We start from the raw sequence: 72,089 nt of genomic DNA on the forward strand, positions 1-72,089 counted from the left end.
TCAATTGCTCATTCCATTCCATTCCATTCCACATGCCATTCCACTTTCCAATCCATTCCATTCCACTTTCCATTCCACATTCAATTCCATTCCATTCCACAATCCATTCGACATTCCATTCCATTCAACGTTACATTCCACATTCCCTTCCACGTTCCATTCCATTCCATTCAACATTCCATTCCATTCCGTTCCACACTCCATTCCATTCCATTCCATATTCCTTTATATTCCATTCGACATTCCATTCCATTCCATTCCACTTCCCATTTCATTCCGTTCCACATTCCATTCCCTTCCGTTAAACATTCCATTCCATTCCACATTCCATTCCATTCCATTCCATTCCATTTCACATTCAATTCCATTACATTACCTTCCACTCCTCATTCCATTCCATTCCATTCCATTCGACATTCCATTCCATTCCATTCCATTCCATTCCACAATCCATTACATTGCATTCCACATTCGATTCCATTACATTCCACATTCCATTCCATTCCACCCCACACTGCATTCCATTTCATTGCATATTCCACTCCATTCCATTCCGCATTCCATTCAATTCCATTCCATTCCATTCCACTTTCCATTCCACATTCCATTCCATATTCCATTCCACATTCCATTTCTCATTCCATTCCACTGCGTTACACATTCCATTCAAAATTCCATTCCAAAATTTCCACGTTCCATCTCGCATTCCATTACATAGGATTCCAAATTGCATTCCACTTCATTCCACATTGCATTACTTTCAATTCCATTCCATATTCCATTCCGTTCCATTCCATTTCATTGCACTTTCCATGGCATTCCATTCCATATTCCAGTGCATTCCATATCACATTTCATTCCATTTCATTCTGCATACTATTCCCTTCCATTCCACTTTCCATTACATTCCATTCCACATTCCATTGTGTTTCATTTCACAATCCATTCCCTTCTATTCCACATTCCTTTGCATTCCATTCCATTCCACATTCCATCCAATTCCATTCCAAATTGCATTACCTTCCATTCCACATTCAATTCAAATCCATTGCATTACAAATTCCAATCCATTCCATTATACATTCCATTCCATTCCATTCTACATTCCATTCCATTCCATTCTTAATTAAATTCTAAACTGCATTCCATTGCATTTCATTCAATATTACATTCCATTCCATTCCGCATTTCATTCCACATTCCTTTCCATTCCATTCCACATTCCATTCCATTCCATTCCTCATTCCGTTCCATTCCATTTCACATTGCTTTCTATTCCATTTCCTTCCGCATTCCATTCCATTCCATTCCAAATTTCATTCCATTGCATTCCACTTTCCATTCCATTCCATTTCACATTGCACTCCATTCCATTCCTTTCCACATTCCATTCTTTTCCATTTCACATTGCTCTCAATTCCATTCCATTACACATTCCATTCCATTCCATTCCAAATTCCATTCCATTCCAATCCTTTCCATTTCACATTCCAATACACATTCCATTCCATTCCATTGCATTCCACATTCCATTCCCTTCCATTGCATTCCACATTCCTTTCCATTCCTTTCCACATTACATTCTCTTCCACATTCCGTTCCCTTCCTTTGCATTCCACATTCCTTTCCATTCCATTCCACATTCCATTCTCTTCCACATTCCACATTCCATTCCATTATACTTTCTCAATTCCATTCCATTCCATTTCACGTTCCATTCCACATTCCATTCCACATTCCATTCCTTCTCATTCCATTCCATTTCACGTTCCATTCCACATTCCATTCCATTCCACATCCCATACCATTCCATTTCACATTCCAGTCCACATTCCATTCCATTCCACATTCCATTATTTTCCATTCCACATTCCATTCCACATTCCATTCCATTCCATTCCACATTCCATTCCACTTTCCATTCCATCCCACTTTGCATTCCATTCTGTTCCATTCCATTCCACATTCCATTCCAATTTCCATTCCACTCCATTGCACTTTCCTCTCCATTCCACTTTCCTTTCCATTCCATTCCACATTCCATTGCAATAAATTCTTCATTCCATTCCTTTCCATTCCGCGTTTCATTCCATTCCATTCCACTTTCCATACCATTCCACGACCAACTCAATTCCATTCCATGTTTCATTCCACAATCTATTCCACAATCCATTCCATTCCACTCCATTCCATTCTGTTCTACATTCCATTCCAAATTCCATTTCATTCCATTCCACATTCCCTTCCACATTCCATTCCGCATTGAATTCCACGCTGTATTCCATTCCAGTTTGCATTCCATTCCATTCCAAATTCCATTCCACGTTCCATTCCACTCCTTTCCACCTTCCATTCCATTCCACTTTCCATTCCATTCCCCTCCACTTTCCATTCCATTCTATTCCACGTTCCATTCTATTCCATTCCACGTTCCATTCCATTTCACCTTCCATTCCATTCCACCTTCCATTCCATTCAACATTCCAATCCTTTCATTCCACGATGCATTCCACTTTCCAGTCCATGTTCTATTCCTCGACTCATTACAGTCCATTCCATGTTCCATTCCTCATTCCATTCCACATTCCATTACACATCCCATTCCATTCCATTCCACTTTCCATTCCATTCCAATCCACATTCCATTCCATTCCATTCCACATTCCATTCCATTACATTCCACATTCCATTCCATTGCATTCCACTCCACATTCCATTCCACATTCCATTCCATTGCATTCGGCGTTCCATTCCACATTCAATTGCATTCCATTCCATTCACTTCCACGTTACATTCCACATCAAATTCCATTCCATTACACTTTGCATTCCATTCCTTTCCACATTACATTCCACATTCCATTGCACATTTCATTCCACATTCCATTCCATTACATTCCACATTCCATTGCACGTTCCGTTCCAGATTCCATTCCACATTCCATTTCATTACATTGCATTCCATTGCACATTCCATTCCACATTTCAATCCACATTCCATTCCATTCCATTCCATAGCATTCCACAGTCCATTCCATTCCATTCCATTCCACATTCCATTCCACATTCCATTCTGTTCCATTCCAATTTCCATTCATTTACATTCCATTCCATGACACTTTCCGTTCCAGATTCCATCAATTTTGCATTCCACATTCCAATCCATTCTATTCCATTTCATTCTATTCCATATTCCTTTCCATTCCACATTCCATTCCATTCCATTCCATATTCCATTCCATTCCATTCCATTCTATTCTATTCCACTATCCTTTACACTTTCCATTCCACAGTCCATTCCACATTCCATTCCATTCCACATTCCTTTCCACATCCCATTCCATTCCATTCCACATTCGATTCCACGTTCCTTTGCATTCTATTCCACATTCCTTTCCACATTCCGTTCCATTCCATTTCACATTCCTTCCATTCCATTTCACATTCCATTCCACATTCCATTACAGATTCCATTCCACATTCCACTCCACATTCTATTCCACGATCCATTGCATTCCATTCCACATTCCATTCCATTCCATTCCACATTCCATTCCATTCCATTCCACATTCCATTCCATTCCATTCGAAGTTCCTGTCTATTCCATTCCACTTTCCTTTCCATTTTGTTCCACTTTCCATTCCATATTCCATTCCACATCCCATTCGGCATTCCATTCTCTTACATTCCACACTCCATTCCATTCCTTTCCACATTCCATTCCTCCCCATTCCACGTTCCATGAAATTGCATTCTACTTTCCATTCCACTTTCCATTCCACATTATATTCCTCATTCCATTCCCTTCCTTTCCACTCTCCATTCCATTCTATAACTCATTCCATTCCACATTCCATTCCAAGTTCCTTTGCACGTTCCATTCCACTTTCCCTTCTACTTTCCATTCCACGTTCCATTCCATTCCATTCCACATTCCATTCCATTCAATTCCACATTCCATACCATTCCATTCCATTCCACATTCCGTTCCATTCCATTCCACATTTCATTCCACAATCTATTCCATTCCTTTCCACAATCCATTCCTTTCCATCCCACATTCCATTCCATTCCATTCCACATTCCATTCCATTCCATTCCACGTTACATTCCTCGTTCCTTGCATTCCATTCTACGTTCCATTCCATTCCATTCCACGTTTCATTTCATTCCATTCCACATTTCATTACACTTTCCATTTCACATTCCATTCCACATTCCATTCCACATTCCATTTCACATTGAATTCCACATTCCATTTCACATTCCACATTCAATTCCATTCCATTTAACGTTCCATTCCATTCCACATTCCATTCCATTCCATTATACATTCCATTCAATTCAATTCCACATTCCATTCCACATTCCATTCCATTCCATATTCCATTCCAATCCATTCCTCATTTAATTCTATTCCATTCCATTCAATTCCACTTTCCATTCCGCATTCCATTCCCTTCCATTCCACATTCCATTCCATTCCTTTACACATTCCATTCAGTGATCCATTTTATTCAATTAAACATTGAATTCCATTCAGTTCCACATTCCATTCCATTCCATTCCACATTCCATTCCATTCCATTACACATTCCACTCCATTCCATTCAATTCGTAATTCCATTCCATTCAATTCCATATTTCATTCCTTTCCCTTCCACATTCCATTCCATTCCATTGCTTTCCAAATTCCATTCTATTCCATTCTACGTTCCATTCCATTCCATTCCACATTCCATTCTATTCCGTTCCACGTTTCACTCCATATTCCATTCCACATTCCATCCCTCATTCCAGTCTCTTCCATTCCACATTCCATTCCATTCCATTCAAGTTTCCATTCCATTCCTTTCCACCTACCTTTCCATTGCATTCCACTTTCCAATCCACATTCCATTCCACATTCCATTCCACATTCTTTTCCCTTCCATTCCACATTCCATTCCATTACATTACTCATTCCATTCCATGTTACATTCCATGTTCCATTGCGCGTTCCTTTACACGAACCATTCCACATTCCATTCCAAGTTCCATTCCATTCCATTCCACATTCTATTCCATTGCATTCCACATTCCGTACAATTCCATTCCGTTCCATTCCGCATTCCATACCATTCCATTCCACTCCTTTCCACATTCCAATCCATTCTATCCCACAATCCATTCCATTGCATTCCACATTCCATTCCGCATTCCATTCCATTCCACATTCCGTTCCATTGCATTCCATTTCAGTTCACATTCCATTCCATTCCATTCCATTCCACATTCCATTCCTTTCCATTCTGCCCTCAGTTCCATTCTATTCCACACTCCATTCCATTCCATCCCACGTTCCCTTCCATTCCATTCCTCATTCCATTCCATTCCATTCCATTCCAATTTCCATTCCATTCCTTTCCATGTTCCAGTCCTTTCCTTTCCACATTCCTTTCCACATTCCATTCCACATTCCATTCCGCATTCCATTCCCTTCCTTTCCATATTCCACTCCAATCCATTACTCATTCCATTACACCTTCCTTTCCACCTTCCACTGCACGTTCCATTACACTTTCCATTCCACGTTCCATTCTATTTTCCATTCCATTCCATTCCGAATAACATTCCATATTCCATTGCATTCCATTCCACTTTCCATACCATTCCTTTCCATTCTATGCCACATTCCATTGCATTACATTCCATTACTTTCCATATTCCATTCCACATTCTATTCCCTTCCACTCCAAAATACATTCCATTCCATTCCACATTCCGTTCCATTCTTTTCCACATTACATTCCACATTGCATCACATTCCATTCTATATTCTATCACATTCAATTCCATATTACATTCCACGTTACATTCCATTCCATTCCAGATTGTATTCCATGCCATTGCATTCCATTCGATTCCACATTCCATTCTGTTCCATTGAATTCCAGTTTCTATTCAATTCCATTCCACATTCCATTCCCCATTCCATCCCACATTCCATTCCACATTCCATTTCACATTTCTTTCCATTGCATTCCATTACAAGTTACATTTTGTTCAATTTTCCATTTCAAGTTTCATTCCACATTCCACACCACATTCCATTCCATTTCATTTTACATTACATTGCAAATTCCATTTCATTCCATTCCACAATCCATGCCATTCCGTTCCGCATTCCTTTCCACATAGCATTCCGTTCCATTACACATTTCATTCAACTTTCCATTCCATGTTCCATTCCACATTCCATTCCACATTCCATTCCACATTCACTCCTTTCCACATTCCATTCCACATTCCTTTCCACATTCCATCATATTCCATTCCACATTCTATTCCACATTCCATTCTATTCCATTCACTTACCTTTCCATTCCATCCTACATTCCATTCCACATTCCATTCAATTCCATTCCACATTCCTTTTCATTCCATTCAATTGCATTCCACATTCCATTCCATTCCATTCCACATTCTGTTCCATTGCGTTCCACATTCCATTCCAACAGCTTCTACATTGCGTTCCACATTGCATTGCATTCCATTGAATTCCAAATTCCATTCCATTCCATTCCACATTCCATTCCATTGCACATTCAATTCCACTGCATTTCATTTCACATTCCATTCCACATTTCATTCCATTCCATTCCACATTATATTCCGTTCCATTTAATTCAACATTTCTTTCCATTCAGTTCCACATTCCATTCCATTCCATTCCATTTCTCAATCCATTCCCTATTCCAATCCATTCCATTCCACATTCCATTCCATTCCATTCCATTGCATGCCACATTCCATTCCATTCCACTTTCCATTCTATTCCACGTTCCATTCCACGTTCCACACCACATTCCTTTCCATTCTATCCCATATCACATTCCATATTCCACTCCATTCCTTTCCACATTCCAGGCCATTCCATTCCACATTCCATTCCACATCCCGTTCCATTCCATTTCACATTCCATTCCATTCAATTCCACCTTCGATTCCGCATTTCATTCCATTTCACATTCCATTCCTTTCCATTCCACATACAATTCCACAATCCATTCCATATTCTATTCCAAATTTCTTTCCACTCCATTCCACAAACCATTCCCTTTCATTCCACATTTCATTCCACATTATATTCCATTCCATTCCATTCTACCTTCCGTTCCATTCCATTCCATTTCAGTGCAAATTCCATTCCATTCTATTCCATTCCACATTCCATTCCATTCCATTTGAGATTCCATTCCATTCCACATTCGGTTCCATTCAATTCCACTTTCCATTCCATTAAATTCCTCATTCCATTCCATTCCATTCTATTCCACTTTCCATTCAATTCCATTCAACATTCCATTCCAGATTCTATTCCACATTCCACTCCGCATTCCATTCCACATTCCACTCCACATTCCATTCCACTCCATTACTCAATCCTTTCCACTTCCCATTCCACGTTCCATTACATTTTCCAATACATGTTCCATTCCACGTTCCGTTCCATGTTCCATTCCATTCCATTCCACATTTCATTTCATGTTAAATTAAATTCCATTCCATTCCATATTCCTTTCTATTCCATTCCACTCCATTCCACATTCCATTCCATTGCATTCCACATTTTATTCCACATTCCATTCCATACCATTCAACATTCCAATCCATTCCATTCTACATTCCATTCCATTCCTTTGCACATTCCATTCCATTCCATTCCACGCTCCATTTCATTCCATTCCATATTCCATTACACATTCCATTTCACATTCCATTCCCCATTCCATGTCGCATTCCATTCCTCATTCCTTTCCACATTCCATTTCCATTCCTTTCCACATTCCATATCGCATTTCACTTTCCATACCATTCCATTTCATGTACAATTTCATTCCACATTCCATTGCATTCCATTCCACATTCCATTCCTTTCCATTCCACTTTCCATTCAATTCAGTTCCACATTCCAATCCACATTCAATTCCACATACCATTCCAATCCATTCCACATTCCATTCCATTCCAAATTCCATTACATATTCCATTACACATTCAATTCCATTCCATTCCATTCCACATTCCATACAATTCCATTCCGTTCCATTCCAATTTCCTTTCCATTCCATTCCGCATTCCATTACACTTTTAATTCCACATTCCATTCCACGTTCCCTTCCATTCTATTCCACGTTCCCTTTCACATTCCATTCCACGTTCCTTTCCACATTCCATTCCACGTTCCATTACAATCAATTCCACATTACATTCCACATTCTATGCCACATTTCATTCAAAGTTCCATTCCATTCCACTCCACATCCCATTCCATTCCATTTCAGATTCCTTTCCACATTTTATTCCATTCCATTCCACATTCCATTCCACATTACATTCCATTCCATTCCACATTCCATTCCATTCCATTCCACTCCCCATTCCATTCCATTGCATTCCATTCCATTGCATTCCACATTCCAATCCATTCCTTCCATTCCATATTCCATTCCATTCCCTTCCATTCCTCATTCCATTTCATTCCATTGCAGATTCCATTCCACATTGCATCCCATTCCTTTCCACATTCCATTCCACATTCCATTCCCTTCCATTCCACATGCCATACCATTCTATTCCATTCCATTCCATTCCATTCCAGGTTGCATACCATTCCATTCAACATTCCATTACACCTTCCATTCCATTCCATTCCATTACAATCCACACTTCATTACCCTTTCCTTTCCACGTACCAGCCCATTCAATTCCACATTCCAATCCACGTTTCATTCCTTTCCTTTTCACATTAAAATACACTATCCATCCCATACAATTGCACATTCCATTACTCATTCCAATAGACTCAGTTCCACCGTCCATTCCACATTCCTTTACATACCACTCCAGATTCCATTCAGCACTCCTTTCCACATTCCATTACATTCCATTCCACTTTAAATTTCACATTCCATTACACTCCATTCCACATTCCATACAATTCCATTCCATTCCCCATTCTATTCCATTCCATTGCATTGCATTCCACATTCCATCCCACTCCATTCAACATTCCATTCAACATTCCATTCCATTTATTTCTACATTCCATTTCATTCCATTCCATTCCATTCCGCATTGCATTCCAATCCTTTACTCATTCCTTTCTACATTCCATTCCACGTTCCATTGCACGTTCGATTACACATTCCATTCCAATTCCGTTCCACGTTCCATTCCATTCCTTTCCACATTCCTTTCCACATTCCATTCCATTCCACTCCACATTCCACATCATAGCTTTCCATTAAATTCCACATTCCATTCCATTCCATTCCACATTTCATTCCATTCCATTCCACGTTCCATTCTATTCCACGTTCCATTCCACATTCAACACCACATTTCATTCCATTCCATTCCACATTCCACTTTCCATCCCATTCCATTCCACATTTCATTCCAATCCACTCCACATTCCATTCCTATCAATTCCACATTCCATTCCATTCCATATTAAATTCCATTCTATTCCACATTCACTTCCATTCCATTCCACTCCACGTGCCGTTCAATTCCATTCCACGTTCCACTCCATTCCATTCCAGTTTCCAGTCCATTCCATTTTACATTCCTTTCCACTTTCCATTTCGCGTTTGATTCCCTTCCACTGCACATTCCATTCCATTCCATTACACATTCCATTCCACGTTCCATTCCATGTTCCATTCCATGATCCATTCCACATTCAATTCCATTCCATTCCATATTCCATTCCATTCCATCCATCATTCCATTCCATTCAATTCCACATTCCATTCCATTCCATTCCATGTTCCATTCCACATTCCATTCCGTTAAATTCCACTTTCCATTCCGTTCCATTCCACATTCACTTTCACTCCATTCCGCTTTCTATTCCCCATTCCATTTCACAATGCATTGCACATTCCATATCACATTCCATTCCACATTCTTTTTCACATTCCATTCCACATTCCATTTCACATTCCACATTCCATTCCATTCCATTTCACGTTCCATTCCATTCCACATTCACTTCCATTCCATTCCAAATACCATTCCTTTCCATTCCACATTCCATTCGATTCCATTCCATATTCTATTCCACATTCCATTCCACATTCCATTTCATTCCTTTCCATTCCATTCCACATTCCATTCCATTCCATTCCATTCCACATTCCATTCCATTCCATTCCATTCCACATTCCATTCCATTCCATTCCATTCCATTCCACTCCATTCCACATTCCATTCCATTCCTCTCCATTCCACATTCCATTCCATTCCATTCCATTCCATTCCACATTCCATTCCATTCCATTACCCTTTGCATTCCTCATTCCATTCCGTTTCATTCTACATTCCTTTCCACATTCTATTCCATTCCATTCCACATTCCCTTCTACCTTCCCTTCCACATTTCATTCCATTCCACATTCCATTACACATTCCATTCCATTCCACTGTCCATTCCACATTCCATTCCATTCCGTACACTTTGCATTCCATTTCATTCGATATTCCATTCCATTCCATTCTATTCAATTCCACATTCCATTCCACATTCCATTCCATTTCAATCCACATTCTGATCCATTCCTTTCCGTTCCAGTCCAGATTATATTCATCTGCATTCCATTGCACCTTCCATTCCATTCCATTCCACATTCCTTTGCATTCAATTCCACATACCATTCCACATTCCATTCCATATTCCATTCCACATTCCATTCCTATCCTTTCCACATTCCATTCCATTCCTTCCCATTCCACATAGAATTCCATTCCATTCCGTTCCAGTCCAAATTCAATTCCATTCTTTCCATTCCACTTTTCCTTCCATTCCATTCCATATTCGTTTCCATTCAATTCCACATTCCATTCCTTCCCATTCCACATTACTTTCCACATTCCATTCCACGTTCCATTCCACCTTCCGTTCCACATTCCATTCTTTCCATTCCACTTTCCATTCCATTCCTTTCCATTCCACATTCCGTTCCACATTCTATTCCACATTCTCTTCCACATTGCATTCCATGTTCCCTTCCACATTCTCTTCTACATTGCATTCCTTGTTCTCTTTCACATTCCATTCGACATTTCATTCCACTTTCCATTCCATTCCATTCAACATTCCATTCCACATTTCATTTCACATTCCATTACACATTCCATTCCATTCCATTCCATATTCCATTCCATTTCATATTCCATTCCGCGTTCCAATGCACGTTCCACTAAACTTTCCATTCCACTTTCCATTCCATTCCATACCACACTCCGTTCCACATTCCAACCCATTTCATTCCACTTTCGATGCCACATTGGATTCCAGACACCATTCCATTCCAATTCATTTTCCATTCCAATATTTCATTACAAATTCCATTCCACTTTTTATTCCGTTCCATTCCACATTCGACTCCACTCCTCACTCCACATTCCATTCCACATTCCATTCCGTTCCATTCCACATTCCATTCCACATTTCATTCCACATTTCTTTCCACTCCATTTCACTTCCATTCCATTCCATTCCACAATCCATTGCACGTTGTGTTCCACGTTCCATTCCACGATCCGCTCCACATTCCATTCCATTCCATTCCACGTACAATTACACATGCCACTCCTTTCCGTTCCAGTTTCCTTTCCACATTCCATTGGACATTCCATTCCACATTAATTCCGTTCCATTCCATATTCCATTCCACATTCCCTTTCATTCCATTCCACATTCCATTCCACATTCCATTTAACGTTCCATTCCACATTCTTTTCCACATTCCAAACCACATTTCATTCCACATCCCATTCCACATTTCATTCCACATTCCATTCCATTCCTTTCCATTCCTTTCCACATTCCATTGCAGATCCCACTCCACATTCCATTCCACATTCCATTCCACATTCCATTCCCTTCCATTCCGTTCCATTACATTCCTCTTTCCATTCCATTCCACATTCCGTTATATTCCATTCCACATTCAATTCCATTCCATTCCACATTCCATTACGTTCTGCATTCCATTCAACATTCAACAGCACATTACATTACATTCCATTCCACATTTCATTCCACTTTCCATTACATTCCATTACTTTCCATTCCACATGCCTTTCCATTCCATTCCATTAAACTCCTCATTCCATTCCATTCCAAATTCCATTCCATAACATTCCATTCCACGTTCCATTCCACATATCTTTCCACATTCCATTCCGCATTTCACTCCATTCCATTCCACATTCCATTCCATTCCTTTCCACTTTCCATTCCTTTCCATTGCATTCAACACTCCATTCTACATTCCATTCCATTACTTAACACTTTCCATTCCATTGCATTCCACATTCCATTCCTTTCCATGCCACATTCCATTCTATTCCACATTCCACATTCCATTCCATTCCACATTCCATTCCATTCCATTCCATTCCATTCCATTCCATTCCATTCCATTCCACATTCCGTTCATTTCCGTTGCATTCCACATTCCATTCCATTCCATTCCACATTCCATTCCATTCCATTTCACATTCCATTCCATTTCATTTCATATTCCGTTCCACATTCCTTTCTATTCCATTACACATTGCATTCCATTCAAATTCATATCCAATTCAATTCCATTCCACATTCCATTCCACTTTCCAATCCATTCTAGTTCACATTCCATTCCACTCCATAATCCATTCCACATTCCCCTCTATTCCACTCCATATTCCATTCCATTCCATTCCAGATTCCATCAAATTCTATTCCAAATTCCATTCCATTCTAGGCCATTACATTCCACATTCCATTCCATTCTATTCCATTCCTTTCCACTTTCTATTCCACTTTCCATTAAATTCTATTCCACATTCCATTCCACATTCCATTCCATTCCATTCCACATTCCATTCCATTGCATTCCACATTCCCTTCCATTTCATTCCAAGTTCCATTTCACTTTCCATTTCTCTCCATTCCACGTTCAATTTAATTCCATGTTCCATTGCATTTTTTCCACATTCCATTCCACATTCCATTACATTCAATTACACATTCCACTCCCGTCCACCCCATATTCCTTTCCATTCCATTACATATCCATATTCGATTCCATTCCATATTCCATTCCTTTTCATTCAATACTCCATTCCCTTCCACATTCAATTCCACATTCCACTCAGTCTCCACTTCACATTCCTTTCCATTTCATTCCTCCTTCCTTTCCATTGCACATTCAATTGAATTCCATTCCATTCCATTCCACATTCCATTCCACATTCCATTTCACATTCCATTCTGTTACATTCCATTACACATTCCGTTCCAAATTCCATTAGAAAACTTTCCACATTCCATTTTGCGTTCCAATCCATTTGATTACAAAATTCATTCCATTCAATTCCACATTCCATTCCAATCAATTTCACATTCTATTCCATTCCATTTCACGTTTGATTCCAGAATTCTTTCTGCATTCCATTTCATTCGATTCCATTCCACGTGCCATTCTACATTCCATTCCACATTCCATTCCATTCGATTCCATTACACTTTCCATTCCACGTTACATTCCATTGCATTCCATTCCACATTCCATTCCATTCCATTCCACGTTCCGTTTCACATTCCATTCCATTCCGCCTTCCATTACTTTCCATTCCATATTCCATTGCATTCCATTGCATTCCACATTCCATTCCATTCCATACCATTCCACATTCCATTCCATTCCACATTCCACATTCCATTCCATTCCACATTCCATTCCTTTGAATTCCACATTCAATTCCACATTCCATTCCATTCCATTCCATTCTATTCCAATTTCCATTCAATTCCATCCTTATTCACATTCCATTCCATTCCATTGCATTCCACATTCCATTCCAAGTTCCATTGCACTCCATTTAATGTTCCATTCCATTCCAAATTCCATTCAATTCCATTCCACATTCCATTCCAATAAATTTCCCATTGCACTGCTTTCCATTCTATTCCCCATATCATTCCATTCCATTTCCCATTGCACTCCATTCCATTCCATTTCACGTTTCATTCCACATTCCATTCCTACTTCTATTCCATTCCATTCCAAATTCAATTCCATTCCATTCCATTCCAGTCCTCATTCCATTCCACATTCCATTCCTTTGCATTCCACATTCTATTTCACTTTCCATTCCATTCAATTCCACATTCCATTGCTTTCCATTACATTCCAAATTCCATTCCAGTCCATTCCACTTTCCATTCCATTCCAAATTCCAAATTCCATTCCATTCCACGTTCTATTCCATTCCATTCCATTCCACATTCCATTCCTTTCCATTGCATTCCATATTCCATTCAATTCCATTCCACATTCCTTTCTATTCCACATTCCACGTTCCATTCCATTCCACATTCCATTCCAATCCATTCCACATTCCTTTTCACATTCCATTCCATTGCATTGCACGTTCCATTCCACATTCCATTCCATTCCTTTCCAGATTCCGTTCCATTCAATTTCACACTCAATTCCATTTCTTTTCACATTCCATTCCATTCCATTGCATTCCACATTCCATTCCGTTCTATTTGTCACAGCTTTCCATTCCATTCCATTCCATATTCCATACAATTCCATTCCACGTTCCATTCCATTCCATTCCATTCAATTCCACATTCCATTCCACATCCCATTCCATTCCATTCCTCGTTGCCATCCAGATTCCATTCCACTCCTTTCCACATTCCATTCCATTCCATTCCAACTTGCATTCCATTCCAATCCATTTCAAATTGCATTACACATTCCACTCCTTTCCATTCCACTTTCCATTCCATTCCGTTCATCATTCCATTCCATTTCGTTTGTCATTCCATTCCATATTCCAATCCTTTCCTTTGCATTCCACTTTTCATTCCATTCCATTCCTTATTCCATTTTATTCCATATCCCACATTCCATTCCATTTGACTTTCCATTCCATTTCATTCCACATTCCATTCCGCATTCAATTCCACATTCCATTCCATATTCCATTCCATTCCATTCCACATTCCATTCCTTTCCATTCCATTCCATATTTAATTCCATTCAATTCCACTTTCAATTGCATTCCATTTCGCATTGCATTCCATTCCATTCTATTCCAGATTGCATTCCATTCCATTCCAAATTCCATTCCATTCCTTTCCATTCCATTCCACGTTCCATTCCACATTCCTTTCCATTTCAATTTCCATTCCACATTCCATTCCATTCCATTCCACTTTGCATTCCATTCCATTCCACATTCCGTTCCAGTACAAATTCCATTCCTTTCCATGCCAATCCACTCTACATTCTTTTCCATTGCATTCCATTTCATATTCCGTTCCATTCCATTCAATTCCTTTCCACATTCCATTCCATTCCATTCCACCTTTCATTCCATTCCATTACAGGTTCCATTCCATTCCACGTTCCATTCCATTCCATTGCAGGTTCCATTCCATTCCACGTTACATTCCATTCCATTCCACAATCCATTCCATTCGATTCTACTTTCTGTTCCACATTCCATTCCACATTCCATTCCACTCCATTCAATTCCATTCCATTTCTTTTCACGTACCATTCCCTTTCCATTTCACATTCCATTACATTTCTTTCCATATTCCATTCCACTTTCCATTCCATTCCACATTCCATTCCACTTTCCATTCCATTTCACTTTGCATTCCACTCCGTTGCATTCCATTCCACATTCCATTCCATTCCATATTCCATTCCAATACATTGCACATTCCATCCCATTCCATTGCAAATTCCATTCCACATTACATTCCATTCCACTCCACATTCCATTTTCCATTCCATTCTATTCCACATTCCATTCCATTCCTTTCCAAATTCCATTCCATTCCATTCCATTCCCTCCCATATTCCATTGGATATTCCATTCCATTCCGTATTCCATTCCATTCCATTCAAACATTCCATTCCACCTTACTTTCCATTCCCTTCCACATTCCATTGCATTCCGTGTTCCATTTCATTCCATTTCACATTCCATTCCAAGCTCCATTCAATTACACTCCACATTCCATTCCATTCCATTCCACCTACCATTCCATTCCATTCAATTCGATTCCCTTCCGCCTTCCTTTCCACTTTCCATTCCATTCCATTCCACAATCCATTCCATTCCATTCCACATTTCATTCCACTTTTCAGTGCATTCCATTCCACTTTCTGTTCCAAATTACTTTCCATTCCATACCACATTCAATACCATTCCATTCCACATTACACATTCCATTCTATGTTCCAATCCACATTCCATTCTACATACAGCTCGAACTTCCTTTCCACATTCAAATCCATTCCATTCCACGTTCCATTCCATTCATTGCCACATTCACTTACACATTTCATTCCATCCCATTCCACCTTCAAATTCATTCCATTCGACATTCCATTCCACATTCCTTTCCATTCCATTCCACTTTCCAATACAGATTCCATTCCATTACATTCCACATTTCATTCAATTCCATTCCACATTCCATTCCACATTCCATTCCATTCCCTTCCACATTCCATTGCATTCCATGTTCCATTCCATTCCATTCCTCATTGCATTCCAAGCTCTATTCGATTACATTCCAAATTCCATTCCATTCCATTTCACAATGGAATGTGCAATGGATTTTGGAATGGATTGTGGAATGGAATGAAATGGAATATGGAATGGAACGAGGAATGGAATGTGGAATGGAATGTGGAATGGAATGTGGAATGGAATGAGGAATGGAACGTGAAATGGAATGGAATGGAATGTGGAATATAACGTGGAATTGAGTGTAATGGAACGTGGAATGGAATGTGGAATGGAACGTGGAATGTGGAATGGAATGGAATGAGGCATATAATGGAATGGAAAGTGGAATGGAATGTGGAATGGAATGGAATGGAATGTGAAATGATATGTGGAATGGAATGGAATGTGGAATGGAATGTGGAACGGAATGGAAAGGAATGTCAAATTTAATGGAATGGAATATGGAATGGAATGTGGAATGGAATGGAATGGAATGTGGAATGGAATGCAATGTATCGTGGAGTGGTACGTGGAATGTAATGTGGAATGGAATGGAATGGAATGTTTAATGGAAAGGAATGAAAGGTGCAATGGCATGGATTGGAATGTGGAAAGGAATGTGGATTGGAAGGCAATGGAATGTGGAATGGAAAAGCATGGAATCTGGAATGGATGGTGGAATGGAAACGGATAGTATGTGGAATGGAAAGTGGAATGGAATGGAATGGAATGTGGAATGGAATGAAATGTGGAATGGAATGGAATGGAATGTGGAATGAAATGAAATGTGGAATGGAATGAGGAATAGAACGAAATGGAATATGGAATGGAATGAGGAATGGAATGATCAATGGAATGTGGAATAGAATGTGGAATGGAATGTTGAATGGAATGTGGAATGTAATTTAATGGAAAGAGGAATGGAATGTGGAATGCAAGGGAATGGAATGAGATATGGAATGCCGATGGGAAGGTGGAATGGAATGTGGAATGGAATGGATTGTAATGTGGAATAGAATGGAATGGAAAGTGGAATGGAATGAGTAATCGAATGTGGAATGGAATGGAATGTGGAATGGAATTTGAAATAGAATGTAATGGAATGTTTAAACGGAATGGAAAGGAATGAAGAATGATTTGTGGAATAGAATGCACTGTGGAATAGAATGTGGAATGGAATGGAATGGAATGTGGAATACAATGTTCAGTGAAATGTGGAATGGAATGTGAAATGGAATGTACTAGAATGTGCAATGGAGTGTGTAATGAAACGTTGAATGGAACAGAATGGAAGGTGAAATGGAATGTGGAATGGAATGTGGAATGGAAAGTGGAATGGAATGGAAGGGAATGTGGAATGGAACGTGCAATGGAATGGAATGGAAAGTTGAAAGGAATGGAATGGAATGTGGAAACGGATGCGGAATGGAATGGAATGGAACATGGAATGGAACGAGGAAGGCATCGTGGAATGGAATTTAGAATGGAAAGTGGAATGATATGTGGAATGGAATGTGGAATGGAAAGGAATGGAATGTGGAATGGAATGTGGAATGGAATTTAATTGAATGTGGAATAGAATGTGAAATAGAATGGAAAGGAATCAGGAATGGAATGGAATGCAATCGTATGGAATACGGAATGGAATGGAATGGAACGTGGAAGGGAATGTGGAATGGAATGGAATGCTACAGAATGTGGAATGGAATGGAATGGAATGGAATGAAATGTGGAATGGAATGGAATGGATTATGGAAAGAAATTGAACACAATATGGAATGGAATGGAATTGAATAGAATGGAATGAGGAATTGAATGGAATGGGAAGTGAAATGGAATGGAATGTAATGTGGAATGGAATATGGAATACAATGGAATGGAATGGAATGGAATGTGAAATGGAATGGAATATGCAATGGAATGTGGAATGGAATGGAATGGAATGTGGAATGGAATGGATTGTGGAATGGAAGGAAATGGAATATGGAATGGAACGAGGAAGGGAATGATCAATGGAATGTGGAATGGAACGTGAAATGGAATGGAATGGAATGTGGAATGTAACGTGAAATTGAGTGGAATGGAACATGGAATGGAATGTGCAATGGAACGTGGAATGCGGAATGGAATGAAATGGAATGAGAAATGGAATGGAATGTAAAGTAGAATGGAATGTGTAATTGAATGGAATGCAATGTGGAATGGAAAGGAATTTAATGTGGAATAAAATCTGAATTAGAATGGAATGGAATGCGCAATGGAATGCAATGGAATGGTATGGAATGTGGAATTAAATGGACTGGAAGATGAATGGAACGTGGAAGGGAACGTGGAATTCAATGCTGAATAGAATGGAATGGAAAGTTGAATGGAAGGGAATGGAATATAGATTGGAATCTGGAATGGAATGGAATGGATTTGAAAGAATGGGATGGAATGGAATTTGGAATGAAATGGAAGGGAATGTGGCATGGAAAGGAATGGAATTCGCAATGAAATGGAATTTTATGGAATGTGGAATGGAATGGAATCAAATGTGGAATGGAATGGAATGGGATGTGGAATTGAATGGAATGGGAAGTGGAATGGAATGGAATGGAATGTGGAATGGAATGGAATGGAATGGAATGGAAGGTGGAATGGAATGTGAAATGGAATGTGGAATGGAACGTGGAATGGAACCACTAATGGAAAGTGGAATGGAACGTGGAATGGAATGGAGAGCAATGTGGGATGCAATGTGGAATGGAATGGAATGGAATGTGGAATGCAATGTGGAATGGAATGTGGAATGGAATGGAATGGATTGCATCATGGAATGCAATGGAATGGAATAGAATGGGATGTGGAATGGAATGGAATTGAATAGAATGTGGAATGGAATGGAAACAAATGGAATGTGGAATGCAATGGAATGGAATGTGGAATGGAATGTAAAGGAATGTAATATGGCGTCGAATGGAATGCAGTGGAAGGTGAAATGGAATGTGGAATGGAATGGAATGTAATGTGGAATGGAGTGTGGAATGGAATGGAATGGAATATGGAATGCAATGTGGAATGAAAAGAAATGGAATGTGGAATGGAAAGCAAGGAATGAGGAATGGAATGTGGAATGGAAAGGAATGGCATGTGGAATAGAATGGAATGGAATGTGGAATGAAGTGTAATGGAACGTGGAAAAGAATGAGGAATGGAATGCGGAATTGAATGGAATGTAATGTGGAATGGAATGCAAGGGAAGTTCGAATAGAATGGAATGCAATGGAATGTGGAATAAATGGAATGGAATAGAATGGAATGGTAATGGAATGTGGAATGAAATGGAATAGAATAAAATGTGGAATTGAATGGAATGGAATGTGGAATGGAATGCAATGGAATGTGGAATGGAAGGGAATAGAACGTGGAATGGAATGAGGAGGGGACTGGAATGGAAAGTAGAATGAAATGGAATGGACTGTGGAATGGAAAGTAGAATAGAATGGAATGGATTGTGCAATGGAATGGAATGTGGATTGCAATGGAATGGAATTCCATTAAATGTGGAATTGAAATTAAATGTGGAATTGAAAGGAATGGATTGTGTAATGGAATGCAATGCAAAGTGGAGTGCAATGGAATGGAATGTGGAATGGAATGTGGAATGATATGCGGAGTGGAATGTTCAATGTAATGGAATGGAATGTTGAATTCAATGGAATGGAATTTGGATTAGAATGGAATGGAATGGAATGTGGAATGGAATGAAATGCAATGTGCAATGGAATGGAATGGAAAGTGGAATGGAATGGAATAGAATTTGGAATGGAATATGGAATGGAATGTAGAGTAGAATGGAATGGAAAGTGGAATGGAATGGAACGGAACGTGGAATGGAATGGTAAGTGGAATGGAAGGGAATGGAACGTGGAATTGAATGGAATGGAACGTGGAATGGAATGTGGAAGGAAATGTGGAATGGAATGTCGAATGGAATGGAATGAAATGTGGAATAGACTGGAATGAATTAAAATGGAATGCGGAATGGAATGGAGTGGACTGTGGAATGCAATGGAAAGGAATGGAATGTGGAATTGAATGGAATGGAAAGTGGAATGGAATGGAATCGAATGTGGAATGGAAAGGAATGCAATATGGATTGCAATGGAATGGTTTGGAAGGTGGAAAAGAATGGAAAGGAATCGAATGGAATATGGAATGAAATGGAAGGGAATTTGGAATGGAATGGAATGGAACGTGGAATAGAATGTGGAATGGAATATGGATTGGAATGTGGAATGGAATGTGGAATGGAATGGAATGGAATGTGGAATAGAATGGAATGGAATGGAATGGAATGCGGAATGGAATGGAACGGAATGTGGAATGCAAAGGAATGGAATGCAATGAGGAAATGTATTTAATAGAATGGGGAATGGAATGTGGAAAGAAATATGGAATAGAATGTGGAATGGAATGGAATGAAATGTAGAATGGAATGGAATTGAATGGGGAATGGAAAAGAATGGAAAGGAACGTGGAATGTGTGACAGATTGGAATGGAATGTGGACTGGAATGTGGAATGCAATGGAATGGAATGTGGAATAGAATGCTCAGTGAAGTGTGGAATGGAATGTGAAATGGAATGTACTGGAATGTGCAATGGAATGTGTAATGGAACGTTGAATGGAACGGAATGGAACGTTGAATGGAATGTGGAATGGAATGTGGAATGGTAAGTGGAATGGAATGGAATGGAATGGAATGTGGAATGGAATGTGGAATGGAACTTGGAATGATATGGAATGGAAAGTGGAATCTAACTTGTAATGGAATGTGGAATGGAATGTGGAATGGAACGTGCAATGTGGAATGGAATGAGGAATGGAATGTGGAATGGAATAGAAAGCATTGTGGAATGGAATCTGGAATGAATTGTGCAAATGAAAGTGGAATGGAACAGAATGGAATGTGGAATGGAACAGGGAATTGAATGGAATGCAACGTGGAATGGAATATGGAGGGAATGGAATGGAACGTGTAATGGAACGTGGAATGAAACGTGGAATGGAACGAGGAATGGAACGACGAATGCAATGGGCATTGGAATGTGGAATGGAACGTGGAATCGAATGTAATGGAAAGTGGAATGGCACGTGGAATGTAATGAAATGGAAGGAGGAATGGAATCTAGAATGGAATGTTGAATGGAATGTTGAATTGAACGTGGAAGGGAACAGAATGGAACGTGGAATGGAATGTGGAATGGAAAGTGGAATGGAATGTTTAATGGAATGGAATGGAATGTGAAATGTAATGGAGTGGAATGTGGAATGGTAGGGAATGGAATGTGAAATGGAATGTGGACTGGATTGAAATGCAATGTGGAATGAAATGTGGAATGGAATGGAAAGGAATGTGGAATGGAATGTTGAATGGATTGTAATGGAATGTGGAATGGAATGTGGAATGGAATGGAATGGAATGTGGAATGGTATGTGGAACGGAATGTGGAATGGAATCTGGAATGGAATGGAATGGAAAGTGGAATGGAACATGGAATGGAATCGAATGGAACGTGAAATGGTACTTGGAATGAAACGTGGAATGGAACGTGGAATGGAATGTGGAAAGGAGCATGGAATGGAATGTGGAACGGAACGTGGAATGGAATGTGGAATGGAAGGGAATGGAACAGGGAACGGAAGGTGGAATGGAATGGAATTTAACGTGGAATGGAATATGAAACGGAATATGGGATGGAACGTATAATGGAAAGTGGAATGGAATGGAATGAAATGGAACGTGGAATGGAATGTGGAATGGAATATGGAATGGAACGTGGAATGTAATGTGGAATGCAATGTGGAATAGAAAGGAATTTAATGTGGAATAAAAAGTGGAATAGAATGGAATGGAATGAGGAATGGAATGGAATGGAGTGGAATGTGGAATGGAATGTGGAATGGAATGGAATGTGGAATAGAAAGTTGAATGGAATGGAATGGAATGTGAAATGGAATGGAATGGAATGTACAATGGAATGTGGAATGCAATGGAAGGGAATGTGGAATGGAATGGAATGGAATGTGGAAGGGAATGTGGAATGGAATGGAATGGAAGGTGGAATGGAATGGAATGGAGTGGAATGTGGAATGGAATGTAATGGAAATTGGAATGGAATGTGGAATGGAATGGAATGGAATGTGGATCGAAATGTGGAATGGAACGCGAAATGGAATGGAATGCAGCGTGGAATGGAATATGGTTTGGATCGTGGAATGGAACATGGAATGGCATGTATAATGGAATGTGGAATGGATTTTCGAATGGAACGTGACTTTGAACGGAATGGAATGTTGAATGGAAAGTGGAATGGAATGGAATGGAACGTGGAATCCAATGTGGAATGTAATATGGCATGGAACGTCGAATGGAACATGGAATGAAACGGAATCAAATGTGGAATAGAGTGAAGAATGGAAACGTATGTAACGTGGAATGCAATGTGGAATGGAATGAAAGGAATGAGGAATTCAATGCGGAATGGAATGGAATGGAATGTGGAATGGAATGTGGAATGGAATGGAATGTAATGTGAAACGGAATGTTGAATGGAATGTGGAAAAGAATGTGGAATGGAATGGAAAGTGGAATAGAATGTGATATGGAATGTTGAATGGAAGAGAATGTAATGTGGAATGGAATGTGAAATAGAATGAGGAAAGGAAACTGGAATGGAAAGAAATGGAATGTGGAATGCAAGATGGAATTGAATGAAGTTGAACGTGGAATGGATTGTAGAATGGAATGAGGAATGGAATGTGGAACGAAACATGGAATGGAATGTGGAATGGAATGTGGAATAGAATGTGGAATGGAATGTGGAAAGGAATGGAATGGATTGTGGAATGGAATGGAATGCAATGGTATGGAACGTGAAATGCAATGGAATGAAATGTGGACTGGCATTTGGAAGGGAATGTGGAATGAAACGTGGAATGTAAAGCGGAACGGGACGTGGAATGGAATGGAAGGGAACGTGGAATGTAATGTGGAATGGAATGGAATAGAATGGGATGAGGAATGGAAGTGGAATGGAAAGTGGAATGGAATGGAATGGAACATGGAGTGGAATGTGGAGTGGAATGGAATGGAATGTGGAATGGAATGGAATGGAATGTGGAATGGAAAGGAATGGAACGAGGAATCGAACATGGAATAGAACGTGGAATGCAACGTGGAATGGAACGTGGAATGGAATGTGAAATGGAATGGAATGGAATGTGGAATGGAATGAAATGGAATGTGGAATGGAAAGAAATGGAATGTGGAATGGAATGGAATGCAATGGAGTGGAAAGTGCAATGGAAGGGAATTTAATGAGGAATGGAACCTGGGTTAGAACGTGGAATGCAACGTGGAATGGAAGGTGGAATGGAATGTGAAATGGAATGGAATGGAAAGTGGAAGGGAAAGTAATGAAATGTGGAATTGAATGCAATGGAATGTGGAATGGAATGGAATGGAGTGGAATGTGGAATGGAACGGAATGGAATGGAATGAAGAATGCAATGGAATGAATTGTGGAATGGAATGGATTGGAATGGAATGTAATGAAATCTAAAGAAAATTGAAACTGAATGGAATGGAATGTGGATTGCAATGCAATGGAATGTGGAATGGAATGCAGAATGGAATGTGGAATAGAAGAGAATGCAATGTGGAATGGAATGTGGAAAGGAATGTGAAAAGAAAGTGGAATGGAATGGAATGGAATGTGGAATGGAACATGGAATTGAATGGAAAGGAACGTGGAATGGAAAGTAGAATGGAATATAATGGAACGTGGAATGGAACTTGGAATGGAACATGGAATGGAATGAGCAATGGAATGTGTAATGAAACGTGGAATTGAATGGAATGGAAAGTGGAATGGGACGTGGAATGGAATGTGGAATGGAATGTGGAATGCAAAGTGGAATGGAACAGAATTCCATGTGGAATGCAATGTGGAATGAAATGTCCAAAGTAAAGTGGAATGGAAAGGAATGGATTGTGGAATGGAACTTGGAATTGAATGGAATGGAACGTGGAACGTAAAGTGGAATGGAACGTGGAATGGATCGACAAATGTAAAGAGGAATGGAAAGTGGAATGGAATGTGGAATGGAAGGGAATGCAATGTGGAATGGAATGTGCAATGGAATGTGGAATGGAATGCAGAATGTAATTGAGTGGAATGTGGAATGCAATGCAGTGGAATGAAATGTGGAATAGAATGGAATGGAATGTGGAATGGAATGGCATGGAATGTGGAATGGAATGGAACGTGGAATGGAACGTGGAATGGAATGTGGAATGGAATGTTGAATGGAATGGAATGGAAAGTGCATTGCAATGTGGAATGGAAAGGAATGGAATGTGGAATGGAATGGAATGTGGAATGGATAGGAATGAAATGAGGAATGGAATGTGGAATCGAACAGAATGGCATGTGGAATGGAATGGAAAGGAAAGAGGAAAGGAATGTGGAATGGAATGGAATGGCATATGGAATGGAATGGAATGGAATGTGGAATGAAATGGTATTTAACATGGAATAGAATATGGAATGGAATGTGGAGTGGAATGTGGAATGGAATGTAATGGAACACGGAATGGAATCGCCTGGAATGTTTAATAGAATGGAATGGAATGGAATGGTAATGGAATGTAATGTAATGTGGAATGCAATGGAGTGGAATGAAATGAGGAATTGAATGGAATGGAATGTGTAATGGAATGGAATCAAATGGGGAATGGAATGGAATGGAATGTGGAATGCAATCGAATGGAATGAAATTAGGAATTAAGTGGAATGTAATGGGAATGGAATGGAATTGAATGTGGAATGCAATGGAGTGGAATGAAGTGAGGAATTGAATGGAATGGAATGTGGAATGAACTGGAATGGAAGCTGTAATGCAATGGAATGGAATGAAATGAGGAATTGAATGGAATGGAATGTGGAATGAAATGGAATGGAATGTGGAAAGGAATGGAATGGAATGTGGAAAGCATGGAATAGAACGTGGAATGGAAGGTGGAATGGACTGGAATGGAATGTGCAAGGAAATGGAATGGAACATTGAATAGAATGTGGAATGGAATGGAATGGAAGGAGGAATGGAAAGAAATGTGTAATTGAATCGAATGTAATATGAAATGGAATGGAATGGAACGTGGAATGGAATGGAATGTGGATTCGAATGGAATGGAATTTGTAATGGAATGGAGTGGAATGAGCAATGGAATGTAAAATGGAATGGAATGGAAAGTGGAATGGAATGGAATGGAATGTTGTTGGAATTTGGAATGGAATGTGGAATGGATTCTGGTATGAAATGTGGAATGGAATCTCTAATGGAAAGGAATGGAATGTGGAATGGAATGTGGAATGGAATGTGGAAAGGAAGGTGGAATGGAACGTGGAATGGAATGGAATGGAACGTGGATTGGAACCTCAAATGGAATGGAAAAAGGAATGTAATGTGGAATTTAATGGAATGGAATGTGGAATGGAATGTGCAATCGAAAGTGGAATGGAATGGAATGGAATGTTGATTGCAATGGAATGGAAAGAAATGTGGAACTGAATGGAATGGAATGTGGAATGGAACGTAATGGAATGTGGAACAGAATGGAATGGAACGTGGAATGGAATGTGGAATGGAATGTTGAATGGTATGGAAAATAGAATGTAGAATAGAAAGGAATGGAACGTTGAATTGAATGGAATGGAACGTGGAATAGTATGCAATGGCATGGAATGTGGAAGGCAATGTGGAATGGAATGGAACGGAATGTGGAAAGGAATGGAATGGAATGTGGAATTGAACGTGTAATAGAATGGAATGCAATGAGGAATGGAATGTGCAATGGAATGGAATGGAATGGAAAGTGTAATGGAATGGAATGGAATGGAAAGTGTAATGGAATAGAATGGAATGTGGAGTGGAATGGAATGGAATGTGGAAAGGAACGTGGAACGGAATGGAATGGAAGGCAACGTGCAATGGAATGGAATGGAATTGAAAGGAATGTGGAATGGGATGTGGAATGGAATGGTATGGAATGTGAAATGGAATGGAATGGAAAGTGGAATGGAATGGAATGGAATGTGGAATGGCATGGAATGGAATGTGGAGTGGACTGTAATGGAATGTGGAACGGAATGCAATGGAACTTAGAATAGAATGTGGAATGGAATGGAATGGAATGGAATGTGGAATAGAATGGAGTGGAAAAGAATGGAATGCGGAAAGGAATGGAATAAAATGTGGATTGGAATGGAATGAAATGTGGAATGGTATATGGAATGAAATGTGAAATGGAATGTGGACTGGAACGGAATGGAATGTGCAATTGAACGGATTGGAATGTGGAATGGAATGTGAAATGGATTGTGGAATGTAACTTGGAATAGAATGCAATGGAAAATGGAAAGCAATGCGGCATGGAATGGAATGGAATGTGAAATGGAATGTGTAATGGACTGTGGAATAGAATGGAATGGTATGAGGAACGTAATTTTGAGTGGAAAGGAATGGAATGTGGAATGGAATGTGGAAAGGAATGCAATGGAATTTGGAATGGAATGTGCAATGGAATGGAATGGAATGTGGAATGGAATGTGGAATGGAATGTGGAATGGAACGGAATGGAATGTGGAATGGAATGGAATGGAATGTGGAATGCAATGAAATAGAACGTGGAATAGAATGGAATGGAATGCAATGTGGAATGGAATGTGGAATTGTATGTGGAATGGAATGTGGAATTGAATGAAATAGAATGTTTAATGCAATGGAATGGAATGTGGAATTGTATGTGGAATGGAACGTGGAATGGAATGAAATGGAATGTTTAATGCAATGGAATGGAATGTGGAATAGAATGGAATGGAATGGAATGTGGAATGGATTGGAATGGAATGTGCAATGGAATGGAATGGAATATGGAATGGAATGTAGAGGAATATGGAATGGAATGAAGTGGAATGTGGAATGGAATGGAATGGAGTGGAATGTGGAATGGAATGGAATGGAATGGAATGTGGAATGGAATGGAATGGAATGTGAAATGCAATTGAATAGAATTGAATGTGGAATGGAATGGAATGGAACGTGGAATACAATGTGGAATGGATGAGGAATGAAATGTGGAATGGAAGGTAATGCAATGTGGAATAGAATGGAATGGAATGAAATGTAATGCGGAATGTAATGGAATCGAATGTGGAAAGCAATGGAATGGAAAGGAATGTGGAATCAAATGGAATGGAATTTGGAATGGAATGTGAAATGGAATGGAATGTGGAATGGATTGTGGAATGGAATGTGGAAAGTAAGGTGGAATGCAATGTTTAATCAAATGTGGAATGAAATGTGGAATGTAATATTTAATGGAAATGAATGGAATGTGGAATGCAATGCGGAATGGAATGGAATGTGGAATGGAATGTGGAATGCAATGTGGAAGGAAATGTAGAATGGAATGTGGAATGGAAATGAATTCAATGTGCAATGGAATGTGGAATGGAATGTGGAATAGAATATGGAATGAAATGTGGAATGGAATGTGGAATGGAACGCAATGGAATGTGGAATTGAATGGAATGGAATGTGCATTGGAATGTGGAATGGAATGTGGAATGAAACAAGGAAAGGATAGTGGAAAGGAAAGGAATGGAATGTGGAATGAAATGTGGCATGGAATGGAATGAAATGTGGAGTGTAATGTGCAGTGGAATATGCAATGGAATGCAAAGGAATGTGGAATGGAAGGGAACTTGGAATAGATTTTGGAATGGAATGTGGAATGGAGTGTGGAATGGAATGGAATGGAATGTGTAATAGAACGGAATGGAATGGAATGCGGAAAGAAATGCAATGAAATGTGGAATGGAATGGAATGGAATGTGGAATAGAATGGAATAGAACATAGAATAGAATTGAATGTAAAGGAATGTGGAATGGAAGGTGGAATGGCATGTGGAATACAATGGAATGAAATGGAATAAAACTTGGAAAGGAATGTGGAATGCACTGGAATGGAATGTGGAAGGAAATGGATTGGAAAGTGGAATAGAATTTGGAATGGAATGTGGAATGCAAAGCGCAATGGAATGCAATGGAATGTCGAATGGAAACGATTGGAATGTGGAATGGAATGTGGAATGTTATATGGAGTGAAATGTGATATAGAATGTGGAATGGAATGGAAAGGAATGTGGAATTGAACGGATTGGAATGTGGAATGGAATGTGGAATTTAACAGATTGGAATGTGGAATTGAATGTGTAATGGAATGCGGAATGCAACGTGGAATGGGAAATGGAATATAATGGAATGGAAAGTGTAGTGAAATGTGGCATGGAATGGAATGGAATGTGGAATGTAAAGTGTAATGGAATGTGCAATGTAATGGAATTGTTTGTGGAACGTAGTATGGATTGGAAAGGAATAGAATGTGGAATGGAATGCAATGGAATGTGGAATTAAATGTGGAATGGAATGGAATGTGTAACCTAATGTGGAATGGAAGGTGGAATCTAAAGGACTGTAATGTCGAATGGAATTTGGAATGCAATGTGGAATGGAATTTAATTGAATGTGGAATGGAATGTAAAATGGAAAGGAATGTGAAATGGAATGGAATGGAATGTGCAAAGCAAAGTGGAATGGAAAGGAATGGAATGTGGAATGGAATGTGGAATGGATTGTGGAATGAAGTAGAATGGAATGGTATGGAATGAGGAATGGAATGGAATGGAATGTGTAATGGAACGTGGAATGGAAAGTGGAATGGAATAGAATGGAACGTGGAATGGAACGGAACGCGGAATGGAATGTGGAATGGAAAGCAATGGAATGTGGAATGGAATGGCATGAAATGTGGAATGAAACGGAATAGTATGTGGAATGGAAAGTGGAATGGAATGGAATGGAATGTGGAATAGAATGGAATGGAATATGGAAAGGAGTGGATGGGAATGGAACGTGGAATGGAATGAAATGGAACGTGGAATGGAACATGGAATGGAATGTGGAATGTTATGTGGAATGGAATGTGGTATACAATGGAAAGGAATGTGGAACTTAATGTGGAATGGAATGTGGAATGCATTGGAATGGAATTTGTAATGGAGTGGAATATATTATGGAATGGAATGCGGAATGCAATGGAATGGAATCTGTAATGGAATGGAATGGATTGTGGAATGGAATGTGGATTGGAATGGAATGGAATTTGGAATGGAATGTGGAATGGAATGTGGAAAGGAATGTGGAATAGAAGGGAATGGAATGTGGAAATGAATGTGGAATGGAATGTGGAATGGAATTTTTAATGGAATGTGGAATAGAATGGAATGGAAAGTGGAATAGAATGTGGAAGGAAATGTGGAATGGAATGGAATGGAATGGAGTGTTTAATGTAATGTGAAATGCAATGGAATGGAATGTGGAATGGAAAGTGGAAAGCAATGTGCAATGCAAATTAATGGAATGTGGAATGGAATGTGGAATGGATTGTGGAATGGAATGTAGAATGGAATGGAGTGGAATGTGTAACTGAATGTGGAATGGATTGTGGAATGGAATATGGAATGGTGTGTGGAATGGAATGTGGAATGGATTGTAATGGAATGTGGAATGGAATGTGGAATGGAATGGAGTGTAATGAGGATTGGAATGGAATGGAATGAGGAATGGAATGGAATGGAACGTGGAATGGAATGTGGAATGGAATGGAATGGAATGTGGCATGGAATGGATTGCAATGGCAATACAATGGAATGGAACGGAATGTGGAATGGAATGTGGAATGGAATGTAATGGAATATGGAATGCGATGCAATGGAATGTGCAATGGAATGGAATGGAATGTGGAATGGAATGGAAAGTGGAATGGAATGGAAAAGAGTGTGGATTGGAATGGAATGGAATGTGGAATGGAACGGAATGGAATGGAATGCAAAATGGAATGTGGAATGGAATGTGAAATGTAATGTGGAATGGAACGTGGAACGACATGAAATGGAAGTGGAATTGGATGGAATGGAATGTGGAATGAAATGGAATGGAACATGGAATGGGACTTGGAATGGAACGTGTAATGGAATGTGGAATGGACTGTGGAATGGAATGGAATGGAATGTGGAATGGAATGTGGAATGGAATGTGGAATGGAATAGAAAGGATTGAGGAATGGAATGTGGAATGGAGTGTGGAATGGAATGTGGAATGGAATGGAATGGAATCATATGTTTTATGTATTGTGGAATGGAATGTGGAATGGAATGGAATGGAATGTGGAGTGGAATGGAATGGAATGTGGAATGAAATGCGGAAAGGAATGGAATGGAATGTGGAATGGAATGTGGAAAGGGATGTGGAATGGAACAGAATGGAATGTGAAATGCAATGGAATTGAATGTGGAATAGAATGTTTAAAGGAACGGAATGGAATGTGGAATGGAATGCAATGGAATGTGGAATGGAATGTGGAAAGTAATGTGGAATGGAACGGAATGGAATTTGAAATGGAAAGGAATGGAATGTGGAAATATATGTGGAATGGAATGTGGAATTGAATGGAATGGAATGTGGAATGGAATGGAATGGAATATGGAATGGCATGGAATGGAATGTGGAGTGGAATATGGAATGGAATGTGGAATGGAATGTGGAATGGAATGTTTGGAAAGTTGAAAGGAATGGAATGGAATGTGGAATAGAATGGAATGGAATGTCAAACGGAATGGATTGGAATATGGAATGGAAAGGAAAGAAATATGGAATGGAAAGGAATGGAATGTGGAATGCAATTGAAACGAATGGAATGGAATGTGGAACGGAATTGAATGGAATGTGGAATGGAATGCGGAATGGTATGGAATGGAATGTGGAATGGAATGTGGAAAGGAATGGAATGAAATGTGGAATGGATTGCTGAATGGAATGGAACGGAATGTGTAATGGAATGTGGTGTGGAAAGGAATGCAAAGTTGACAGGAACGGAATGGACTGAGGAATGGAACTGAATGGAATGGAATTTAATGTGGAATGCAATGTGAAGTGGAATTGAATGGAATATGGAACGGAATGGAATGGAATGTGCAAAGGAGTGGAATGGAATGTAGAATGGAATGGAATGGAATGTGGAGTGAAATGGAATGGAATGTGGAATGGAATGGAACGGAATATGGAATGGAATGGAACGGAATGTGGAACGGAAATGGAACGTGGAATGGAATGGAATGTGGATTGGAATTGAATGGAATGTGGAATGCAATGGAATGGAATGTGGATTGGAATGGAATGTAATGTGGAATGCAAGGGAATGGAATGGAATGCGAAATGGAATGTGGAATGAAATGTGAAATGGAATGTGGAAGGGAACGCGGAATGGCATGAAATGTAACTTGGAATGGAATGGAATGGAATGAGGTATGGAATGGAAACGAACGTAGAAAGGAACGTGGAATGGAACGGAATGTGGTATGCAATGGAATGTAATGGAAAGGAATGTGGAATTGAATGTGGAATGGAACAGAATGCATTGTTGAAAGGAATGTGGAATGTACTGTGGAATGGAATCTGGAATGGAACGGAAAAGAATATGTAATTCAATATGGAATTTAATGAGGAATGGAATGTGGAATGGAGTGTGGAATGGAATGTGGAATGGAACTGAATGGAGTGTGGGATGGAATGTGGAATGGAACGGAAAAAATGTGGAATGCAATGTAGAATTGAAAGTTAATTGAAACGGAATTGAATGTGGAATGGAACGTGTAATGGAATGTAACGGGAAATGGAATGGAACGTGAAATGGAAAGTGTCATGAGATGAAATGAAAAGTGAAACGGAATGTGGAATGGAATGTGGAAAGGAATGGAATGGATCGTGGAATGGAATGTTGAAAGGAGTGGAATGGAATGAGGAATGGAGTGGAATGGAATGGGAAATGTAACGAGGAATGGAATGTGAAAAGGAAAGTAGAATTTAAAGTGGATTGGAACGGAATGGAACGTCGAATGGAATGGAATGGAACGTGGAATGGAACGTAGAATGGAATGTGTACAGGAACGTAGAATGTAACATGGAATGGAATGAAATGGAATATGCAATGGAATGGAGTGCAATGTGGAAGGAAATGTGGAATGGAATGGAATGGAAGGTGGAAAGGAATGGAATGGAATGTGGAATGGATTGTGGAACGGAAAATGGAACGGAATGGAATGGAATGTGGAATGGAATTTGGAAAGGAATGTGGAATGGAATGGTATGTGGAAAGGAATGTGGAATGCAACGTGGAATGGAATGGAATGGAATGTGAAAAGGAATGTGGAATGGAACGGAATGGAATGTGACATGGAAAGGAATGGAATATGGAATGGAATGTGGAATGGAATGGAATGGAATAGAGAGTGGAATGGAATGTGGAATGGAAAGTGGAAAGTAATGTGGAATGTAACGGAATGGAATGTGGAACGGACTGTGGAAAGGAATGTGGAATGGAATGGAATGGAATGTTGAATGGAATGCAATGGAATGTGGAATAGAATGGAATGGAATAAATGGAATGTCAAATGGGATTTGGAATGGAATGGAATGGAATGTTGAATGGAATGGAAGAGAATATGGAATGGAATGGAGTGGAACGTGGAATGGAATGTGGAATGGAATGTGGAATGAAACGGAATGCAATGAAATGTTGAATAGAATGGAATGGAATGGAATTTGGAATGGAATAGAATTTAATGTGGAATGCAAAGAATGGAATGTGGATTGGAAAGGATTGGAATGTGGAATGGAATGGAAGGTGGAATGCTATGGAATGCAATATGGATTGGAATGGAATGCAATGTGGAATGAATTGGAATGAATTGGAATGCGATAAGGAATGTGGAATGGAATGTGAAATGGAATGTGCAATGGAACGTTGAATGGCAGGAAATGGAACGTTTAATGGAATGGAATTGAAGGAGGAATGTAATGGGATGGAAAGTGGAATGGAACGCTGAATGGAATGCGGAATGTAATGTGGTAAAGAATGTGGAATGGAATGGAATGGAATGTGGAATGGAATGGAATGGAATGGAATGGAAAGGAATGTGGAATGGAATGTGGAAAGGAATGTGGAATGCAACGGAATGGAAAGTTGAACGGGATGGAATGGAAAGTGAAATGGAATGTGGAATGGAATGTGGAAATGAATGGAATGGAATGTGGAATGAAATGTGGAATGGATTGGAATGCAATGGGGAATGGAATGGAATGGAAAGTGAAATGTAATGTGGAATGGAATGTGAAACGGGAAGTGAAATTTAATGTGGAATGGAATGGAATGGAACGTGGAACGGAATGTAATCGAACGTGGAATGGAATGTGGAGTGAAACGTGGACCGGAACGTAAAATTTTACGTGGAATGGAATGAAATTTAATGTGGAATGGAGTGGAATGGAATGTGGAATGGAGTGGAATTGAATGTGGAATGAAATGTGGAATGGAATGGAATGGAATGTTGAATGGAATGTGAATGGAATGTGGAATGGAATGGAATGAAATGTGGAATGGAATGTGGAATGGAATGTAAAGGTATGCGGAATGGAATGTGGTATGGATTATGGAATGGAATGTGTAATGGAAAGGAATGGAATATGGAATGGAAGGTGGAATGGAATGGAATGGAATGTGGATTGGAATGGAATGGAATGGAATGGAATTGAATGGAATCTGCAATGGAGTGGAATGGAATTGAGTGTGGAAGGGAATGGAATTTAATATTGAAAGGAATGGAAAGGAATTTGGAACGGAATGCAATGGAATATGGAATGGAATGGAATGGAAATTAATGTGAAATGGAATGGAAAGGAATGTTGAATGGAATGGAACGGAATGTGGAATGGAATTGAATGGATTGTTGAATGTAATGGAATGCAGAATGGAATGGAATGGAATGTGGAATGAATGTGGAATGAAATGTGGAGTAGAATGTGGAATGAAGAGTGGAATGGAATCGAATGGAATGTGGAATGGAATGTGGAATGGAATGGAATGGAATGCGGAATGGAATGCAATGGAATGTGGAATGGAATTCCATGGAATTTGGATGGGAATGCACTGGAATGTGGAACGGAATGGAATGGAACGTGGAATGGACCGTGGAATGCAACGTCCAATGTAACATGGAATGGAATGGAATGCATGGTGGAATGGAATGTGGAATGGAGTGGAATGGAATGTGGAATGGAATTGAAAGGAATGTTGAATATAAAGGAATGGATAGTGGGATGGAAATGAAAGGAATGTTGAATGGAATGTTGAATGGAATCGAAAGGAATCTGAAATGTAATGGAATGGAATGTGGGTTGGAAACGAATGGAATGTGGAATGGAATGAGATGGAATGGAATGTGGAACAGAATGGAATGGAACGGATTTGGAATGGAATGGAATTGAATGCAAGGTGGAATGGAATGTGGAATGGAATGGAATGGAATGTGGAATAGAAAGTGGAGTGGAATTTAATGGAATTTGGATTGGAATGGGGAATGGAATGTGGAATGGAATGGAATGGAATGTGGAATAGAAAGTCGAGTGGAATGTAATGGAATGTGGAATGGAATGTGGAATGGAATGTGGAATGGAATGTGTAATAGAATCGAATGGAATGTGGAATGGAATGGAATGGAAGGTGGAATGGAATGGAATGGAATTTGGAATGGAATGGAATTGAATGGAATGTGGAATGGAATGGAATTGAATGGAATGGAATGTGGATGGAACGGTTTGGAATGCGGAATTGAATGCAATGGAATGTGGAATGGAATGGAATGGAATGGAATGTGGACTGGAATGGAATGGAATGTGGAATTTAATGCAATGGAATGTGGAATCCAGTGTGGAATATAATGGAATGGAAGGTGGAATGTAATGGAATGGAATGTGGAATGGAATGGAATGGAATGTGGAATGGAATGTGGAATGGAATGTGAAATGGATTGGAATGGAATGGAATGTGGAATGGAATGGAATGGAATGCTATGGGGAATGGATTTGAATGGAATGGAATGTGGAATGGAATGGAATAAAATGTGGAATGTAATGGAATGGAATATGGAATGGAATGAAATGTGTAATTGAATGGAATGGAATGGAATGTGGAAATTGGAACGGATTGCAATGTAATGGAATGTGGAATGAAATGGAATGTGGAATGGAATGGAATAGAATGGAATGTGGAATGGAATGGATTGGAATGGAAGGCGGTATGGAATTGAATGTGGAATGGAGTGAAATGGAATGTGAAATGGAATGGAATGGAATGGAAGGCGGAAATGAATGGAATGGAATGTGGAATTGAATGTGGAATGGAATGTGGAATGGAATGGAATGGATTGCAACGTGAAATGGAACATGGAATGCAACGTGGAATGTGGAACGGAATGGAATGGAATGGGGAATGGTATGGAATGTGGAATGGAATGGAATGGAATGGAATGTGGAATGGAATGGAATGTGCAATGGAATGGGGTGGAATGGAATGTTGAATGTGAAATGGATTGGAATTGAATGTGGAATGGAATATAATGGAATGGAATGCAATGGAAAATGGAATGGAATGGAACAGAATGGAATGTGGAATGGAACGGAATGGAATTGTTTGGAATGTAATGTAATGTGGAATGTAATGGAATGGAACGTGGAATGGAATGTAATGGAATGGTATGTGAAATGGAATGGAATGCAATGTGTAATGGAATGGAATGACTAATGGAATGGAATGGAATATGGAATGGAAGAGAATGGAATGTGGAATGGAATGGAATGGAATGTGGAATGGAATGGAATGTAATTTGGAATGGAATGGAATGGAATGTGGAATGGAATGGAATGGAATTTGGAATGGAATGGAATGGAATGTGGAATGGAATGGAATGGAATACAGAATGGAATGGAAGGTAATGGAATGTAGAATCGAATGGAATTGAATTGAATGGAATGGAATGTGGAATGGAATGGAATGGAATGTGGAATGGAAAGTTGAATGGAATGTGGAATGAAGTGGAATGGAATATGGAATGGAATGGACTGGATTGGAATGTAGTGTGGAATGAATTTGAGTGGAATGTGGAATTTAGTTTGGAATGGAATTGAATGGAATGTGGAATGTAATGTTGAATGGAATAGAATGGAATGGATTGGAGTGTGGAATGGAATTGAATGTAATGTGGAAAGGATTTGAAAGGAATGTGTAATTGAATGGAATTTAATGTGGAATGGAATCGAGTGCAATGTGGAAGGGAATGTGTAATGGAATGGAATGGAGTGTGGGATGGAATATGTAATGGTATGGTGTGGAATGTGGAGTGGAATGCTGAATCGAATGAAATGGAATGTGGAATGAATGGAACGGAATGTGGAATTGAATGTGGAGTGGAATGGAATAGAATGTGGAATTGAATGTGGAATGGAGTGGAATGTAATGAGGAATGGAATTGAAAGGAATGTGGAATGTAATGGAATATACTGTGGGATGGAAACGAAAGGAATGTTGAATGGAAAGGAATGGAATGTGAAATGGAGTCTAATGGAATGTCGAATGGAATGAAATGGAATGGAATGTTCAATAGAATGCAATGGAATGGAATGGAATGGAATGGATTGGAAAGGAATGGAATGGAGTGGAGTGAAATGGAATGGATTGGAGTAGTGTTTTGGAATGTAGAGGAGTGGAAAGGAATGGAGTGGCTTGGCGTGGAGTGGATTGGAATGGAGTCCAATGGAGGGGAGCATAGTGGAATGGAGAGGAATGGAATTTAATGGAGTGGAATGGAGTGGAATGGAATGCAGTTTAGTGGAATGGAATGGAGTGGAGTGGAGTTTATTGGAGTGGAATAGAGTGGAATGGAATGGAGTGGAGTGGAACGCAGTGGAGTGGAGTGTAGTGGTTTGGATTGGAATGGAATGGAGTGGAATAGAATGGAGTGGAATGGAGTGGAGTGGAGTGGATTGGAGTGGACAGGAATGAAATGTAATGGAGTGGAATGCAGTGGAATGGAATGGATTGGAGTGGAATGGAATGGAATGAAATGGAGTGGAGTGGAATGGAATGGAGTAGAATAGACAGGAATGGAATGGAGTGGAATGGAATGGAGTAGAGTGGAATGGAATGGAATGGAATGGAATCTAATGGAATGGGATGGAGTTAAGTGTAGTGTAGTGTAGTGGATTGAAGTGGAGTGGAATGGAGTCGAATGGAATGGAGTGGAGTGAAATGGAATGGAGTGGAGTGTAATGGAGTGAAATAGAATGGAACGGAAGTGGTTGGAATGGAATGGAATGGAATGATGAAAAGAAAGTTGAGCTGAGACTGTGTCACTGCATTCCAGCATTTTTGACAGAGTGAGATCCTTTGCAAAGAAAGGAGTGGAATGGAATGGAGTGGAATGCAATGGAATGGAGTAGACTGGAATGGAGTGGAGTTGGGTGCAATGGAATGGAGTATAGCAGAATGTCATGGAGTGGAATGGATTGGTGTGGAGTGGAATGGATTGGTGTGGAGTGGAATGGAGTTGACAGAAGTGTAATGAAATGGAGTGGCGTGGAATGGAATGGAGTGGAGTGGACTGGAGTGGAGTTGAGTAGAATGGAATGGAATGGAGTGTAATGCAATGGAGTGGAGTGGAATGGAATGGAGAGGAGTGGAAAGGGATGGTATGGAATGGAGTGGAGTGCAATGGAATGGAGTGGAATTGAATGGAATGGAGTGGAGTGGAATGGAATGGAGTGAAATGATATGGAATGGAATGGAGTGGAGTGGAATGGCGTGGAGTTGAGTGGAATGGAATTGAGTGGAGCAGAAAGGAATTGAGTGGAGTGGAATGGAATGGAGAGGCGTGGAATGGGATGGAATGGAATGGAGTGGACGGGCATGAAATCTAGAGGACTGGAATGGAATGGAATGGAATAGAGTGGAGTAGAATGTAGCATAGTGGTGTGGAGGTGAGTGGAATGGAGTGGAACGGAATCGGATGAAATATAAGTAGTGGGTTGGAGTAGCGTGGAGTGGAATGGATTGGAACAGAATGGAACGGAATGGAACAGAACGGAGCGGAACAGAACGGAGAAGTGTGTGCTGAGATTGTGCCACTGCGCTACAGCCTTGTGACAGATGGAAATCGTGTTGAAAGAAAGGAGTGAAATGGAATGGAATGGATTGGAGTGGAGTGTAGTGGAATTGAGTGGAATGGAATCGATTGGAATGACATGGAACGGAATGGAATGGAATGGAGTGGAATGTAATGGAAGGGTGTGGAGTTGAATGTCATGGAATGGAGTGGAAAGCAATGGAGTGGAATGCAACGTAATTGACTGGAGTGGAGTGGAGTGGAATGGATTGGATTGGAGTGTATTGGAGTGGAGTGGAGGGGAGTGGAATGGAGTGGAATGTAATGGAATTGAATGGAGTGGATTGCAATGCAATGGAGTGGAATAGAGTGCAACTGATTGGAATGGAGTGTAATGGAATGGAGTGGAATGGAAAGGATTGGAGTGGATTGGAGTGAAGTGGAATGGAATGGAGTGGAGTGGAATGGAGTAGAGTGGAGTGGAATGGAGTGGAGTGGAGTGGAATAGAGTGGAGTGGAGTAGAGTGGAATGGAATGGAGTGCAATGGATTGGAGTGGAATGGAATGGAGTGGAATGAAGTGGTGTGGAGTGTAGTGGAATGGAGTGGAGTGGAATGGAATTGAGTTGAGTGGAATGGAATGGACAGGAGTGGAATGCTATGGAATGGGATGGAGTGGAGTGGAATGGAATTGAGTTGAGTGGAATGGAATGGACAGGAGTGGAATGCTATGGAATGGGATGGAGTGGAGTGAAATGGAATGAAGAGTAGTGGAATGAATGGAATGGAGTGGAGTGGAATGGACAGAAATGGAATGGAATGGAATGGAGTGGAGTGAAGAGGAGTGCAGTGGAATGGAGTGGAGTGGAATGGAGTGAAGTGGAGTGGAGTGGAATGGAATGGAGTGGAGTCGAATCTAATGGAATGGAGTGGAGTGGAATAGAATGGATTGGAGTGGAACGGAATGGAATCGAGTGGAATTGAATGGAATGAAGTGGAATGGAATGGAGTGTAGTGGAATTGAATGGAGTGGAGTGGAATAGAATGGACTGGAGTGGAATCGAGTGGAGTGGAGTGGAATGGAGTGGAGTGGAGTGGAGTGGAGTGGAATGGAGTGGGGTGGAATGGAGTGGAATGGAGTTCAATGGAATAGAGTGGAGTGGTGTGGAGTGGAATGGAGTCCAGTGGAGTGTAGTGGAGTGGAGACTACTGAAGTGGAGTGGAGTGGAGTGGACTGAAATGGAATGGAATGGAATGGAATCAACTGGAGTGGATTGGAATGGAATGGAATGGAAGGGAATGGAATAATGAAATATAAGCTGAGATTGTGATACTGCGCTCCAGGCTGGGTGACAGAGTGAGATAATCTAGAAACAAAGGAATGTAACGGAATACAGTGGCATGTATTGGCATGGAGTGGACTGGAGTGGAGTGGAGTGAAGTGGAGTGAAGTGGAATGGAGTGGAATGGAATGGAGTGGAGTGGAATGTAATGGAATGCAGTGGAGTGGAATGGAAAGGAGTGGAGTGAAGTGGAGTGGAGTGGAATGGAGTGGAATGGAATGGAGTGGAGTGGAATGTAATGGAATGGAGTGGAGTGGAATGGAAAGGAGTCTTGTGGAATGGAATGAAATGGAGTGGAATGGAATGGAATGGAATGCAGCGGAATGGAATGGAGTGGAGTGGAAATGAATGGACGGGAGTGGAATGGAATCGAATGGAGTGGAATTGAGTGAAGAGGGGTGAAGTGGAGTGGAGTGGATTCGAGTGGAGTTGACTGGAATGGAGTGGAGTGGAGTGCAGTGGAGTGGAGTGGAGTGAAGTGGAGTGGAGTGCTGTCGAGTGGAGTGGAGTGGAATGGAGTGGAATGGAACGGAGTGGATTGGAGTTGAATGGAGTGGAATGGAACGGAGTGGAGTGGAATGGAGTGGGTTGCAATGGAGTGGAGTGGAGTGAAGTTGAATTGAATAGATTGGAGTGGTGTGGAGTGGAATGGAGTGCAGTGGAGTGAAGTGTACTGGAATGGAAAGTACTGAAGTGGAGTGGAGTGGAGTGGAGTGTAATGGAATGGAATGGAATGGAATGGAATGAACTGGGGTGGAATGTGATGGAATGGTATGGAATGGAAGGGAATGGAATAATGAAATATGAGCTGAGATTGTGCTACTGTGCTCCAGGCTGGGTGACAGAGTGAGATAATCTAGAAAGAAAGGAATGCAATGGAATGCAGTGGCATGTATTGGAATGGAGTGGACTTGAGTGGAGTGGAATGAAGTGGAGTGGAGTGTAATGGAGAGGAATGGAATGGCATGGAATGGAATGCAATGAAGTGGAGTGGAGTGTGGTGGTGTGGTGTGCGGTGGAATGGATCGTATTGGAATGGAATGGAGTGGAATGGATAGAAGTGGAGGGTATTGCAGGGGTCAGGAGTGGAAAGGAGTGGAATGGAATCGGATGTCATGGAATGTAATGGAGTGGAGTGGTGTGGAGTGGTACAAGATGGAATGGAATGGTATTAAATGGAATGAAATGAAATGCAATGGAATTCAATAGAATGCAACAGAATAGCATGCAATGCAATGGAAAGTTGATGTGTAATGTGAGCTGAGATTGTGCCACTCCACTCCAGACTGGGTGACACAGTGATGTCGTGTGGAAAGAAAGGAATGAAATGGAGTGTAGTGGGTTTGAATCGAGAGGAGTGGAAGGGAATGGAGTGGAGTTGAAAAGAATGGAGTGGATTTGAAAGCAATGGAATGGAGTGGAGTGGAATGGAATGGAGTGCATTGGTATGGAGAGGAATGGAATAGAATGGAGTGGCTTGGCGTGGAGTGGATTGGAATGGAGTCGAATGGAGTGGCACGTAGTGGAGTGGAATGGAATGGAATTTAATGGAGTGGAATGTAATGGAGTGGAGTGCAATGGAATGGAGTGGAGTGGAGTGTATTGGAGTGGAGTAGAGTGGAATGGAATGGAGTGGAGTAGAATGGAGTGGAGTGGAGTAGATTGGAATGGAAGGGAGTGGAATAGAATGGAGTGGAATGGAGTGGAGTGGAGTGGATTGAGTGGAGAGGAATGAAATGGAATGGAGTGGAATGCAGTGGAATGGAATGGAGTGGAGTGGAATGGAATGGAATGGAATGGATAGGAATGAAATGGAGTGGAATGGAATGGAGGTGAGTGGAATGGAATGGAGTGGAATGCATAGGAATGGAATGGAATGGAGTGGAGTGGAGTGGAGTTGAGTGGATTGAAGTGGAGTGGAATGGAGTCGAATGGAGTGGGATGGAGTGGAATGGAATGGATTGGAGTGTAGTGGAGTGAAATAGAATGGAATGGAATTGGATGGAACGGATTGCAATGGAATGGTGAAAAGAAACGTGAGCTGAGACTGTGTCACTGAACTCCAGCATTTGTGAGAGAGTGAGATCCTTTGGAGAGATAGGAATGGAATGGAATGGAGTTTAATGCAATGGAATGGAGGGGAATGGAATATAGTGGAGTGGAATGGAGTGGAGTTGAGTGCAATGGAATGGAGTGGAGCAGAATGTCGTGGAGTGGAAGGGATTGGTGTGGAGTGGAACGGAGTTGACTGGAGTGGAATGGAATGCAGTGGCATGGAATGGAATGTAGTGGAGTGGACTGGAGTGGAGTTGAGTAGAATGGAATGGAGTGGAGTGGAATGCAATGGAGTGGAGTGGAATGGAAGGGAGAGGTGTGGAAAGGGTTGGAATGGAATGGAATGGAGTGGAATGCAATGGAGTGGAGTTGAATGGAATGGGGTGGAGTGGAGTGGAGTGGAATAGAGAGGAGTGGAGTGGAATGGAATGGAGTGGAAGGAGATGGAGAAGAATGGAACGGTGTGGAGTGGAATGGAGTGGAGTTGAGTGGAATGGAATTGAGTGGAGCATAGTGGAATGGAGTGGAGTGGAATGGAATGGAAAGGCGTGTAATGGGAGGGAATGGAATGGAGTGGAGTGGAATGGAATGGAAAGGCGTGTAATGGGAGGGAATGGAATGGAGTGGAGTGGAATGGAATCCAGAGGAGTGGAATGGAGTGGAATGGAATGGAATGGGATGGAGTGGAATGGAATAGAGTGGAGTGGAATGGAGTGGAGTGGAGTGCAGTGGAGTTGAGGGGATGGAATGGAGTGGAACAGAGTCGGATATAATGGAATGTAGTGGAGTGGAGCAGACTGGAGGGGAATGGACAGGAATGGAATGGAACGGAATGGAAAAGAACAGAGCAGAACGGAACAGAGAAATGTGTGCTGAGATTGTGCCACTGCGCTACAGCCATGTGACAGACGCAGATCCTGTCAAAAGAAAGGAGTGAAATGGAACGGAATGGATTGGAGTGGAGTGGAGTGGAGTGGAATTGAGTGGAATGGAACAGAATGGAAATGCATGGAATGGAATGAAATGGAGTGGAATTGAACGTAAGGGTGTGGAGTGGAATGCAATGGAATGGAGTGGAATGCAATGGAGTGGAATGCAGTGGAATCGAGTGGAGTGGAGTGGAGTGGAATGGATTGTATTGGAGTGGATTGGAGGGGAGTGGAGTGGAGTAGAATGGAGTAGATTGGAAAGGAATCGAGTGTAAAAGAGTACAATGGAGTGGAATGGAGTGTAATGGAATGGAGTGGAATGGAAAGGAGTGGAGTGGAATGGAATGGAATGGAATAGATCGGAGTGGAGTGGAATAGAGTGGAATGGATTGGAATGGAGTGGAATGGAATGGAGTGGAATGGAATTGAATGGAGTGGATTGGAATGAAATGGAATGGAATAGAGTGCAATGGAGTGGAATGGAGAGTAACTGAATGGAGTGGAATGGAATGGAGTGGAGTGGAGTGAAGTGGAATGGAAAGGAGTGGAGAGTAATGGAGTGGAGTGGAGTGGAATAGAGTGGAGTGGAGTGGAGTGGAATGGAGTGGAGTGGAGTGGAATGGAGTGGGGTGGAATGGAATGGAGTGGAGTGGAATGGAATGGAGCAGAGTGGAAAGCAGTGGAGCTGACTGGAATGGAATGGAATGGAATGGAGTGCAGTGGGATGGAGTAGAGTGGAGTGGAATGGAATGGAGAGGAGTGGAATACTATGGAATGGGATGGAGTGGAGTGCAATGGAATGAAGAGGAGTTTAATGGAATGGAATGGAGTAGAGTTGAAAGGAATGGTATGGAGTGGAATGGAATGGAGTGGAGTGGAGTTGATTGGAGTGCAGTGGAGTGGAGTGGAATGGAATGGAGTGGAACGGAATGGAGTGGAAAGGACTGGAATGGAATGGAGTGGAGTGGAGTGCAGTGGAATGAAGCAGAGTGGAACAGAATGGAGTGGATTGTAAAGTAATGGATTGGAGTGGAGTGGAATGGAATGGATTGGTGTGGAATGGATTGGAATGGAGATGATTGGAATGGAAGAGAGTGGAGGGGAATGGAATAGAGTGGTTGGGAAAGCAATGTAACGGAGTGGAGTGGAATGGATTGGAATGGAGTGGAGTGTATTGGATTGGAGAGGAGTGGAATGGAATGGAGTGGCACGGTGTGGAGTGGATTGGAATGTAGTGAAATGGAGTGGAGTGGAGTGAAGTGAAATGGACTTTAATGTGAGTGGAATGGAGTGGAAGAGAATGAATTGGAGTGGAATGCAATGGAGTGGAGTGGAATGTATTGGAGTGGGGTAGAATGGAATGGAATGGAGTGGAGTGGAATGGAATGGAGTGGAGTGGAATGGAGTGGAGTGGAATAGAATGGAGTGGAATGGAGTGGAATGGAGTGAAGTGGAATGAAATGGAATAGAGTGGACTAGAGTGGAATGGTATGGAGTGGATTGGAATGGAATGGAGTGAAATTGACAAGAATGGAATGGAGTGGAGTGGAGTGGAGTGGAATGGAATGGAGTGAAATTGACAAGAATGGAATGGAGTGGAGTGGAGTGGAGTGGAATGGAGTGGAGGGGAATGGAGTGGAATAGAGTGGTATGGAATGGAATGGATTGGAGTGTAATTGAGTGGAATGGAATGGAATGGATAGGAATGGCATGGAGTGGAGTGGATGGGAGTGGAGTGCAGTGGAGTGGAGTGGAGATGAGTGGAGTGGAGTGGAGTGGAATGGAATGGAGTACTGTGCAATGCAATGGAATGGAACGGTATGAAATGGAGTGGAATAATGAAATGTGAGCTGACATTGTGCCACTGCACTCCAGGCTTGGTGACAGAGTGGGATACTCTTGTAGGTAAGGAATGGAATGGAATGCAGTGCAATGGAATGGAATGGAATGGAATGGAATGGAATGGAGTGCAGTGGAATGAAGTGGAGTGTAGTAGAATGGAGAGGATTGGAAAGGAACGAGATGGAGTGGAATGAAGTGGAATATAGTGCGGTTTAGTTGAGTGCAGTGGAATGGAGAAGAATGGAATGTGATGGAATGTAATGTAGAGGAGTGGAGCGCAGTGGAGTGGAGAGGAGTGGAAAGGAGTGGAATAGATTCAGATCTAATGGAATGTACTGTAGTGGACTGCAGTGGAGTGTAACGGAACGGAATGGAATGGAACAGAACGGAACAGAACGGAACGGAAAGGAGAAATGTGTGCTGAGATTGTGCCACTGCACTACAACCTGTGTGACACAGGGAGATCCTGTTGAAAGAAAGGAGTGTAATGGAATGGAGTGGAATGGAATGGAATGTAGAGGAGAGTAGTGGAATGGAGTGGAATGGAATGGAATGGAATGCAATGCAATGGAATGCAAGGGAATAGAATGCAATGCAATGGAAAGTTTGCATGTAATGTGAGCTGAGATTGTGTCACTGAACTCCAGCTTGGGTGACAGTGATATCCTGTCGAAAGAAAGGAACGGAATGCAATGGAGTGAAATGGAATGGAATGTTATACAATGGAGTGGAGGGGAGTGACATAAAATGGAGTGGGAAGGAATGGAGTGTAGGGGAATGGAGTGGAGTGGAATGCAATGGAATGGAGGGGAGTGAAGTGGAGTGGAGTGGAATGGAGTGGAGAGGAGTGGAATGGCATGTAATGTAATGGAATGGAGTTGAGTGCAGTGGAATGCAATGGAGTGGAGTACAACTGAAAGTAAGGAGTGGAGTGAAGTGGAGTGGAATGGAATGGAGAGCAATGGGATGGAATGGAATCAGTGGAGTGAAGTGGAGTGGAATGGAATGGAGTGGAGTGGAGTGCAGTAGAGTGGAGTGGAGTGGATTGGAATGGAGTCTAATGGAATGGAGTAGAATGGAATGGAGTGGAATGGAGTTGAGTGGAATGGGGTGGAGTGGAGTGTAATGGAATGGCATGGAGTGGATTGGAGTGGAATGGAATGACTAGGAGTGGAATGGAAGAGACTGGAATGGAATGGAGAGGAGTGGTATGGAATTGAAAGGAATGGAGTGGAATGGATTGGAGTGGATTGGAATGGAATGGAGTTAAGTGGAGTGCAGTGTAATCGAGGTGAGCGGAAGGGAGTGGAGTGGAGGGGATTGGACTGGAGTGGAAAGGAGGCGAGTGAAATGGAGTGGAGTGGAGTGGATTTTAGTGAAATGGAATGGAATGGAATGCAATAGAGTGGAATGGAGTGGAGTGGAATAGAGTGGAGTCAAGAGGAATGGAATGGAATGAAGTGGAATGGAGTAGAATGGAATAGAGTGGAGTGGAATGGAATGGATTGGAATGGAATGGAATGGAGTAGAGTGGAGTGCAGTGGAATGGAATGGAGTTTAGTGGAATGGATATGAATGGAGTGGAATGGGATGGAATGGAGAATAATGGATTGGAGAGGAGTGGAACAGAATGGAATGGAGAGGAATGTAATGGAGTGGAGTGGAATGGCGTGGAGTGGAGTCGAAAGGAATAGAATGGAGAGGAAAGGAGTGGAGTGGAATGAAGTGGAGTGGGATGAAATAGAATGGAATGAAATGGAGAGGAGTGGAATGGAATGGAATGAAATGGAGTGGAATGATGTGGAGTGGAAAGGAATGGAATGGAATCGAATAGAGTGAAGTGGATTGGAGTGGAGTGGATTCGAGTGGAGTGGAATGGAGTGTAGTGGTATGGAGTGGAATGGAGTGGAGTTGAATGGAATGGAATGGAGTGGAAACGTGTGGAGTGGAATGGATTGGAATGTAATGGAGTCGAGTGGAGTGGAGTGGAATGAAGTAGAGTGGAACGGAATGGAATGGTGTGGAGTGGAATGGAATGGAGAGGAGTGGAATGGAATGGAAGGGAAGGGAGTGGAGTGGAATGGAATGGAGAGGAGTGGAATGAAATGGAGTGAAATGGAACGTAGTGGAATGGAATGTGGTGGACTGGAATGGAGTGGAGTAGAGTGGAGTTGAGTGGAATGGAATGAAGTGGAATGGAATGGAGTGGAATGGAGTGGAGTGGAGTGCAATGGAATGGGTTCGAATGGAGTGGAGTGGAATACACTGGCGTGGAGTGGAATGGAAAGGAATGGAATGGGGTAGAATGGAGTGGAATGTAATAGACTGCATGGGAATGGAATGGAATGCAATGGAATGGGGTGGAGTAGAGTGGTGTGGAGAGGAGGGGAGTGGAATGGAGTGCAGTGGAGAGGAGTGGAGTGGATTGGAATGGAATGGAGTTGAATAGAATGGAGTGGAATGCAGTGGGGTGGAGTGGAGTGAAATGAAATGGAATGCAGTGAAATGCAGAACAATGGAAGGGAGTGGAGTGGAATGGAATGGAGTGGAATGGAATGGAACGGAGTGGAGTGGAATGGAATGTACTGGAGTGAAATGGAATGGATTGGTGTTTAAAGGAGTGGAGAGGAGTGGAATGGAATGCAATGCAGTGGAGTGGAGTGGAATGGAGTGGAAGAGAATGGAGTGTAGTGGAATGTATTGGAGTTGATTGGAAGGAATTGGAATGCAGTGGAATGGAATGGAGTGAAGTGGAACCTAACGGAGTGGAATGGAATGGTTTGGAGTGGAGTGTAGTGGAATGGAATGGAGTGGAATGGAATGGAGTGGAGTGGAAAAGAGTGGAGTGGAATGGAATGCAATGCAGTGGAGTGGAATGGTATGGAATGGAGTAGAATGGGGTGTAATGGAGTGGAGTGGAGTGGAATGAAATGGATCAGAATCGAATGGATTGGATTGGAATGGAGTGGAGTGGAGTGAAACGGAGTGAAGTGGAGTGGAGAGGAGTGGAACGGAGTGGAGTGGAATGGGGTGGAGTGGAGTGGAACGGAGTGGAGTGGAGAGGAAAGGAGTGGGGTGGCTAGGAACGTAATTAAGTGGAGTGGAACGTAATGGAGAGGAGTGGAATGGAATGGAAAGGAGTGGAATGGAATGAAATGGAATGCAATGGAAGGCAATGGAAAGGAATGGAACAAAATGGAATGGAATGCAATGGAATGGAATGGAATGGAATAAAGTAATGTGAGCTGAAATTATGCAACTGCGCTCCAGGCTGGGTGTCAGAGTGAGATACTCTCGAAACTACGGAATGGAATGGAATGCAGTGGAATGAAATGGAATGGAATGGAATGGAGTGGACTGGAGTGAAGTAGAGTGAAGTGGAATGGAGTGGAATGCCAAGGAAAGAAATGGGATGGAATGGAATGGAATGAAGTGGAGTGGATTTGGGTGGAGTGGACTGCAGTGAAATGGTGAGGAATGGAATAGGATGGAGTGAAGTGGAGTGGTGTGGAGTGGAGAGGAGTGTTATGGAGAAGAATGGAATTGGATGTAATGGAATGTAGTGGAGTGGAGTGGAATGGAATGGAACGGAACGAGACAGAAAGCCACGGAACGGGACGGAATGGAGAAATGTGTGCTGAGATTGCGCCACTGAGCTACAGGTTGTATGACATGGGGTGATCCTGTCGAAAGAAAGAAGTGGAATGGAATGGATTGGAAAGTAGCAGAGTGGAATTGAGTGGAATGGAATGGAATGGAATGGAAGGGAATGGAGTGGATTGGAGGAGAGCGGATCAGAAAGGAATGGAACGTTATGTAACGGGATGGAATGTGAGATGAGATTTTGCCACTGTGCTACACACTTGGTGACAGAGTGAGATACTCTCGAAAAAAAGGAATGGAATGGAATGCAGTGGAAAGGAATGGAATATAATGGAGTGGAGTGTAGTGGAGGGGAGTGAAATGGAGTGGAATGAAGAGGAATGGAATGGGATGGAATGTAATCGAATGAAGTGGAGTGGAGTGGGTTAGTGTGGAGTGGAATGGAATCGGATGTAATGGAGTGGAGTGGAGTGGAGTGGAGTGGAACGGAGTGGATTGGAATGGAATGGAATACAATGGATTGGAATGCAATGGAATGCAATGGAATGGATAGAATGCAATGAAACGTTGTCATGTAATGTGAGCTGAAATTGGGCCACTGTACTCCAGCCCAGGTCTCACAGTGATAGCCTGTTGAAATAAAGGAATGGAATGCAATGGAATGAAATGGAATGGAATGGAATGCAATGGAGTGGAGTGGAGTGGAATGGAGTCGAATGGATTGCGATGGAGTGGAATGGAATGCAGTGTAGTGGAGTGGAGTGGAGTGAAATAGAATGGAATGGGATGGGATGGAATGGTTGCAATAGAATGGTGAAAAGAAATGTGGGCTGAGTTTGTACCACTGCAGTACGGCCTTTGTGACAGAGTGAGATCCTGTGGAAAGAAAGGAATGGAAAGGAATGGAGTGGAGTGGTGTTGAGTGGAGTGATATTGAATGGAGTGGAGAAGGGTGGAAAGGAGTGGAGAGGAGTGGATTGGAGTGGAGTGGAATGGACTGGAGTGGAGTGGAATGTAATGGAGTGTAATGGATTGGAAAGGAATGGAATGGAGAGTAGTGCAGTGGAATGGAATGGAGGGGAGTGGAGTGGAATGGAGTGAAGTGGAAAGGAATGGAATGGAGAAGAGTGTAATGGAATAGAATGGAATGGAGTGGATTGGAATGGAGTGGAGTGGATTGGAATGCAGTGGAGCAGAAGTGAAAAGAGTGAATAGTGGTGGAGTGGATTCGGCAGGAGTGGAATGGAGTGGAGTGGATTGGATTGGAATGGAATGGAGTAAAATTGAGTGCAATCGAATAGAGTGGAGTAGAATGGAATGGAGTGGAATGGACGGGAATGGAATGGAATGGAGTGGAGTGGAGTGGAATGGAATGGAGTGAAGTGGAAAGGAATGGAACGAAGTAAAGTGGAATGGAATGCAATGCAATGGAGCTGTATGGAATGGAGTGGAATGGAGTGTAAAGGAGTGGAGTGGCGTGGAACATAATGGAATTGAATGAAACGGGATCAAGAAATGTGTGCTGAGATTGTGCCACTGCTCTTCAGCCTGTGTGACAGAGGGAGATCCTGTCGAAAGAAAGGAGTGGAATGGAAAGGTTTGGAATGGAATATCATGGAATGGATTCGATTGGAATGGAGTGGAATTGAGTGGATTGGATTGGAGTGCAATGGAATGGAATGGAATGGAATGGTGAAATGAAAAGTGAGCTGAGATTGTGCCAATGCACACCAGGATGGGTGACAGAGTGAGATCCTGTCAAAAGAAAGGAATGCAATGGAAGGGAGTGGAATGGAATGAAATGGATTGGAGTGGAGTGGAGTGGAGTGCAAAGGAGTGGAGTTGAATGGAATGGAGGGGAGTGGAATGGAATGGACTGCAGAGGAGTGGAACAGAGAGGATTGGAATGGAGTTGAGTGTAGTGGAGTACAATGAAATGGAGTGGAGTGGAATGGAATGGAGTGCAGTGTAATTGAATGGAATGGGATGGAATGGAAAGGACTGGAGTGGACTGGAATGGAGTGGAGTTGAGGGAGTGGAATTGATTGGAGTGGAGTGGAGTGGAATGGAATAGAATGGAAGGGAATGGTGTGGATTGGAGTGGAGTGGAATGCAGTGGAATGGAGTGGAAAGGAATTTAGTGGAATGGAATGGAATGGAGTGGAGAGGAATGGAATGGAGTGCAGTGGAATGGAGTGCAGTGGAATGGAGTGGAGTGGAGTGGAATTCAGTGGAGTGGAATGGAACAGAGTGGAGTAGAATGGAATGGAGTTGAATGGAATGGAATAGTGTGGAGTGGAATGCAATGGAGTGGAATGGAATGGAATGAAGTGGAATGGATTGGAGTGGAGTGGAATGGAATGGAGTGAATTGCAGTAGAGTGGAATGGAATGGAGTGGAGTGCGGTGGAGTGGAATTCAGTGGAATGGAGTGGAATCGAATGGACAGGAGTGGAATGGAATGGAGTGGAGAGGAGTGGAATGGAATGGAGTTTAGTGGAATGGAATGGAATGGAGTGGAAAGGAGTGGAGTGGAATGGAATGGAGCAGTATGGAACGGATTGGAGTGGAGTGAAATGGAATGCAGTGGTGTGGTGTGGAGTGGAGTGGAACAGAATGGAATGGAATGGAATGAAGAAATGTGTGCTGAGATTGTGACACTTCTCTTGAGCCTGTGTGACAGAGGGAGATTCTGTCGAAAGAAAGGTGTTGAATGGAAGGGATTGGAATGGAATAGCATGCAATGGATTGGAGAGGAGTGGAGTGGAATTGAGTGGAATGGAGTGGAGTGAAGTGGAATGGAATGGAATGCAATGGAATGGAATGGAATGTTGAAATGAAACCTGAGCTGAGATTGTGCCACTGCACACCAGGAGGGGTATCAGAGTGTGATCCTGTCAGAAAATGGAATGGAATGGAGTCGAACGGAGTGAAATGGAGTGGAGTGGAGTAGAGTGGAGTGCAAAGGAGTGGAGTTGAAAAGAATGGACTGGAGTGCAATGGAATGGACTGGAGTGGAGTGGAAAGGAAAGGATGGAATGGAGTCTAGTGGAGTGGATTACAATGGAATTGAGTGGAGTGTAATGGAATGCAGTGGATTGGAATGGAATAGAGTGGAGTGGAATGGAATGGAATGGGATGAATGGAAAGGAGTGGCGTGTACATGAATGGAGTGGAGTAGAGGGAGTGGAATTGATTGTAGTGGAGTGGAGTGGATTGTAGTGGAGTGGAATGGAATGGAATGGAATGAAGTAGAGTGGAGTGGATTGGAAAGGAGTTAAATGGTGGGCAATGGAATGGAGTGTAACGGAATGGAATGTTGTGGAGTGGAATGGAAAGGATTGGAGTGGAGTGAAGTGGAGTGGAATGGAATGGAGTGGAGTGGAATGGAATGGGTGTTGTGGAATTGAATGGAGTGGAGTGGAATGGAGTGGGTGGGGTCGAGTATAATTTAGTGGAGTGGAATAGAGTGGAATGAAGTGGAATGGAGTGCAGTGGAATGGAATGGAGTGGAATGGAATCGAGTGTAGTGGAATGGAATGGAGTGGAATGGAATGCAATCGTGTGGAGTGGAATGGAATGGAGTGGAATGGAATGCAATCGTGTGGAGTGGAATGGAATGGAGTGAAAATGAATGGAATGGAGTGGAGTGGAATGGAATGGAGTGGAGTGGAATGGAGTGGAGTGGAGTGGAATGGAGTGGAGTGGAGTGGAATGGAATGGAGTGGAGGGGAATGGAATGGAGTGGAATGGAATGAATTGGAGCGGAGCTGAATGGAGTGGAGTGGAGCGGAATGGAGTGGAGTGGAGCGGAATGGAGTGGAGAGTAGTGGAATGGAGTGGAGTGGAATGGAGTGGAGTGGAGTGGATTGGAATTCAATTGCGTGGAATGGAATGGAATGGAGTGGAGTGGAATGGAGAGATATGGAGTGGAATGGAATGGAGTGGAGTGGAATGGAGTGGAGCGGAGTGGAATTCAGAGGAATGGAATGGAATGGAATTATATAGAGTGGAATGGAGTGGAGTGGAGTGGAGTTAAATGAAGTGGAATTGAGGGGAATGGAGTGGAATAATGAAATGTGAGCTGAGATTGTGCCACTGTATTCCAAGCTGGGTGAAAGAGTGAGACACTCTTGAAAGAAAAGAATGGAATGGAATGCAGTAGAATGGAATGGAATGGAATGGAGTGGACTGCAGTGGAGTGGAGTGGAGTGAAGTGGAATGGAGTGGAAAGGAGAGGAATGGAATGGAATGCAATGGAAGGGAATGAAGTGGAGTAGAGTGAGGTGGGGTGGAGTGCAGTGGAATGGAGCGGAATGGAATGGTATGGAGTTGTATTGAGTGCAGTGGAGTTCAGTGGAGTCTAGAGGAATGGAATGGAGTGGAGTGGAATCAGATGTAATGGAATGCATTTTAGTGGACTGGTATGGAGCACAACGGAATGGAACGGAATCAAACGGAATGGAACAGAACGGAAAGGAATGGAATGGAATGGCGAAATATGTGTGCAGATTGTGCCACTGCACTATAAGCTGTGTGACAGAAGGAGATCCTGTCGAAAGAAAAGAGAGGATTGGAATGGAATGCATTGGTGTGGAGTGAAGTGAAATTCAGTGGAATGGAATGGAATGGAATGGAATGGAAAGGAGTGGAATGGAATGGAATGGAAAGGAATGGAATGGACAGGATTGGAGGGGAGTGGACTGAAGCAGAATGGAATGGAACGGAATGGAATATGAGCTAAGATTGTGCCACTGCGCTCCAGGCTGTGTGAGAGAGTGAGATACTCTCCAAGGAAAGGAATGGAATGGAATGTAGTGGAATGGAATGGAATAGAATGGAGTGGACTGGTGTTGAGTGGACTGAAGTGAAGTAGAGTAGAGTGGAGTGGAGAGGAATGGAATGGGATGGAATGGAATGGAATGAAGTGAAGTTGAGTGGGGTGCAGTGGAGTGCCGTGTAATGGAGCGTAATGGAATGGGTTGGAGTTGAATGGAGAGGAGTGGAGTGCAGTGGAGTCTGGAGGAGTGGAATGGAGTGGAGTGGAATCGGATGTAATGGAATATAGTGCAGTGGAGGGGAGTGGAGTGGAACAGAATGGGTTTCAACGGAATGGAATTGAATGAAATATAATGGAATAGAACGGAGTGGAATGGAATGGAATGAAATGTAATTTGTTGGAATGAAATGCAACGACTGGCAATAGAATACAATGCAATGCAATGGAATGTTGACATCCAATGTTAGCTGAGAATGTGCCACTAAACTCCAGCCTGGGTGACACAATGATATCCTGTTGAAAGAAAGGAATGGAATGCAATGGAGTGAAATGGAATGGAATGGAATGGATTGCAGTGGAGTGGAGTGGAGTGGAGTAGAGTGGAGTGGAGTGGAGTGGGATGGAGTGGAATGGAGTCGAATGGAATGCAATGGGGTGGAATGGAATGGAGTGAAGTGGAGTGAAGTGGAGTGAAATAGAATGGAATGGAATGGTATGGAATGGAATGCAATGGAATGGTGAAAAGAATTGTGAGCTGAGATTGTGACACTGCACTCCAGCCATTGTTACAGAGTGAGATGCTGTGCAAAAAAGGAATGGAAAGGAATGGATTGGAATGGAATGGAACGAAATGGAGTGGAGTAGAGTGGAATGAAGTGAGTGGAGTGGAATTGAGGGGAGTGGAACGGAGTGGAGTGGAATGGAGTGGAGTGGAATGGAAAGGAATGGAGTGGATTGGAATGCAATGGAGTGGAGTGGAATGGAATGGAGTGGAGTGGAATGGAATGGGGTGGAGTGGAATGCAATGGAGTGGAATGGAATGGAGTGAAGTGGAACGCAGTGGAGTGGAGTGAAATGCAGTGGAGGGAGTGGAATGGAATGGAATGGAGTGGAATGGAATAAAGTGGAGTGGGATGGAGTGTAGTGGAGTGTAGTGGAGTGGAAAGGAGTTGAGTGGAATGGAATGCAGTGCAGTGGAAAGGAGTGGAGTGGAATGGAACGGAGTGGAATGGAATGGAGTGGAGTGGAATCGAACGGATTGGACAGGAATGGAATGGAGTGGAATGGAATGGAGTGGAGTGGAATGGACTGTAGTGGAGTAGAATGGAATGGGTTGGAGTGGAATGGAATGGAGTGGAGAGGTATGGACGGGAGTGGAGTGGATTGGAATGGGTTGGAGTGGAATGGAATGGAGTGGAGTGTAATGGAGGGGAGTGGAGTTAAATGGAATGGAGTGCAATGGAATGGAGTGGAGATCTATGGAGTGGAGTGGAGTGGAATGGAATGGATTGGAGTGGAATGTAATGGAGTTGAAAGGATTGGAATGGAATGGAGTGGAGTGGGATGGAGTGTAGTGCAATTGACTGGAATAGAATGGAATGGAATGTAGTGGAGTGGAATGGAATGGAGTTAACTTCAATGAAATGGAGTGGAGAGGAAAGGAATGGAATGGAGTGGTGTGGAATGGAATGTAACGGAAGAGAGCAGAATTGAATGGAGTGGAGTGGAGTGGAAGGAAATGGAGTGGAGTGGGATGAAATGGAATGGAGTGCAGTCGAGTGGAATGGAGAGGAATAGAATGGAATAGAGTGGAGTGGAATGGAATGCACTAGAGTGGAGTGGAATGGAATGGAGTGGAATGGAGTGGAGTGGAGAGGAGTCGAGTGGAGTGGAGTAGAGAGAAGTGGAGTGGAATCGAGTGGAGTGGAATGGAATGGAGTGTAGTGGAGTGGAGTGGAGAGGAGTGAAATGGAATGGTATGGCATGGAATGGATAGGAGTGGACTGGAAGGGAATGGAGTGGAGTGGAAAGGAATGGATTGGGCTGGAAAGGAAAGGAATGGGTTGGAGAGGGGTGGAGTGGAGTGCAGTGGAGTGGAAAGGAATGGAATGGAGTGGTGTGGAATAGAATGGTATGGAATGGAGCAGAATGGAATGGAGTGGATTTTAGTGGAATGGAGTGGAGTGGAATGGAACGGAATATAGTGGAATGGAGTTCATTGGAATGGAGTGGAGTGGAATGGAACGGAATATATTGGAATGGAGTTCATTGGAATGGAGTGGAGTGGAATGGATTTGAGTGGAGTGGAATGGAATGTAGTCGAATGAAGTGGAATGGAATGGAGTGGAGAGGAATGGATTGGAGTGAAATGGACTGCAGTAGAATGGAATGGAGTGGAGTGGGAGGGAATGGAGTAGAGTGGAAAGGAATGGAATGGAGTGGTGTGGAATGGATTGGAATGGAATGGAGTGGAACGGAATGCAGTGGAGTGGAGTGAACTGGAATTTATTGAAGCAGAAAGAAATGAAGTGGAGTGGAGTGGAAAAGAGTGGAGTGGAATGGAATAGAGTGGAGTGGAATTGAGTGGAATGGATTGGAGTGGAGTGGAGTGGAGTGAAATGGAATTGAATGGAATGGAATGAAGAAATGGGTGCTTAGATTTTTCCACTGCACTGTAGCTTGTGTGACAGATGGAGATCCTGTTGAAAGAAAGGAGTGGAATAGAAGTGATTGGAAAAGCATGGCAAAAAATGGATAGGAGTGGAGTGGAGTGGAGAGGAGTGCAATGGAATAAAATGGAATGGAATGGAATGGAATGGAAAGGAATGGAATAGAATGGAATGGTGAAAAGAAATGTGACCTGAGATTCTGCCACTTCACACAATCCTGGGTGAAAGAGGGAGATCCTGTAAAAAGTAAGGAATGGAATGGAATGTAGTGGAATGGTTTGAAATGGAGTGGAGTGGAGTGGAGTGGAAAAGAGTGGAGTGGAATAGAATGGAGTGGAGTGGAATGGAATGGACAGGAGTGGAGCGCAATGGAATGGAGTGGAATGGAGTGGAGTGGAGTGGAGTGGAATGAAATTGACTGGAGTGGAAAAGAATGAAGTGGAGTGGAATGGAATGGAATGGAGTGGAGGGTAGTGGGGTGGAGTGGAATGGAGTGGAGTGGAGGGAAATGGAGTGGAGTGGAGTAGTGTCAATTGATTGGCGTGGAGTGGAAAAGAGTGGAGTGAAATGGAACGGAATGAGATGGAATGGAAAGGAGTGGAGTGGACTGGAATGGAGTGGAGAAGACTGAAATGGATTGGAATGGAGTTCAATGGAATGGAGTGGAGTGGAAAGGAATGGAATGGAGTCTAGTGAAATGGAATGAAGTGCAGTGGAATGGAGTGGAGTTGAATGGGGTGGAGTGGAATGGAATGGAGTGCAATGGAATGGAGTGGAATGAAGTGGAGTGGAGTGGATTGGGGTGGAGTGCAGTGGAATGGAATGTAACAGAGTGGAATGGAATGGAACTGAGTGGAACAGATTGGAATGGAATGAAGTGGAATGTAATGCAGTACAGTGGAATGGAATGGAGTGAAATGGATAGGAATAGAATGGAATGAATTGGGGTGGATTGGAGTGGAGTGAATTGGAGTGAACTGGAATGGAGTCGAATGGAATGGGATGGAGTGGAATGGAATGGAGTGGAGTGTAGTGGAGTGCAATAGAATGGAATACAATGGTATGGAATGGAATGCAATGGAATGGTGAAAAGAAATGAGAGCTGAGACGGTTTCATTGCATTCCAGCATTTGTGACAGAGTGAGATCCTGTGGAAAGAAAGTAGTGAACTGCAATAGAGAGGAATGCAATGAAATGGAGTAGAATCAAATGAAGTGGAGTGGAATGGAGTGGAGTTGAGTGCAATGGAATGGAATGAAGTGGAGAGGAGTGGAGTGGAGTGGAGTAAAATTGAGTGGAGTGGAGTGGAAAACAGTGGAGTGAAATGGAATGGAATCAGATGGAATAGAAAGGAGTGGAGTGGACTGGAATGGAGTGGAGTGCAGTGAAATGGATTGGAATGGAGTTCAGTGGAATGGAGTGGTGTGGAAAGGAATGGAATGGAATCTAGTGGAATGGAATGGAGTGGAGTGGAATGGAGTGAAGTTGAGTGGGGTTGAGAGGAATGGAACGCAGTGCAATGGAATGGTGTGGAGTGGAGTGGATTGGAGTAGAGTTCAGTAGAATGGAATGGAACGGAGTGGAATAGAGTGGAATGCAATGGAACGGAGTGGAATAGTGTGGAATGGAATGGAGTGGAATGGAATGCAATAGAGTGGAATGGAATGGAGTGGAATGGATAGGAATGGAATGGAATGAATTGGAGTGGATAGGATTGGAGTGAATTGGAATAAAGTACAATGGAGTCGAATGGAATGGGATGGAGTGGAATGGAATGGAGTGGAGTGTAGTGGAGTGAAATAGAATGGAATGGAATGGGATTGAATGGAATGCAATGGAATGGTGAAAAGAAATGTGAGCTGAGACTGTATCACTGCACTCAAGCATTTGTGACACAGTGGGATCCTGTGGAAAGAAAGTAATGAACTGGAATGGAGTGGAATGCAATGGAATGGAGTAGCATCAAATGGAGTGGAGTGGAATGGAGTGGAGTTGAGTGCAATGGAATGGAGTGGAGTGGAATGGAGTGGAGTGGAATGGAATGGAGTGGAGTGGAACGGAACGGAGTGGAGTGGAATGGAGTGGACTTGAGTGGAATGGGAAGGAGTGGAGTGGATTGGAGTGGAGTGGTGTGGAATGGAGTGGAATGGAGTGGAGGGGAAAGGAATGGAGTGGAGTGGAATGGAATGGAGTGGAGCAGAATGGATTGGAGTGGAGTGGAATGGAATGGAGATGAGTATAATGGGATGGAATGGAATGGAATTGAGTGGAATGGAATGGAGAGGAATGGAATGGCATGGAATGGAATGGAATGGAGTGGAATGGAATGGAGTGGAGTGGAGTACAGTGGAGTGGAGGTGAGGGGAATGTAGTGGAAAGGAATCGAATGTAATGGAATATAGTGCAGTGGAGTAGAGTGGAGTGGAATGGAGTGGAATGGAACAGAAGAGAAAGGAACAGAACGGAATGGAATGGAATGGAGAAATGTGTGTTGTTATTGTGCTACTGCGCTACAGCCCTGTGACAGAGGGAGATACTGGGGAAATAAAGGAGTGGAATGGAATGCAAAGGAATGGAATGGAATGGATTGGTGTGGAGAGGAGTGGGATTGAGTGGAATGGAATGGAATGGAATGGAATAGAATGGAATTGAATAGAGTGGAGTGGAAAGGAATGGTGTGGAGTGGAATGGAATGGAATGGAATGTAGTGGAATGGAATGGAGTGGAGTGGAAATGAGTGGAGTGGAGTGGAATGGAGTAGAGTGGAGTGGAATGGAGTAGAGTGGATTGGAGTGGAGTGAAGAGGAATGGAGTGGAGTAGATAGGAATGGAGTGGATTGGAATGGAGTGGAGTGGAGTGGATATTAACGGAAAGGAGTGGAATGGAATGCAATGGATTGGAATGGAATGGAATGGTATGGAGTGGAATGGAATGGAATGGAATGCAATGCAATGGAATGGAATGGAATGGAATGGAATGCAATGGAATGCAATGGAATGGAATGAAAAGGAATGGAATGTAATGGAATTGAATGGAATAACGAAATGTGAGCTGAGATTGTAAAACTGAACTCCAGGCTTGATTACAGAGTGAGATGTTCCCGAGTGTAAGGAATGGAATGAAATTCAGTGGAGTGGAATGGAATGGAATGGAATGGAGTGGACTGGAGTGGAGTGGAGTGAAGTGGGTTGGAGTGGAAAGGAGAGGAATGGAATCAGATGGAATGGAGTGGAATGAAGTGGAGTGGAGTGGGGTAGAGTGGAGTGAGGAAGAATGGAGTGAAATGGAAGGGGTTGGAGTGGAACGGAGTGCAGTAGAGTGCAGTGGAGTGGAGAGGAGTGGAATGGAGAATGGAATCGGATGTAATGGAATGTAGTGCAGTGGAGTGCAGTGGAACAGAATGGAACGGAATGGAATAGAATGCAACATAACGAAACAGAATGGAGAAATATGTGCTGAGATTGTGCCACTGCGCTACAGCTTGTATGACACGGGGTGACCTGTTGAAAGAAAGGAGTGGATGGGAATGGAATGGAATGGAATGGAAAGGAATGTATTAGAGGGGATCAGAGTGGAATCCATTGGAATGGAACGGAATGGAATGGAATGGGATGGAATGGAATGGGATGGGATGGAATGGAATGGGATGGGATGGAATGGAATGGTGTGGGATGGAATGGAATGGAATGGAATGGATTGGAATGGAATGTAGCAGACTAGAGAGAAGCAGAATGGAATGGAATGGAATGGAACAGAATGGAACGGAATGGAATGTGAGCTGAGATTGCGCCACTGCACTACAGGCTTGGTGACAGAGTGAGATACTCTCGAAAGAAAGGCATGGAATGGAATGAAGTGGAAAGGAATGGAATAGAATGGAGTTGACTGGAGTGGAGTGCAGTGGAGTGGAGTGGAATAGAGAGGAATGCAAAGGGAAGGAATGGAATTGAATGAAGTGGAGTGGAGTGGGGTGAAGTCAAGTGCATTGGAATGGAGTGGAATGGAATGGGATGGAGTGGAATGGAGTGGAATTGAGTTCAGTGGAGTGGAAAGGAGTGGAATGGAGTGGAAGAGAATCGGATTTAGTGGAATGTAGTGGAGTGGAGTGGAGTTGAACGGAGTGGAATGGAATGGAATGGATTGGAATAGAAAGGAATGGCATGGAATGGAATGGAATGGAATGCAATGGAATGAAATGGAACAGAATGCAATGCAATGAAAAGTTGACATGTAATGTGACCTCAAATTGGGCCACTACACTCCAGCCTGAGTTTCACAGTGATAACCTATCGAAAGAAAGAAATGGAATACAATGGAGTTAAATGGAATAGAATGGAATGGAATGGAATGGAATGGAGTGGAGTGGAGTGGAGTGGAGTGGAGTGGATTAGAGAGGAGTGGAGTGGAAAGAAGTAGAATCGATTGGAATGGAGTGGAATAGAATGGAGTGGAGTGGAGGGGAGTGAAATAGAATGGAATGGAATGGGATGGAATGGAATTAAATGGAATGGGGAAAAGAAATGTGGCCTGAGATTGGGCCACTGCACTCCAGAATTTGTGACAGAGTCAGATCCTGTGGAAAGAAAGGAATGGAATGGAACGGAGTGGAATGGAACGGAATGGAGTGGAGTGGACTGGAGTGGAGTGCAGTGGAATGGAGTGGAGTGGAGTGGAGTGGAATGTATTGGAATGGAGAGTATTGGAGTGGAGGGGAATGGAATGGAGTCGAGTGGAAGGGAATGGAGCGGATTGGAATGTAATGGAATGGAATGGAGTAGAGTGGAATGAAATGGAGAGAAGTGAAATGGAATGGAATGGAATGGAATGCAGTGGAGGGGAATGGAATTGAGTGGAGTGGAGTGGAGTGTCGTGTAGTGGAGTGCAGTGGAATGCAGTGGACTGGAAAGCATTGGAGAGGAGTGGAGTGGAGTTGAGTGGAGTGGAATGGAATGGAGTGGAATGGAATGGAGTGGAGTGGAGTGGAATGAAATGGAATGCAGTGGAAAGAAGCGGAATGAAATGGAGTGGAGTGGAAGGGAATGGAATGGAATGGATTGGATTGAAATGGAATGGAGTGGAGTGGAATGGAATGGAGTGGAGTGGATTTGAATGCCGTGGAGAGGAATGGAATGGAGTGAAGTGGAGTGGAGAGGATTGGACCAGAGTGGAATGGAGTGGAATCGAATGGAGTGCAGTGGAATGGAATGGAGTGTAAAGGACTGGAATGGAATTGAATGGAGTGGAGAGGAGTGGAATGGAAAGGAGTGGAGTGGAATGGAATGGAATGGAATGGAGTGGAGTGGAGTGGAATGGAATGGAGTGGAGGGGAGTGGAATGGAATGGAGTGGAATGGAGTTTAATGGAATGGAGTAGAATGGAATGGAGTGGAGTGGAATGGAATGAAGTGGAGTGGAATAGAATGGAGTAGAGTGGAAAGGAGTGGAGTGGAGTGGAATGGATTAGAGTGGAGTGGAAAGGAGTGGAGTGCATTGGAGTGGAGTGGAGAGGAATGGAGTGGAGTGGAAATGAGTGGAGTGGATTGGAATGAAGTGGAATCGAGTGGAATGTAATGGAAAGGAGTGGAATGGAATGCAATGGATTGGAATGGAATGGAATGGATTGCAATGCAATGGAATGCAATGGAATGGAATGCAATGGAATGGAATGAAAAGGAATGGAATGGAATTGAATTGAATGGAATAAAGAAATGTGAGCTGAGATTGTGCCACTGAACTCCAGACTGGGTTAAAAAGTGAGATTTTCTCGAATGTAAGGAATGGAATGAAATTCTGTGGATTGGAATGGAATGGAATGGAGTGGGCTGGACTGGAGTGGAGTGAAGTGGAGTGGAGTGGAAAGCAGAGGGATGGAATGGAGTGGAATGAAGTGGAGTGGAGTGGGTTGGAGTGGAGTGCGGAAGAATGGAGTGGAATGGAAGGGGATAGAATGGAAGGGAGTGGAGTAGAGTACAGTGGAGTGGAGAGGAGTGGAATAGAGAAGAATGGAATCGGATGTAATGGAATGTAGTGGAGTGGAGTGGAACGGAACGGAATAGAATGGAATAGAATGCAACATAACGGAACAGAATGAAGAATCATGTGCTGAGATTGTGCCACTGCTCTACAGCTTGTATGACAGAGGGTGACCTCTTGAAAGAAAGGTGTGGAAGGGAAAGAAATGGAGTAGAATGGAATGGAATGTATTAGAGGAGATCAGAGTGGAATCGAGTGGAATGGAACGGAATGGATTGGAATGAGATGGAATGGATTGGAATGTTATGGAGCAGATTAGAGAGAAGTGGAATGGAATGGAATGGAACGGTACAGAATGGAACAGAATGGAATGTGAGCTCAGATTGTGCCACTGTGCTACAAGCTTGATGAGAGAGTGAGATACGCTCGAAAGAAAGGAATGGAATGGAATGAAGTGGAAAGGAATGGAATAGAATAGAGTGGACTGGAGTGGAGTGGAGAGAAGTGGAGTGGAGTGGAATAGAGAGGAATGGAATGGGAAGGAATGGAATCGAGTGAATTGGAGTGGAGTGGGGTGGAGCCGAGTGCAGTGGAATGGAGTGGAGTCAAGTGCAGTGGAATGGAGTGGAATGGAATGGGATGGAGTGGAATGGAGTGGAGTTGAGTGCAGTGGAGTGGAGAGAAGTGGACTGGAGTGGAATAGAATCGAATTTAATAGAATGTAGTGGAGTGAAGTGGAGTGGAGTGAAACGGAGAGGAATGGAATGGAATGGATTGGAATGGAAAGTAATGGCATGGAATGGAATGGAATGCAATGGAATGCAATGGAACAGAATGCAATGCAATGAAAAGTTGACATGTAACGTGACCTGAAATTGGACCACTGCACTCCAGTCTGAGTTTCACAGTGATAACCTGTCGAAAGAAAGGAATGGAATGCAATGGTGTGGAATGGAATGGAATGGAATAGAGTGGAGTGGAGTGGAGTGGAATGGAGTCGATTTGGACTGGAAAGGAGTGGAGTGGAGTGGAGTGAAACAGAATGTAATGGAATGGGATGGAACGGAATGCAACGGAATGGGGAAAAGAAATGTGGGCTGAGATTGTGCCACTGCACCTCAGAAATTCTTACAGAGTGAGATCTTGTGGAAAGAGAGGAATGGAATGTAATGCAGTGGAATGGAAAGGAATGGAGTGGAGTGGAGTGGACTGGAGTGGAGTGCAGTGGAATGGAGTGGAGTGGAGTGGATTGGAGTGAAAAGGAGTGGAGTGGAATGTATTGGAATGGAAAGGAGTGGAGTGGAGTGGAATGGAATGGAGCGGAGTGGAAGGGAATGGAGCAGATTGGAATGGAATGGAGCAGAATGGAGTGTAGTGGAATGAAATGGAGAGGAGTGGAACGGAATGGAATGGAATGGAATGCATTGGAGGTGAATGGAATTGTGTGGAGTGGAGTGGATTGCCATGTAGTGGAGTGCAGTGGAATGGAGTGGACTGGAAAGGATTGGAGACGAGTGGAGTGGAGTGTAGTGGATTTGAGTTGAGTGTAATGGAATGGAGTGGAATCGAATGGAGTGGAAAGGAATGGAGAGGAGTGGAGTGGAATGGAAAGGAATGGAGTGGAAAGGAGTGGAATGGATTGGATTGAAATGGAATGGAGTGGAGTGGAATGGAATGGAGTGGAGTGGAATGGATTGGAATTCCATGGAGTGGAATGGAAAGGAGTGAAGTGGAGTGGAGTGGATTGGACTGGAGTGGAATGGAGTGGAATCGAATGGAGTGCAGTGGAATGGAATGGAGTGGAATGGACTGGACAGGAATGGAATGGAATGGAGTGGAGAGGAGCAGAATTGCATGGAATGGAGTGGAGTGGAGTGGAATGGAATGGAGTAGAGTGGAATGGATTGGAATGCCATGGAGTGGAATGGAAAGGAGTGAAGTGGAGTGGAGTGGTTTGGACTGGAGTGGAATGGAGTGGAATCGAATGGAGTGCAGTGGAATGGAATGGAGTGGAATAGACTGGAATGGAATGGAATGGAGTGGAGTGGAGTGGAATTCAATGGAGTGCAGTGGAATTCAATGGAATGGAATGGAATGGAATGAACTTGAAGGGAATGGAGTGGAGAGAAATAGAATGGAATGGAATGGGATGGAATGGATTGCAATAGAATGGTGAATACAAACGTGGGCTGAGACTGTGACACTGCACTCCATCTTTTGTGACAGACTGAGGTCCTGTGGAAAGAAAGGAATGTAATGGAATGGAGTGGAATGGAATGAAATGGAGTAGAGTGGAATGGATTGGAATGGAGTGGAGTGGAGTGGATTGTGGTGCAGTGGAATGGAGTGGAGTGGAATGGAGTGGAATGGAATGGAGCAGATTGGAATGGAAAGGAGTGAAATTTAGTGGAGTGGAATGAAATGGTGAGGAGTGGAATGGAATGGAATGGAATGGAGTGGAATGCAATTAAGCGGAGTGGAGGGGATTGGAATGGAGTGGAGTGGAGTGGAATGGAGTGGATTGAAAAGGAGTGGAGTGGAGTTGAGTGGAGTGGAATAGAATGGAGTGGAATGGAATGGAGAGGAATGAAGTTGAGTGGAATGGAGTCGAGTGGAGTGGAGTGGAATGGAATGGAATGGAGTGGAGTGGAAGGGGTGGAGTAGAATGGAAAGGAGTGGAATGGATTGGTATGGAATGGAATGGAGTGGAGTGGAGTTGAATGGAATGGAGTGGAGTGGAATGGAATTGAGTGGAGTGGAATGGAATGGAGTTTAGTGGAATGTAATGCAATGGAGTGGAGTGAAATGCAGTGGAGTGGAATGGAATGGAGTGAAGTGGAGAGAGTGGATTGGGCTGAAGTGGAATGGAGTGGAGTGGGCTGGAGTTGAGTGGAATGGAATGGAAAGGAGTGGAATGGAGTGGAATGTAATGGAGTGGAATAGACTGCAATGGAATGGAATGGAATGGAGTGGAGGGAATGGAATTGAATGCAGTGGAAAGGAATGGAATGGAGTGGATTGTAATGGAATGGAATGGGGCTTTATGGAAAGGAGTGGAGTGGAGTGGAATGGAATGCAGTGTAGTGGAATGGAATGGAGTGGAATGGACTGGAATGGAATGGAATGGAGAGGAGTGGAGTGCAATGGAATGCAGTGGAGTTGAAAGGAATGGAATGGAGTGGAGTGGAGTGGAATGGAACGGAGTGGAGTGGAAGGGAATGGAGTGGAGTGGAGTGGAGTGGAATGGAATAGAATGCAGTGGAGTTGAAAGGAATTGAATGGAGTGGAGTGGAGTGGAATTGAACGGAGTGGAGTGGAATGGAAAGGAGTGGAGTGGAATGGAATGAAGTGAAGTGGAGTGGAGTGGAATGGAATGGAAAGGAATAAAGTGAAGTGGAGTGGAATGGAGTCGAGTGGAATGGAATGGTGTGGAGTTGGGTTGAGTGTAGTGGATTAGAATGGAATGGAATGGAATGGAATGGAATGGAATGAAGAAATGTGTGCTGAGATTTTGACACTGCTTTTTCAGCCTTTGTGACAGAGGAAGATCCTGTTGAAAGAAAGGAGTCGAATGGAAGGGATTAAAATGGAATGGCATGGAATGGATGAGTGTGGAGTGGATTGGAATTGAGTGGATTGGAGTGGTTTGCAGTGGAATGGAATCGAATAGAATGGAATGGAATGGAATGGTGAAATGAAATGTAAGCTGAGATTGTGCCACTGCACACCAGGATTGGTTACAGAATGAGATCCTGTCCAAAGAAAGGAATGGAACGCAATGGAGTGGAATGGAATGAATTGGAGAGGAGTGGAGTGGATTACAAAGGAGTGGAGTTGCATGGTTTGGACTGCAGTGGAATGAAATGGACGGGAGTGGAGTGGAATGGAAAGGTGTAGAATGGAGTGGAGTGAAGTGGAGTTGAATGGAATGGAGGGGAGTGGAGTGGAATAGAGTGGCGTGGAATGGAATGGAATGGAATGGAGTCGAATGGAATTGAGTGGAGTAGAGTGGAATGGAGTGGAGTGGAGTGGAGTGGAATGGAAAGGAGTGCAGTAGAATGGAATGGAGTGGAAAGTAATGGAGTGGAGAGGAATGGAATGGAATGGAGTGGAATGGAATTCAATGGATTGGAACGGAATGGAATGGAGTGGAATTTAATGGAGTGGAGTGAAATAGAATGGAATGGAATGGGATGGAATGGATTGCAATGGAATGGTGAAAAGAAATGTGGGATGAGATTGTGCTACTGCACTGCTGCCTTTGTGCCAGAATGAGATCCTGTGCAAAGAAAGGAATGGAATGGAATGGGGTGGAGTGGAATGGAAAGGATTGAAGTGGAGTAGAGAGGAGTGGAGTGGAGTGGGAAGGAAGGGAGTAGAATAGAATGGAATGGAGCCAACTGGATTAGAATGGAATGGAGTAGAGTGAAATGGAAAAGACTGGAATGGATTGGAATGGAATGGAATTGAGTGGAGTGGAGTGGAATGGAATTGAGCAGAGTGGAATGGAATGGAGTGTAGTGGAATGGAATGGAGTGTAGTGGAATGGAATGGAGTGGAGTGGAGTGAAATGCAAGGGAGTGCAATGGAATGGAGTGAAGTGGAGTGGAGTGGATTGGACTGAAGTGGAATGGAGTGGAGTGGGCTGGAGTGGAGTGGAATGGAATGGAATGGAGTGGAATGGAGTGGAATGGAATGGAGTGGACTGGAATGGAATGGAGTGGAATGGACTGGAATGGAGTGGAGTGGCGGGAATGGAATGGAGTGCAATGGAAATGAATGGAATGAAGTGGAGTGGAATGGAATGGAATAGAGCTTTATGGAAAGGAGTGGAGTGGAGTGGAATGGGATGGAGCATAGTGAAATGGAATGGAGTGCAGTGGAGTGGAGTAGAATGAAATAGAGTGGAATTGAGTGGAGTGAAGTGGAATTGAGTGGAATGGAGTGGAGAGGAGTGAAGTGAAATGGAATGGAATGGAATGGAATGCAATGGAATGAAGAAATATTTGCTGATATTGTGCCACTGCTCTACAGCCTGTGTGACAGAGGGAGATGATGTAGAAAGAATGGAGTGGAATGGAAGGGATTTGGAATGGAATGGCATGGAATGGATTTGGGTGGAATGGAATTCAGTGGATTGGAGTGGAGTGCAGTGCAATGGAATGGAATGGAATGGTATGGTGAAATGGAATGTGAACTAAGATTGTGCCAATGCACACCAGCATGGGTGACAGAGTGAGACCATGTCTAAAGAAAGGAATGGGATGGAATGGAGTGAAATGGATTGAAATGGAGTGGACTGGAGTGGAGTGGTGTGCAAAGAAGTGGAGTTGAATGGAAAGGAGTGGAGTGGAATGGAATGGAATGGAGTGGAGTAGAATGGAGTCGAGTGTAGTGGAATGGAATGGAATGAAGAGGAGTGGATTGGAATGCAGTGGAGTGGAATGGAATGGAGTTACTCAGAGTGGAGTGGATTGGACAAGAGTGGTATGTAGTGGAGTGGAGAGGAGTGGAGTGCAATGGAATGGAATGGAGTGGAATGAAGTGGAGTGGAATGAAATGTAGTGGAGTGGAATGGAAAGGAATGCAATGGAGTAGAGTGGAATGGAATTGAGTGGATTGGAGTGGAGTGGAGTGGAATGGAGTGGAGTGGAGTGCCATGGAGTGGAGTGGAGTGGAGAGGAAAGGAACAGAGTGGAATGGAATGGATTAGAATGTAGTAGAATGGAGTGGAGAGGAATGGAATGAAATGGAATGGAGTGGAATGGAATGCAGTGGAGTGGAATGGAGTGTAGTGGAGTGGACTGCAATGGAATGGAATGGAGTGGAGTGGACTGGAATGTAGTAGAGTGGAATGGAATGGAGTTAAGTGGAGTGGAGTGCATTGGACTGGAGCGGTATGTAGTGGAGTGGTTTGGACTGGAGTGGGTGGAGTGCAATGCAATGGAATGGAGTGTAATGGAGTGTTGAGGAATGGAGTGGAGTTGAGTGGAATGGAATTGAGTGGAGTGAAATGGTATGGAATGGAGTGGAATAGAGTGGAGTGCAAACGAGTGGCGTGGAATGGAATGGAGTGGAGTGGAATAGAGTGGAGTGGAGTGGAATGGAGTGGAGTGCAGTGGAATGGAGTGGAATGGACTGGAATGGAGTGGAGTGGACTGGAATGGAGTGCAGAGGAATTGAGTGGAATGGAGAGGAATTGAATGGATTGGTGAGGAATGAAATGGAGTGGAGTGGAATGGAGTGGAGTGGAGTGGAATGGAATGGAGTAGAGAGGAGTGGAATGGAGTGGAGTGGAGAAGAGTGCAGTGGATTACAATGGAATGGAGTGTACTCGAATGGAATGGAGTGGAGAGGAATGTAATGGAGTGGAGTTGAATGGAGTGTAGTGGATTGGAAATGAGTGGAATTGAATGGAGTGGAATGGAATGGAATATAATGGAGTGGAATGGAGTGGAATGGGGTGTAGGTGAGTGGAATGGAAAGAAGTGGAGTGGAATGGAATGGAATGGAGTGGAATGCAATGGAGTGGAGTGGAGTGGAGTGGAGATGAGTGGAGCGGAAAAAAATGGAATGGATTCGAATGGAGTGGAATGGAATAGAGTGGAGTGGAATGGAATGCAGTGAAGTGGAGTAGAGGGGAATGGAGTGAAGTGGAGTGGATTGGAATGCAGTGGAGTGGAATGGAATGGAATGGAGGGAAGAGGAATTGAATGGAATGGAATGGAATAGAATGGAATGGAATAGAATTGACTGGATTGAAGTACAGTGGAGTGGATTGGAGTGGAGTGGGGTTTAATGGAGTGGAAAGGAGTGGAGTGGAAAGGAATGGAATAGAGTGAAGTGAAGTGTAATGGGATGGAATGGAACGGTATGGTTTGTAGTGGGGTGGAGTGGAAAGTGATGGAGTGGAGTGGAATGGAATGGAGTGGAATGGAGTGCAATGGAGTTCAGTGGAATGGACTGGAGTGGACTGGAATGGAGTGGAGTGAAGTGGAAGGAAATGGAATGGAGTCTAATTGAAAGAAGAAATGTGTGCTGAGATTGTGCTACCGCGCTTACACCTGTGTGACAGAATGAGATCCTGTAGAAAGAAAAGAGTGGAATGGAAGAGATTGGAATGGAATGGAATGGAACAGATTGGAGAGGAGTGCAGTGGAATTGAATGGAGTGCAGAGTGGAGAGGAGTGCAGTGGAATGAAATGGAATGGTGAAATGAAATGTGAGCTGAGATTGTGTCACCAGGATGGGTGACAGAGAGAGATCCTGTCAAAAGAAAGGAATGCAATGGAATGGAGTGGCATGGAATGGAATGGAGTGACATGGAATGAAATGGAGTGGAGTAAGGTGGAGTGGAAAGGAGTGGAGTGGAATTGAATTTAGAGGAGTGAGAAGGAATGGACTGGAATGTAGTGGAATGGAATGGAGTGAAATGGAGTGGAGTGTAGTGGAATGAAATGGAGTGCAGTGGAATGCAATGCAGTGGAGTGGAATTTAATGGAATGCGATGCAATGGAAAAGGGTGGAGTGGACTGGAATGGAGTGGAGTAGAGGGAGTGAAATTGAATGAAGTGGAGTGGAGTGGAATGGAATGGAATGGAATGGGACCGAGTGGAGTGGAGTGGACTGGAATGGAATGGAAAAGAGTGGAATGGAATGGAGTGGAATGGAATGAAATGGAGTGGAGTGGAATGGAATGTAGAGGAGTGGCATGGAGTGGAGTTGAGTGTAACAGAATCGAGTAGTGAGGAATGGAGTGGAGTGGAGTGGAGTGGAATGGAGTGGAGTGGAGTGGAATGAAGTGGAAAGGATCTGAATGGAGTGGAATAATGAAATGTGAGCTTTAACTGTGCCACTGCACTCCAGGCTGGGTGACAGTGAGATACTCTAGAAAGAAAGGTTTGGAATGGAATGCAGTGGAATGCAATGAAACGGAGTGGACTGGAGTGTAGTGGAGTGAAGTGCAGTGGAGTGGAATGGAGAGGAATGGAATGCTATGGAATTGGATGGCCTGAAATGGAATGAAGTGGAGTAGAGTGGGGCAGAGTGGCATGCAGTGGAATGGAGCAGAATGGAATGGGATAGAGTGGAATGGAGTGGAGTGGAGTGCAGTGCAGTGGAGAGGAGTTGAATGTAGATAAACGGAATCGGATGTTATGGAATGAAGTGAGTGGAGTGGAGTGGAGTGGAACACAGAGGAACGGAATGGAATGAAAAAGAATTGAACGGAATGGACCAGAACGAAATGGAGAAATCTGCTTTGGGATTTTGCCACTGAGCTACAGCCTGTGTGACAGAAGGAGATCCTGTCGAAAGAAACGAGTGGAATGGAATGGAATGGATTGTACTGGAACGAAGTGGTATTCAGTGGAATGAAATGGAATGGAAAAGAATGGAATGGAGTGGATGGAACACAGTGGAGTGCAGTGGAATGGAACGGAATGGAATGTGAGATGAGATTGTGACACTGCACTCCAGGCTGGGTGACAGAGTGAGATACTCTCGAAAGAAAGGAATGGAATGGAATGGAATGCAGTGAAATGGAATGGATTGGAGTGGAGTGGAGTGGAGTGGATTGGAATGGAATGGAGTGGAGTGGAATGGATTGGAGTGGAGTGGAGTGGAGTGGAGTGGAATGGAATGGAGTGGAGTGGAATGGAGTGGAGTGGAATGGAATGGAGTGGTATCGAATGGAAAGGAGTGGAATGAAATGGAGTGGATTGGAATGGAATGCATCGGAATGGAATGGAATGAAGTGGAATGGAATGGAATGAAGTGGAATGGAGTGGAATGGAATCGCATGGAGTGGAATGGAGTGGAATGGAATTTAGTGGAATGGAGTGGAGTGGAGTGGAATGGATTAGATTGGATTGGAATGGATTGGATTGGATTGGAATGGAAAGGAGTGGAGTGGAATTGAGTGGAGTGAAATGGAATGGAGTGGAGTGGAATGGAGTGGAGAGTAGTGGAATGGAATGGAGTGGAGTGGATTGGAGTGGAGTGAAATGGAATGGAGTGAAGTGGAATGGAATGGAATGGAGTGGAGTGGAATGGAATGGAGTGGAGTGGAGTGGAGTGCAATGGAATGGATTGGAATGGAGAGGACTGGAGTGTCATGGAGTGGAGTGGAGTGGACTTGAGTGGAGTTGAGTGGAGTGGAACGAAATGGAATGGAATGGAAGGAAGAAATTTGTGCTGAGATTGTGCCACTGTGCTTCAGCCTGTGTGACAGAGGGAGATCTTGTCAAAGAAAGGAGTGTAATGGGAGAGACTGGAAAGGTATGGGATGGGATGGATTGGAGTGGAGTAGAGTGGAATTGAGTGGAGTGGAGAGGAGTGCAGTGGAATGGAATGAAATGGAATGGTGAAATGAAATGTGAGCTGAGATTGTGTAACTCCACACCAGCATGGGTGACAGAGTGAGATCCTGTCAAAAGAAAGTAATGGAACGGAATGGAGTGGAATGGAATGAAATGGAGTGGAGTGTAGTGGAGATGAATGGAGGGGAGTGGAATGGAGTGGATTGGAATGGAAAGGAATGGAGTGGCATGGAATGGAAAGGAGTGGAGTGGAATGGAATGGAGTGGGGTGGTATGCAGAGAAGTGGAAACGACTGGAGTGGAGTGGAATGAAATGGAGTGGAGTGGAATTGAATGGAGTGGAGTGGAATGGTATGGAAAGGAGTGGAATGGAGTGGGGTGGATTGGAGTGGAGTGGTGTGGAGTGGAAAGCAGTGGAGCGGAATACAACGCAGTGGAGTGGCATGGAGTGGAGTGGAATGGAAAGGAGTGGAGTGGAATGGAGTGGAGAAGAATAAAGGGAAGTTGAGTGGAATGGGACGGGGTCAAGAGGAATGGTGTGGAATGGAGTGGAATTGAGTGGAGTGGAGTAGAGTGGACTGGAAAGGAGTGGAGTGAAATGGAATGGAATGGAGTGGAGTGGAACGGATTGGAGTAAAATGGAATGGAGTGGAGTGGCATGGAATGCAGTAGAATGGAATGGAGTGGATTGGAATGGAATGGAGTGGAGTGTAATGAAGTGGAGTGGAGTGGAATGGAAGTGGAGTGGAGTGGAATGGAATATGATGGAATGGAATGGAATGGAGTGGAGTGGAATGGAGTGGAATCGAGTGGAATGGAATAGAAT

Source organism: Pongo abelii, chromosome 11, assembly GCF_028885655.2.
Source record: "Pongo abelii isolate AG06213 chromosome 11, NHGRI_mPonAbe1-v2.0_pri, whole genome shotgun sequence".
Lineage (NCBI taxonomy): Eukaryota > Metazoa > Chordata > Mammalia > Primates > Hominidae > Pongo > Pongo abelii.